General features: G+C 41.9%; 3 protein-coding genes and 1 non-coding gene across 4 annotated transcripts; 3 read left to right on the top strand and 1 right to left on the bottom strand.

The window, feature by feature from the left end:
• Window positions 1–16,939: 16,939 nt before the first annotated feature.
• trnal-cag (transfer RNA leucine (anticodon CAG)) lies at window positions 16,940–17,022 on the top strand. Its single transcript has one exon. It is a non-coding gene; the product is annotated as a tRNA-Leu (tRNA).
• A 4,022-nt stretch (window positions 17,023–21,044) lies between these two features.
• Window positions 21,045–35,104, top strand: shtn2 (shootin 2). The gene is made up of 17 exons (XM_030075723.1): window positions 21,045–21,078; window positions 22,055–22,104; window positions 22,893–22,953; window positions 23,158–23,252; window positions 23,985–24,165; window positions 26,553–26,650; window positions 26,760–26,841; window positions 26,960–27,054; window positions 29,282–29,428; window positions 29,668–29,821; window positions 30,920–31,061; window positions 31,210–31,268; window positions 33,218–33,315; window positions 33,499–33,519; window positions 33,622–33,675; window positions 34,037–34,190; window positions 34,941–35,104. Exons 1-17 carry the CDS (start codon window positions 21,045–21,047, stop codon window positions 35,102–35,104), a joined length of 1,689 nt encoding a protein of 562 aa, XP_029931583.1.
• A 3,472-nt stretch (window positions 35,105–38,576) lies between these two features.
• Window positions 38,577–45,529, top strand: tex261 (testis expressed 261). Its single transcript, XM_030076672.1, is given in 8 exon segments — window positions 38,577–38,764; window positions 41,169–41,248; window positions 42,060–42,213; window positions 42,851–42,918; window positions 43,068–43,136; window positions 43,138–43,171; window positions 43,894–43,899; window positions 43,902–45,529. Coding segments are annotated over 8 exon segments (588 nt in total). The 5' UTR covers window positions 38,577–38,694; the 3' UTR covers window positions 44,009–45,529.
• A 1,296-nt stretch (window positions 45,530–46,825) lies between these two features.
• ankrd53 (ankyrin repeat domain 53) lies at window positions 46,826–50,643 on the bottom strand. Its single transcript, XM_030075722.1, is given in 8 exon segments — window positions 46,826–47,407; window positions 47,704–47,824; window positions 48,326–48,378; window positions 48,381–48,486; window positions 48,655–48,818; window positions 48,821–48,846; window positions 50,168–50,292; window positions 50,636–50,643. Coding segments are annotated over 8 exon segments (1,155 nt in total). The 3' UTR covers window positions 46,826–46,855.
• Window positions 50,644–54,948: the final 4,305 nt, after the last annotated feature.

Raw genomic sequence — 54,948 nt, 5'->3', positions numbered from 1 at the left:
TTCCAGTCCAAACTTAGGCAGGTGTTTCAGGATTTTAAAGGCATTTCTCCGTCTTAAAATCACAAGCTGAGTCTCTGGTACAAAGACTGGGGGCAACATGGGTCTAAATGGTGGTAATGAAGAAACCTTGAACCTTGAGATCAAACACTGCAAAAACGCAAAATCTTACCAAGATTATTTGTCTTATTTCAAGTCAAAAATGTCTTATTACTAGTCAAAATATCTCATTACACTTAAAATAAGACATGATCACCTCAGAAGTAACTTGTTTTTAGACAATTTTCAATTGTTTCAAGTGAAAATTTGCTTGAAACAAGTGAAAATTTGCTTGTTTCATTGGCAAAATCTGTTTCTTGTTTCTAGTTAATTTTCACTTATTTCAAGTGAATTTTCACTTTTTCCACTGGCAAATTTTGCCAATGAAACAAGCAAATTTTCACTTGTTTCAAGTGAATTTTCACTTGAAACAAGTGAAAATTGTCTAAAAACAATTTACTTCTGAGGTGATCATGTCTTATTTTAAGTGTAATGAGATATTTTGACTAGAAATAAGACATTTTTGACTTGAAATAAGACAAATAATCTTGGTAAGATTTTGCGTTTTTGCAGTGAAGGTGTTGTAGATATGTCCATGTTACCCACACTGGTTCATGAAACCTGGTTCGTCATTCTGTTATTCTGGTTTTGGTATAATACTTAAACATAATCGAAATAATTAAAAAAAAAAAAACATTGGTGTTTTCTAACATAAAATGAAGCAAACCAGTATAATATAATATTTATCTCTGCCGGGCAGCAGCCTCGAGGGGATGATGTGTTTGATCTGTCCATGTGTGTGTCTGACCACAGGTGATCTCCTACACTACTGAATTTTTTGTGCACATTTATGACTGCATGATCAAGAACCTCTCATGCCACAATCGAGTGTTAACTCGTCCGCTGGTTTCTAACAGAAGTCCAAGCACCGTAGAAGGGGAGATTCACAGGCAGTGTCTCCGTATTTTCCCTTCTCCTGGTGGGCCAGAAAAGGGGTGGTTTGTCGCCTAAGCACGTTGGAAGGGGAGATACGCCTGGTAGAGATCGGCGCTCCTCTAAGCGCACTCTTCTAGTTTATAATGTGGCATAATATGATGTTTAAAAAAGTTTGCAGGCTTTATGTTACATTATTTATGAACGTATTTTCAGGCTTACAAAGGCTTGCTGTTTTATATGTACATCGGTGAAAATGGGAGGCAAACTGACCTGTAGTTTGACGGCAATGAAATCTTTCAAAAGTTTATTTCCCATACCATCTGCAAATACTAGAATCAAGATGTAATGTAAGTCAAATCGTGCTGGTCGGGGCTGTAAACACACATTTAAAGCCCAGAATTATATGTGACTAACCATGGTTGTCTTTTGTTGAGTTGTGCATCTCAGCTTCAACATGGGTCCAATTCCAATTCACTACAGCTCACACAAACACACACACACACACGCCACAGCTTTGCACTGTGTTCCCATTTTCAATTTCTCAACCTTTCAGGGAGATGAATGGATCCTCCCTCTGCGTACAAAGGAGCACAGCTGAAGACATAAAAAGTTAAGATTACATATTGTATTTTGCCCTTCCCCACAATAAATTCTAGCATCAATGCAACAGGAGAAAGAAACATGAGGAGAAGCCACAGTCTCCTCTTTTCAGTGACAACTACAGCTCTGCTAACTAAATCTCCCTTTCAAGACCCAAAGACTTCAATTTACACTGCCTTTTGTCACGGGATTCAAGGATGTTCAAGGACAGTTCCCCCTTCTCGTTTGGTCCATGCGCCACACAGGCCATCAAATACACATTTTTTCATCACCTCTTCACCTCTTCCGCTCTTTCATGACCATTTAGCCCCTATTCAGATTGGCAGGCTGTGATATCATGTGAAACAAGCAGCGAGTGCGTCTAGAACATGCCAATGTCAACCTCTTTATAAAATCTGCCTTGTTTTGCACTGTGAATCAGCGGACACGGGTGCAGACTGACAGGGCCAATTTGGCCTTGACTATAAACCTACTGAGCACAGCTTTTGTTGAGCAGCCATTCTTTTGCTCATCCGCCTAAATTAGGTCAGTAGACATTCAGAAACTGACACATCTCAAGGACACAAGGTGTCGCCTTCATTTGCTTCCCAAAACGCAACACACTCTGCCTCTAAAGCAATGATCTTTCACCATTATAAGCACAGCACTCCTTGAAACCTTGGCCTCCCCCTGCGTTAGAGGAAACTTGATAAACTCCGTTTTTGCATCCATCATCATAATGTCTCGACTTGCACTTTTGTCTTCTCTCTCCCTTGACTCAACACCTGCTCTAACAGGAGTCTGCATCCAAACAAAACTTAAAAACAGCCCTAATGTGCCTCAGCATTCTCCTTTCATTTTCCGATGAATGCAAAGTTTAGTGCCGAAAGCCTTTCATATTTTCTTCTAATCAGATATTTCAATGCTTATTGAACTGAAGATGCATTCAAAGCAGGCGTCTGTTGTCCAACGATAGCTAATTACATAGTCAGCGACACTGAGAAGAAATATGTCATTTAGACTTCACTGGCGTAAGAGTGCTTTGTGAAATAACAGGTGCACAATAGCAGCAACGTAATGTTAAGTAGACGAAATGAGTGGCTTAGAGTGGAAAGTACACCATTTAGTTGGCGATAAAGAAGCAATTGAAGAAGGTTCTGAAAATATTAAATATTATACAAGACAATTTTAATTGGCTTGAAGTAGTCAGACAAGTGGTAACACACTGAAGCCTTAAGTATCTCATTAAAAGCTTAATGCCACTTGTCTTGTGTGACTGGAGGTTTTTTGGGGGGGAATTTTTGTTACTCCTAGGTCAGACATTGACTGTGCCTGGTCCTTGGTCTCAGAGGTATTTGAGTGGATATCTTACTACACCAGGTCAAAGAAACTGAAAATGAAACTGTACTGTTTGTGTTGTTTGATTTAATCACCTGTGAATTTTTTTACTTGCAACTAAGAAAATGGACGAGTCACTGCAGATATTTACCTGGACTTCCTGATGGGATGAGGCACGAACCTCCTGATGGGATTCATCTAACCTCATTTGACAGTCTCACCTTGCCTGTCTGAAGTCTTGACGTTAGTCTATTAAAGTCTCAATGAAACAGCATTTTGAGATCCTCTTGCTTCCGTACTGTGATGGATTTCCTGTTAAAAAAGGTTGTTGGGCCAGGGCTTAACACCGAGAAGCATCTAACAAACATGTCAAACGAATGGAGAACAGTGTGGAAGAGAAAGGTGGTTTAATTTAATGTATTTTACATTTTTTATCATGCCTACTGGTTCAGTACGAAGTCATGACATAAAATATAGCACCGAAGGATTTAAAAGTACCAGGATTTTAATGTAAAAAAGCAAAAACAAAAACAAAACATTTAGTATATATTGTTAAAGAGATTAATATTCTGGAATGGGAAACGAGCTAACAAATTTGGCTTAGCTTTTGCTCTCCCAGCAGATATTCTTGTTTCTATGCCAATTCCTGTTTTTAATAACTTGAAAATCCTGTTTTTTTTTTTTTTTGGGTGAAACACTACAAATCAATTTTATTTTAATTTATTTCGTTTTATTAAAAAAAAAACCTACTTGATATGGATTGCACAATATTTCAAAGGGTATAAAGTGACATATATAGTACATATAAAGATGTAAAGTAAAATGTTGCTAATAAATACCCAACAGGCCTTTAACTTAGTCTGAACTTGAATGATATTTCATGGTAAATTTTATTTTCCTGTCAGATGGTTAGAGTCTGTCCTGCATATCATGAGTGTAATTTATATTCTTCAAAATTGCTATCGCCCCTAATCCCCTTATTTTTTGTAGTAGCGAGCATCTGGTGAACTTGGGTGCTTCACAGGAACACTGCAAAAAAATCGCCAAGTGAAGTAAAATTTTGTTTCTCTTAAAAATAAATAGATAAATGAATAAATAAATAGATGAGATATGGCTTGAGACACACCCCAGTGCTATTTTTTTCTGGGAGTAAGCATTAATATGTTGAAACAAGGCAGAATGAGGCAGATCAATCGACTAGGATCAAGAAAATGACACTTGGATAAACAAAATTTTGGAAATGTTTTCACTTTTTTAAAGAAAACAAGATTTTTAGAAAATGAGGCTAATTTTTTTTTTTTTTTTTTTTTTTTTTTTGCAGTGTATTAATTATGTGTATAAAAACGGAGCTAAGTTTAATATCGGCATCGATCCACATCAACACATGTACTGCCCTGCTACATACTAAGATGGAGAACGTCTCATTTGCGATTGGAGCTCTTCCCCTGGATCGCCCATCGGGTTTGGCTTGACCCTGCACCCCTGGGGTCACAGTGGGCTGCCCTCATTAGTAACAGGGGGTCTCCACCTCAACCCGGTCCATCACCTTATTTGCGCTCTCCCCAATAGAGCCACAACGACCACACATGTATGAAAGTTCCTACCCCGACCATAACCTATAACCTTCGGTGTTTCACCTCATTCTTTTCGTCCATTCACATCCCATTCATTCGGACTCCAACAATCCGTTTAGTCAATGAAAAGGGAAAAAACACACATGCACACAAGAGATAATTTCCTTGTCCCACCCTCAGCTCAACGCCAGAACACCCACACACATCCTCCCTTTGCTCACGCAGCGCTCTTTTCCGGGCCAGACCAAAAACAGAGGTAGCTAGAGAGAGAGAGAGAGAGAGAGAGGGAGCTCAGAGGGGAAAATGGGGATTATGGGTAAGGAGGAAGCGAAGAGGAGGGGCCTGGGCAGAGGAGGGCCCCTTTCTGCTTTTCAACGGACGTGTGAACAAAGGCCTGGTCAAACTGTCGGCCCGCAGCCTAGGGTGTTTACTGCTCTTGTATCTATAACCAACAAATCAAGCACCCCTCCTCACCACCACACATACACACATACACACACACACACACACACACACACACTCACACACACATGCACCCCCCCCACCCCACCCCCCTTCCCCTTGAGCTGCCTGGCTTTATTGGGAACAGCAAATTAAGGACCCATCCATCTGGGTGTGATCACCAATTACGGAGGGAAGCTGTCAGCATGCATTAAGGCCTGCAGGGAAGGCGGGCGTGTTGGGGCGGCTTTTATTGAGAGGAAAGCGATGGAGGGAGTTATAGAATGAGAGTGAGAGAGAGGGGAGAGAGAGAGAGAGAGATCATGGATAAAAAACCTTTAATAAAAAAAAAAGAACCTCTTATAAACTGAGAAAAATTCATTGTCACATATGAAACTTCCTGTTTAATCCCGGAAATTTGCTCCAATTCTTCTGAATGAATCTCCCAGAATAAAAAAAAAAAAAACTCTCATTTTTACCGACTTCTCCGCTCCAAATAAATTCACAATCTTGTTTCGTTAGCAGATGCGAGGCCGGATGCACTTTTCCAGTGCGGCATAAAGCGAGCATGTAAGCGATATAAATATGGTAAAAACTTGGCTTCACTCGCGGCCGGCCCCCTTTTGTCGCTGCTCACTGGCACAGGCGGTGATTCCCTGTAACACTTTTCCTCCGGCCAGCTTTCTCACTACACAATAGAGACCGTCATTAACTTTTTGCTCCATCGGAATGCTGAAAGACCCCGTCGACCACACCGACCCCGGCCACCCCCCCGCCACCATCCTGCTTTTCTCTCTGTCCGCTCGCTGTTTTTCCAGGGCCCTAATTTGCTAGGGCCAGGTGTGCTGGGACAAGGGGGGTGAGGATGGGTGAGGGAGGGGGTAAGGATGGATGATGATGGTGGTGGTGATGGGAGGGGGGGGTCACAAAAGACCTTCCAGTACCCAGAGAGGGTAGATGGGTGCAGACTGTTCTCTGGGTCAGGTGGACGTCAGCGGTGACGCTGTCGGCGGCATACATACGTGTGTGTGTGTTTCATGTTCTGCTGTGCGCCTTTGTGTGTGAAACTGTACGCAGATGACGCACTCTCGTATGTTTGAGCTGTGTGTTTTTTTTTTTTAATGCACATGTGTTTTTAATGCGTGTGTGTTAATGCATGTGGGTGGGTGAGTGTATAGATGGTACAGCTGTGCATATGCTGCACATTTATATGCATCCATGTGCATGTATACATCTATATCTATGCTGTATTTCTGTGTGACTTTTTGCCTGTATGTCTGTGCTTGTCCATGCAGAGTGTCTAACTGAGTAAGTGCCTTGCCAGTGTATCTGTGAATGAATGTGTGAATGAGTCCTTGTTTGTATGTGTATGTGTGTGTGTGTGTGTGTGTGTGTGTGTGTGTGTGTGGGATATTGGACAATGGGGCAAAGCTACAAGTTGCTCCAAAGTTGCTCATCAGTCTGCCTGCCAGGTTGAGCAAGTTGCTCTAGTGCTCTGCAGCCGTGGCTCTGCTTTTTTTTTTTTTTTTTTTTTCTTTAATTTTTAATTTTTTTTTTTTTTTTTTTTTTTTTTTTTGGTGGGAGGGAGGCACAGTGGGCAGGTTGGGGGGTGGAGGGGTTACCAGAACTAATTGCCACTAATTGAATTGGATGTGCTGATCAGATGGGAGGCTGTGGAAGTAATCTGAGTTGTCACAGCAGATAACGCTGGGCCGTCCCAGAGTGTCCGCCTCATGTGACAGCCTGTAACATAGCCTGCGAGAGGGCACCGGCCCCTTTTGTCAGTGCCACAAAGGGGAGGGAAGCGGAGTTGGCAGTTACAGCGAGCAGCAACAGGCTCAAAGGGGGAACGGAGGTGGGAGTCCGAGATGGAGGGGGAGAGGGGATGGAGGAATGGGAGAGGGGAGTTAGAGGGAGAGAGATGCAGAAACATGGAAAGTGGTCAGGGAGGAGAGGAATGAAGGGGAAGAGAGAGGGGGGAATCGGGAAAGAAAGGTGACTGAGATGAAAGAGGAGGGCTGGGGAGCGAGATGAAACAGGGAAGGGAAGAGAGGCGATGGATAGAAACACGGCAGTAAAATGAGATGAGGACAACTGGGGGGGGGATTTGCTCTCAGTGAGGAAATCCACAGGTGTCATTCAGTTGAGTATTGTGTAAGGTTATTTCAGTGAAGGGGATGCTACATATTTTTATCTGAAGATAAAAAATATTTATGGAGTCCTAATTGCTAAAATTTTATCGCACAATTTAAGATTTTTTAAGGTTTTATATGCTACAGAATTTTAAAACTGTGCTTGTTTGGATGTACCCAGGTATGTTAGTTGAGTTAAAATGTGAAAATAGTCGTCCTTATATATTCTGCCATTGTTCAAAGGTGTCCAAACTGAAAGGAATACGAAATTAAATTAGACCTTATTTTAGTGGGGACGTGCCAGAACCCTCTCAGGACCCTCCTCAGGATCCCCACACCCTACTTTGGTAACCACTGCACCATTGTTGGTCAAATAAGCAATTAAATCAAATGTGTTATTTCCAGATGACACACTTTTTCAGATTTCAGATTCTTCAGATTAAATCCCCCAAACCATAACGCCATCCACTGAAAGACAGACACACTACAAACACTATTCCCCTGTTTTCACCCATGTATCAGATTTGTATGACTTTGAAAAACTCCACACACAAATTCCTTCATTTATCACTGGCATCAACAAAACGAGCTCAAGTCATCACAACTGGAGCCCGGTTAACACACAGTTCTCCGGAAGGAAACACTACGAGTCGAAACTGTCCGCGCACCAATCAGATTCTCAGGATTTCCTCGGTTTGTGAGATCATGTGCATCAACCAGACCAGAGGAGCCAGGCCATGTTGTCATCTAGGGACGATTTCAGTTTCCACAACCCAAGAGGCAGCAACATCTTCCTCCCTGTATATTCTCAAGGCCAAAACCACACACACACACACACACACGAGTCTTTTTTTTTCCCAGCATGGTGGTGGAAGGTCTTACATCTGTGTTTACCCCCTTCAGGCTGAGAAGGCCTGTTCAGATAATACAGTAAGACTTGCTGGAGGTGAATATGGAATACAATGGGTTTGTCCCTCCCTGTGACGTATGACAATCTCAGAATATTGTAAATATGATTTCTTTATGTACAAAGCTTGTTTTCTTTTTTAATTAGTTTATAATGGTAAATACATGGAAATATTTAACTGTTTTCAGTGGTCTTTGTCCTTGTCCAAGCATTCCTGGTCCTTTTTTTTCATTATAATACAGTACAATATTTGAAAAATTATACATGTAAAGAGGTTTTTCTGTGAGTGAACACCATTATTCATTGCAGTATCAGGTTTTTACAACAGTGTTTTGAATTGATTTCACCAGTGTGTAATGGCTGTTCTGTAGTGTGTGTCTGTGTGTTGGCTTGTGTGTGTTGTCTGAAGGCGAACTTTGGCTCAGATGGAGGATTACGTGGTCTTGAGTGGAGAGTTTGATTTTGACATGAAAGGCTAAAGTTTGTGAACATGAGTGTGCAATTTTGCATTTGTATTTTGGAGTTTTTGGAAAATGGAGCGTAATTTCAAGAAATGTCTCTTAGCAATCAAGACAAACTGTAAAACCCCATGTAATCACAGCACCAAAATAAAAGCCATAGCCGCTATCTGCATCACTTTGCAACATCTGGACCAAAAAGCTACAGTAGTTCAATGCAGTTTCCAAAGCTGATTTTAATTCCTTAAGCTCTGTTTTTCCCTTAAATTTCCCCTTAAGTACCTTCATTGTCATACACATTTCTCTGTAATTCACCAGGGCCTATTTGAATCTTTAGAAACCTTGGGATCTCCACTAGAACTTAAAGCTGCATCTTGCACTTATAATGATGAAGCCGACGACCGGAGCCGCCCAGTTGGAGAGGTTAAAGGAAAATACCACTGTTGGATGTTGAGTCATTTTTCTGTTTTTTTTTTTTTTTTTTTTTTTCTGATTTACAGATTGTGGAGGCACAGCTGCACTCACTGAGGCACAGCAGCGCATTTTGGTCCGCTGCAAAAATCATGAGTGCTGATCACAGAAACACAGCGCTGCATGGATAATGCAAGGACAGGTGGACAACAGCATCAAAGAAAAAAAAATCCCAAACAGAGGGAGAGAGAGAGAGAGAGCGAGAGAGAGAGAGAGAGAGAGAGAGAGAGAGCCAGAGGGAGAAGAGAATGGCAGTGGGTCTTTCCCAAGCCTGTAGCAGTCCAATTAAGCAGGATTTCTCTCACTGCACATCTGACATACACACACACACACGCACACACACACACACACACACACACACACACACACACACACACACACAGCAGCTGTACAGTCAGTTGGTGCTATTGAGGAAGGGGTGTGTGTGGGGGGGGTACGGGCTGTCAGCATGATAAAAGCAGGCCAAAGTGTGTGTGCGAATGTGCGTGCGTGTGTGTACATAATCATGTGTGCATTTTTATGTCACGATGCATATAAGTGGATGCTGGTGTGTATGTACGCCTGTGTGTGTGTGTATGTGTGTGTGTGTGTGTGTTGTGTGAGGGCGAGCTCTGCACGCAGTGGGCACGCAGATGTGTGAGTGTGTAGGACTAAGCCCTGGCGAAGCCCGCTGCGAGGGGTCACGACCTTTACAGAATCAGTGCCTCTGCATGTCAGGACTAATGGAGGTTAGGGCCCCACCAGCTGCACAGAGAGAGGAGGAGGAGGAGGAGGAGGAGGGAGGAGATGAAGGCAGGGAAGGAGGGAGAGTGAGGGAGGAGAAGGGTGAGAAATAGCGAAGAAGGTGAAGAGAAAAAAAAAGGCCAAGCGGGGAGAGGTGAAGGGAAGGAGGAAGGATGGGATGGAAGGAGGGAAAGCGTGAGAAAGAGCGAGGAAGAGAAAGAGATGGAGAGGACTGAGAGAAGGAGAGAGAGAATGAGATAAAAGAAAAGAGAAGAGGAAAAAGAGAGGAAATTTAGCAAGGAGCTAGACAGGATTGAGATTGGAAGAGTGAGGCGAGGGGAGGAAGCAAGGAAGGAGAGAGAAAAGTTTGAAAGACAGGAATCAGGCAGGGAAAAGAGAAGAGGAGGAGAGATTTAAGAGATGGATGGAACGTGGGAAAGAGAGAAAATGAGATGCGAGAGAGATATCAGCTGAGAGAAATACAGGTGGCAGAGAAAATACAAGTGAAAGAAAAGCAGAGAGAGGATAATGATGTTGTGGGGCGGACGACGAGGTGGGATGATCCAAACAGACAGACGGGTGTTGCTCACATGTGAGTCTGGTCATCCCACCTCCTCCTCCTCCTCCTCCTCCTCCTGCCTTGTGTCATCATGCATCCTCCAGTGTTACCACTTCACAATAAGGGCTTCTGAACTGTTCACTGTTAGGTTATTAATTAAGTTTTAGATGCTTTATAACACAAAGTTATAACACAGTTTTCATTTGTCAGTGCAGGCTCACTATTTGGCAAGATCGAGTCATCTGTTCTCTTAAAACTCAGATCCTGCTAGTTGCTTATTTTACTTTACTTGATGCCGCTGAATAGTGAGCCTGCATCGATGTATGAAAACTGTATTATAGCTTGTGTCTGATTTTTTTTATTAATGATTTATAAAACGTTTACAACCTAATTATTGTAACCTTAATGTAACCTAATTATTATTACTATTATTATTAACATTATTATTATTGTGTTGTAGTATTGTAAGTGGCACCCCCAAAGCTACAGCAGTATGTTATGTTTTACTGTGCATATTTTTTGGCACATGATCATAATCTTGTTTTGCTGTAAATCAGTGACCTCTGCACTGCACACAACAGATGGAGATTAGCTATTTTCCACATGTGAAGCAATGCATTTTTTTTTTTTTAATGTAAAAATACAGCCGTGTTATGAGCTTAATGTTGTAACTCATCTGCACTAATTGAGATGTTGCATATTTCAGTGCTTGGGAGGCTGGTTTGACAGCATAGCTCTGCAGGCTACCAGTTATTTCATATTTCAACTGGACTACAGTGAATGCATCCTCAGCGGAAATATAGTTTGGTTAAATGAAGATACTTAGAAATACTTCAAACTACCTTGTAAAAAAAATGATCAAATTCACAGTGAAATACGTTTCATTATAACAGATTGTCATGCAAAATTTTAAATTCCATTTTTTTAAACACTTTGCCTGCAGATCACCCATAAAACAAAAATATCTGCCACTTTGAAAAACCTACATTGTAACGACTCATTTAGTCTCATGTTCGATGAAATCCCCATGTTTCCAATGCAGTTTCACTTGTTTCAGTTTTTTTTTTCTGTGAGCGAATATAAATATACTGAAACAAGGCAGAATAAATTAAAGAAAACTTTAAATGACTTGTTAGGACGGGCAGTTTGTGAGGTCCACACTACACGACTCCTGTGTGTTGCACTTCTTGCAACTTTTTGAAAACAGTTCTCTCTTGCTGCCTTGTGGAGACTCCACTGTGCAAATGTGCTTTTACACACACACACACACACACACACACACACACACATACACACAAAATGCATATGAGGCCCATTTCTCAGAATAGACTGATGGAGCGATGATATTAAAATAAATGAGCTGCTGGACAACGTCCTGTCTCCAGAGCTTGAACTGTTTTGTGAGAATGCACTGCTGATGTAGTTCCACGATCCAAACGAAAATCTGTGGTGACTGAGGCTGCCAACAGCGCACTGCTCTAAAAATTACCCGGCAAACTCAGAGTTTCAGCCGAGCCAGCGAGTGGGTGAGACAGGCTGGGAGACGAGAGAGAGAGAGAGAGAGAGAGAGAGAGAGACAGGGCAGAGGAGAGCAAGGAGGGTCACGTTCATATTCAACTGTTACTGCAGACACAAGCCAAGAGAAAAAAAAAAGAGAGAGAAAAAAAATGCCCTCTTTCTGAGTATTATACATACAGTTAACTTGCTGAGCGACCTCGGCCCGGTGATCCCTGCAGTTATTTGTTGTTTTACTGTTTTTCAGCTTCAATACTCTGTGCTCAAATTCATGCTTTGTCCAACGCTCAGGCTCAACTTTCAGCCATGTGACTGAAAAAACGTGTGTGTGTGTGTGTGTGTGTGCGTTGTTCTGTATGTTTCGTGTATGTCTGATTTCACTATTATCATTTTTTAGCATTGCATTGCTTTGTATAAACACATTTGCTGCTCTATACTAGTCCATGTTGTGCTATTCTATTATACGGTATTGCAACATCCAACATCCAACATCCAAAAAGCTGAATAGATGCCAGAGAAATAATCAGACGTCTTCCTGCCATAAACTTTATTCTCTGATGGTAATTTGAGTTTAAAGGACAATCCATAAAGGGGCTGTGTGAAAAAAAGAAGTTATGATTTAAAAACTTAGGAGTATTACAGGGCAAATAGGCCTGTGAGACCATGAGGAGGCTTAGGTTGGTCTGTTAATTGCTGGAATTGTTGGAATTGTAGTGAAGAACGGACGTGGTTTACAAAGTTGAAGGAGTCCAGAGTCGAGTCCGGGACGAGGTGGCCAAAGTTTACAGAGAGAAGAGAAAAGTCAAACTGTCTTAGAAGGTATTCATGTTATTTAGAAACCATGAATTTGAAAAAACAAAACATTGTGATGTGAGCTCCTGCTTCAGTATGCCAGTCTGTCAGCTGCTGTGTCTCCTGACTGTGTGTGTGTGTGAATGCATTATCTGTATGCCTGTGTGTGTGTGTGTGTTTGTCTCAGTGCGTCCACTGTTGGGCCTCAGACAGTGCCCGTGTGTGTGTGTGTGTGTGTGTGTGTGCCTGCCCTGGCCAGACACCCTGCTTCCGCTCCTGTCGGGAGCCTGAGACGGTGATCGGCCGTCTGTGCCACCCGGTGCCAGCTTCAGCAGGCGGCTTCCCCTCTGACATCATCACTGTGAGACGGCGATGTGGTTATCACGGCCAGATGGAGGACGCTGTGGTACGTCTGGGATTCACAGTGGGCCTCACATGTGGTGAGAGCTCGCACTGGAGCAATGAAACACGCAGGCCCATGCTTAATATTTATGACTGATTTCCCCATTCGCTCACTGTGATGTGCAAATTCAAGTTTCAGAAGTCAGAAAAATATCAGGCAACAAAGTTGGTGGTGGATTATGCAGCATCTGATTTTCTTCATTGAAACTTTCCTCAGTTTTTTATTTTTATTCTTTTTTTTTTTTTGTTTCGGTTGTGTGACTTCTTTTGCTCAGCAGAATCCCAGAATCTCTTTTAGAGCTTACAGCAGGAAATCTTGAGCCGTTAAGTCTCGGTTTGGCTGCTGGAAGGAGCCGCTGCGGTGCAACAGGTGGCACAACGCAGAGTTAGAGCGACACCTACAGAAACAAACGAGGAAAAGCCACAGCGACCCGCAGCTCTGGTCTGCAGCTCGGTCAGGGGATGCAGCTTGCACCGTGAAAAATCTCCGTGTCAAATCTCAGATTCAGTTTTTCCACTCACAAGTGAAAAAATATGCCAGTACAATGAGATAATCCCACTTATTTCCAATGCAGTTTCACTTGTTTTAGTATTAATTTGTGGCAACAAGTATAATAATGTTGCACCCAGGCAGAAAAAGGCACTGGGATTAAGAAAATTATGATTGGCATTACCTCATCCCAAAGGCAGATTTTTTTTTTTACCTTGTTTGAAGAAAAACATGATATTATGACTAAATATGAGACTAAATAACAAGGAGATTTTTTTTATGTTGCATTTTAAATATTGAGCTTCTACTCATACTGAGAGTAATTTATCAATAGTGGCATAATCTCACAATACTGGATCAGGGAATTAGCAACAAGTGGCCCAGTGTGACTTGAAGGTGTAATATTTCAAGGTGGCAGGGTGATCAATACCAGCCGACAACAGCACGGTTTGAAGTCACTCGCTAGTATTGGATGCACCGCAGAACATGTGGCCATTTGCAAATATCTTGCCAGCATGTGAATGTGTGTATGTATGTGTGTGTGTGTGTGTGCGTGTGTGGTGAAACTAATCACTGGAGAATATTGTCATTTACTCACTCTAATAGACTCCTCGGTCCTCGGTCATCATCCCCCCGTCTAAACTAATGTGGAGACAAATCCCCCGCAGGGAATTGACTCACAGGCTGCTATTCTCAGCAGTGAGACAGTCAGATCAGACTGGACTAATTCATTTACACCTGCAGCCACAAATGTGTGTTTCTCGTGTGTGTGTATGTGTGTGTGTGTGAGCTCATAACAACAAAACAAGGAATTATAGAATATTACACTGCAAAAAAAAATCCATTTTAGCAAGTCATTTGTTATTTTATTTGGTGCTAAAATCTTATTTTTCTTCAAAAAGGGTAAAAAAAAAAAAAAAGTCTGTCAGTGGGATGAAATAATCCCACCTGTTTCCAATATTAATCAACTTGCAGAATTTTCTTGAATCAAGTGTCATTTACTTGATCCTAGTGGGCTTATTCTGCCTTGTTTCAACATATTTATTCTTGTTCCCAGAAAAAAATCCGGCACTGGAAACAAGAGGGATTATCTCATCCCATTAGCATATTTTTTCCCTTGTTTGAGGAAAAACAAGAATTTAATGTTGAGTATGAGACTAAACGACTTGTTAAGAGGGAGATTTTTTTTCCAGCGTATAATATAACTGTGACTATAGGATGTTGTGTAAAGCAGTAAACGGTGTCCACTGATTAAAATTCCCATTAAGTGTATATAAAAATCCCCAGTGGTCCGTGCCAGATGGCCAAGGCATAGTCTGAGGTCACGGAGAATGATATCCTTCTGTTTTCAGGGAAACATAAAATGTGTTGGTGTTTGTTTGGACAAAACATAATGGTGCGGACACAGCTTTTATAGGAGGGAAAGAGAGAGAGAGAGAGAGAGAGAGAGAGAGAGAGAGAGAAAAGGAGTCTCACATTAAAGTGAATGGGCCCGGCGGCGGTGGCAGTTTGTTTGTGTTTCCAGCGTACAGTGGAGTCACCAGGAGGCCAGCGATATCTGCGAGGCCTCTCTGTCACATTGCATCCCGTCTCCCTCCTCCAAAGGCATCCCTCCCTCCCTCCGCCCTCTTTCCCTCCCTCCCTCATCGTTTCTCATCCACAACATGCGTCCTGTCTGTCTTTATGTCACCATTCGGTTCAAAATCTCCTTTTTTATGGCTCTCGGCTCCTCAAATCTGTCCCCCCCCCCCGCCCCTCTCGCTCCCTCTCCTCCTCCTCCCTCCAATAAGGTTGTCTTGTGCCTCATCTGAGCAAAGGTCACGACCCCACCGACATCTTGTTGACCCCGGCTTGACCTTTGGAGGTCAGCTTCTCTGTCAGCTGCAGCTGTGGTGCTGCTAAAAGCCCGGATAATCCTATCACACAGTCATTAGTGCTGAGTAGGCCGGGGCAAGGCGAGGCAGAGCCGGAGCAGGTGAATGTGTGTATGTGTGTGTGTGTGTGTGTGTGTGAGGGAGTGAAAGAGAGTATAGGGTACATGCACTGCAAAAAAATCCCTGTTTTAGTCTGTTTTCTTCAAACTAGTGATAAAATCTGCCAGTGGAATGAGATAATCCCACTTGTTTCCAATGCTAATCAACGTGTTTACATAATTTTCTTGAATCGTGTCTTTTTTTTTTTTTTTTTTTTTTTAATATATACTAACAGGCTGATCTGCCTTATTCTGCCTTGTTTATTTATACTTATTCCCAGAAAATAAAAACCTCAAACATGTTAAAAAGTAATGGGAGGAATTGGGTTTATTTCATATTTCATTGTTTAAAGAAAAGAATAATTTTAACACTTGTTTAGTTGGAGACTTTTTTTTTTTTTTTGCAGTGTATGTATAATTTAGCAGTGCTTCACCACGCTCTCTCTCCTTGTCAGTCTTTCTCTCTCTTTCACACACACACACACACACACACACACACTGCACAGTCACCCATCAGATAATCATGGCCTCCACCTCTCCCATCAGAGAAAAACACATCAGATCACTGGTGTTAAAACCCAACGATCTGTCACATCAGCTCTGGGTATTAAACAACCAGACGCTGGCTGCAGATGCCACAGCAGCAGCAGCAGCAGCAGAGATGTATCCCCATGCCGAAGCAGCCTTTTAAGCTTCATTAAACCTCTGCTTTTAAATAGAGATGTGTATCAACAGCAGGCGGGCATTAGAGCCAAGTCTTGTGGTGTGGAAGCGGATGAAGGGCGGGGTCGCCAGGTTTGGAGGTTTACAGGATGCCAGGCGTGTTTTTGGTGTGTCAGCGAGGCGAGATGGAGAGAGAGAGGGAGAGGAAAGCAAGAAGATACAGTGCAGTATCTTGATTTTTTTTCTTCCTTCCAATCTCAGGATTTACCTGGTTAAATAAAGTTCAGATGGATAGATTGACATGCACTTTGAAACTGGAGTCCTGCTCAATGTGGTTCCAAAGCCAACAGGTATATTTATAGTTAACTGGGGTAATTTGACTCTGTCGCAACTGGATTACCACCTTAACTCAAAAGGAATGGCTAATCTAAATTTAGACGTGTCCTATACTGAAAAAAAAAAAAAACACCCTAATATCCCTATAAATCTTGAGAAAGCCAGCCAGTGCCAGCTAAAGAGTGAGTTGTGTGAAAGGCTCTGAAACCGTTTTGTACGTTAAGTTTATATTATTCCTTTAATCCTGCAGCCACAACTTTAATCTATTTAAGGGGAGGGAGCCAGGGCCACGAGCTTTTTAATTGCTTTCAGATATTGTATAAGGCGCGGAACAATAAACTTGGACTTGATTGCTGCAGCCCGGCTCTCTGAAGGGCTGCAGCAATCAAGGCTGAGCCGCAGGGCCGTCGGACTGCGCTGTAAGACCTACAATAAACATTTAATTAATTCCTCATAGACGTTAAATAGACCAGTTAATTACCTAATTCAGAAATGTGTGATGAAAATGTGCCGTTCATCCAGACAACGCCAGGGAATTAATGCAACTACACACACTGCGTGGTTTCAGTGTGATTGTTAAAATCTGAAAATATGTTGTATGTGATGTCGTCACGAGTCAGGATGGCCGAGCGGTCTAAGGCGCTACGTTCAGGTCGTAGTCTCCCCTGGAGGCGTGGGTTCGAATCCCACTTCTGACAGCGAGCTTTTGAGCAAGAAGATGGTTCATAAACAAAAACCCGGACACATGATCCGTAATCAAAATGCGTGTGTCTTCTCGTTGTGAACGCCGCGGCGCACCAGGTGGGCGGAGTCGGTCCCAAGCACACACCGTGTTCGGTAACAGCGCACATAATCGATTGAAATCAATAATCGATCTTGTTTCTGGTAGAAATTGTTATTTGGAAGGAAAAGGTACGTGAATGTATGTTACATGCTTGAGCACATGGTTTGATGTCTACATTTATTAAAGTGGATAATATTTTATGCATAACTTGGGATTAATTGTAACTGAATAAGTCAAGAAGAATAATCATTGGTTCATTTTTGAGTGCAACCCAGATCCTCATCACCAGCAACCAACCAACAAAACAAACAAACAAACAAACAAACAAATAAATCTTGCTTAAGTCACATATGCAATGGGAGAAGCTGTAAATTTGAGTGACATAAGTAAAAATAAATGAAATTTCCACTAAGTTTTAAGTTTGGAAAAAGGTGAATTCACATGACCAGTGTATGGCTTTTCTAGGCTAACCTGCCTTCATTTTACATGGGAGATGAAAACATATACATATGAACTTTTATTAAAAATACTGGGAAATATCTTGTTCCTTAAAATCTAACATTGGCAATAAGATAATCAGGGAAATTATAACCATAATTTTCATGTATGGCGAATGTGTAAAACTGCCCTGAACCATTTGTGTTACAGTTTACCTTTTTTCTTCATGAATATATGATTAATGTTTTCAATAAAAATGAATTTGTTCAGAAAGTACCCAGCCTTTAAATGAAACAAACACATCCTGCACCCAAGCTTTACCTAAACCTAATCCAAAGTCAACAGGGCCTCCTTGAAAATTAAATAAATAAAATCTCTTGGCTCTGTTTAAACGGAATTTAAGGAGCCATTTTTTTTTTTAATGAGGCCAGAGTTTCTGACAATGTCACCCACTGCATGAAACACCAGACAACAGCTAATGTTAAGTGACAATTTCACCTTTACTAGGACGGTGAAGATTCATTAGTAAAGGTCAGGCTGACAGGCTGGAGGAGGGTTTGGTGGGGCTGCAGAGCTCAGGTGGTGCCTGCAAGAGGGCAGCGCACTGAGACAGATAACAGCCATTAATTACAAGGACACCACTGCCAGGAATCACAATAGCATTTGTCCCTGTCGGGCTTCTCATGCATATCCAGAAGGTGATTTAAGACCAGCGTTTGAAATTAGGTCTCCTCAGTTAATTATAACGCCTGTGAATAATCATTCAAAATATTTCTTCCGTTTGTACTGAAAGTAAGCCTGTGGTCAACTTATGAAACATATAAGACTATCAGTTATTCAAGGCCAGCAGAGAGTATTGTTGTCATTAAAAAAAAGAAAAGTGAATATTAGAAAATAACTGCTGATGTTAACGTACTGCGTAATGTTTGTGAACTTCAAAACATCCTGTTTAAAAAAAAAAAAAATCCACTTGCCACTTGTTGAAGAATTATTACATTCCTTTCCATTACAAATGCAGACAAATAAATAAATAATAAAATCATTAACCACTGAATGAACCTGAAATTGCGTCTTTGCGCATGGGGGAAAGCCATATTTGTCATTCCAACTAGAAATGAAAAGTTGTTGTCAGTGGTTTCTATATTTCCTGCTCGGATGTCCGTGTGGTCAAGTCTCTCCTCTGAGGAAAATTGGGGTCAAATGATTGCTTGTTTTGTTTGGTTTGTTTAGGCCTGAGTCGGTGATTCATGTGTCGATACAACTCATAAAAGAAATAAATCACAGTACGACAAAAGAATCTGTGAGGGTCTGAGCGAAGACCGCAGCCTTCATTAGTAACTCCACCAAAGTGCTGAAACAGGCAGGATCCCCCCCCCCCCCCCCCCCCCCCCCCCCCCCCCCCCCCACCACCACCACCACCACCACCACCACCACCACCACCACCACCACCACCAATGCTGGGGAAAGGGAAAGTTGTCTCATTGGAAACAAAATTATATACATATAAATCATCATACAGTATATTTTTGGCGGCACTTCTGTTCCCCCTTTCATGCTACATAGTGGTTTGGTCCTCTGCACTTCCTGTTGTGATTTTGATTTGTGTGTGTGTGTGTGTGTGTGTGTGTATGTGTGTGTGTCTGCCAGTCGGATGATATAATCCCACTTGTTTCCAATGAGTTTTCTTCAATCAAGTGTCATTTTCTTGATTCTAGTGGGCTGATCGGCCTCATTCTGCCTTGTTTCAACATATTCAACATATTTCTGGGAACCCACTGGTTCCCACTAAAAACCTTATCCCACCTCATACCTCATCCCACTGGAAGATTTTTTCCCCCACTTTTTCAGAAAAACAGCATTTTAACACTGACTATGAGACTCAATGGCTTGTCAAGATGGAGATGTTTGATGTTATGACTCACCATTGTTAACTTTTGGGTTATAGTGCAACTCAGCATGGACTTGCCTGCATGTCACTGATATGGATTCATTTATTTACTGCGAGGTCTGCAGATTGAAACATTAATTTGAAAGCATTAACATTACAGTAACATCCACAAAAAACAATTTTATAAAACATTCAAAAGTAATGAAATATGCTTTTCTGTGACTGACCGCTCACTTGACCCTCACTTAACTGTGCTGATCGAGCAAACCCAGCCAGCACTATAAAACAAATGAACCCTGACCCTGATATCTGTTTCTACAGGAGAAACAAACATTATGGACTCTTAAGAAGATGAGTGGATTAATAAAACAGGAGCGAGAGATGAGAAATTTGATGTTTCTGAATTATTGAGAGCTTCTCCCGGAGGAATGTGTGCCATCAGCAGCAGCAGCGTCAGCGCCACGTCATCATCATCATCATCCCCATGACCCTCTTCGTCATGTCCTCAGACCTTTGGTTCCCAGAGGTCATGAACTCTGAGTGAAGATGCTAATAGATGAATAAAAGCATGGTTACCTTTGCCCCGGCTGGTTGAATGACACTGATCTTGCTGTAAAGAGACAGTGTCGTCCCTCAGAGACCGCATACAGAGTACATTCCCCTTTTTTTCATAGGATGAAAAGGGACTGAGTGCAGGGAAGCTTTCGCTGACACCTCCCCCTGTGGCTAAACTGCAGCATCCCAAGCAAAATCTAAGACCAGTGCACTCTCTTGGAGGCCAGAGCAGCATTCACAGTATGCAAATGTGATCAAATGTGCAGAAAAGAGACACAATAAAATCCTTCTCGCTTTGTTTTTGTGCTTAAGGCATGCATAAAAACTATCGGTAACACCTTTTTTGGACAGTCCCCTGGCCTATAGATATTCAACACAATATCAAATGATAATTTAAATATCAACAAGAGTTCAGTACAATATCAATAAGCCATAAATACAATTTCAAAAACACCTCTGTGAAAAGTTATTATGGATCCCACTGGAGTTCTGGGAAGATACACCCACTAGTGCTGTGATTGGCTAAAGAAATGTGTTGGCTTGTTGCTAAAAGAGGCTGTGCAGAAGCCCTCAGCCAACCAGAAGCCTCAGCTTAACCAAGTGGGTGGCTCCTGCCCAGAACTCTGGTGGGTTTCATAATAACTCAGTAGGCGTCCAACAATATCAACTAGAGTGACATGTCTGTTTAAATTCAGCAAACACACACAACAGAATGTCAATAGATATATCAATATGACATATAACTGGTGGCTTATTGATACTCTTGTTGCTATTTTATTTGTCCAAACTGTCATGCTGAATCTGCAACTCATCAATTAAACCACATCAGGCTCTTGTTAATGAAGTTTTTTTTTTTTGACATCTTAACCAAAAAAACTGCATCTTCAGTTCCTCTTTTTTTAATGACGGCTGAAGGGCTGGGCTTAAGCAGAAATTCCCAGTTGCTGATAAGCTGAGTGCTGCACAGAGAGGAAACACACTTAGTTTTGTTTGTGCTGGAATATGCACCTTAACTCACATTTGAGGGTGAAGCACGCGGCAGTAAAGACAGCAAGATGTGGGTCCAAGGTGAGGAGATCGCGGCTGCAGGTAAGACTGGTGCAGTGAAGGTGTGATGTGAAGTCGTACAATGAGATCTAATGGAGTTTGAATCTCCACAGCAGTGTAATTATCAAATCAAGTACTTTATGGTGTCATTTTAATTTGGTTGCAAGAGAAGACTACTAAGATGTTACAGTGCTGTGTTCTGCATTTTGGTGGGAAAAAAACCCCATTACCCTTAAGTTCATCACTCAAAAGGGTTAAGGTTTAGGGTTCAGTTCCTCAGTTCATTTTGTGAACTTGTGAGTGTCTTATGACTGTAACTTAATCCATCATTCTTGTGTAATGTTATGTTTACATTTTTGTCTTTTTCTTGTACTTAAATTATTGGTATGACACATAAAAATTGCATATATTTATTTCCAGTGATATGCTGTCTGGAGAATGTCACTTTTCACCGGGTTTTTAGGCAATTCTCACTCACGTTTCCCTGCTAGTTTTATATTGTAGAGTTGATAAAGTTTTGTTAAATGCGTAAACAAACAAACAAACCAAACTAATGACTTTTTAAATTTTTTATTTTTTTGGCTACAGTTTTTTTAAAAGGTCATAATTTCCTTTTCATTTTGTTCAGCCTGTCACTTTATAAGACTTGGGATCACTTTTTTGACATAGTGGATTCATTTTGGAAAAACTGCTTAGTTGCCTTTCTTGTACTTCTCCACATTCCTTTATTTATAACATTGGAATAATGCATTTCTATATTTTAAATTTAGCAGTCCTAGTTACTGGCAAGAGAGTCACAGAGAGGACACTGAAAGTGAAAAGTGTGATCATCCTGTGATTTCACTTCCTGTGTTCGTCAGGCCGGCCTCCCTCAGACGTCCCGTACTTCCTCTTCACATCGCACTGAGAGGATGTGAGAGTGGGCAGATACCTCTGCTCCCACTAGGCCTGCTCTGTTATGTTGCCACAGCCCCATGCATCGGTTTTGGAAAGATAAAATCATGTGCTTTTCCCGCAGACTCTGATGCGCTGAGCAGTTTATCCTCTGACGATGAAGGAGACATTCAGGTATCGCTGTGTGTAATGTGGCTGAAAATATCATCCTCACGTAGAAAAACACTCTGTCCTCAGATTCAAATTCAGATTTTTATTGTCCTGCATGGGACATTTTCCTCAATAAAACAAGCATAATAAAACATCAAAAACAGTAAGCATAAAAATAAGCAACAACAGAGGTTGGGTTGAACTGCTTGGTTAAAATGCTCAAGTCAGTAATTGGGCTAATTATTGCTATTTATTTATTATGCTTCATACTTTGCTATCCACTTTGCTGCTGTAATGCTGGAAATTTCCCCACTGTGGGACTAATAAAGGAATATCTTATCTTATTTTATCTTATCTTATCTTATCTTATCTTATCTTATCTTAAAGTGCCAAAAAAGTAACTTATTATCTGTGCAAATGAAGTGAGTTTATTGCACATACTACAAAAGACTGTTAAATTGTATGTAATTGCATCTGGCCCTCAGGACGCTCGGAAAGCAGTGCTAACTGAGTGAGAGGCACAGCGTTTTGTACTGGCTTCCTTAAATCAAGAAAATGTATGAAACATGCATAAACAATGCAAGTGAGATTGCTCTTCTGTTCTGCTGACTGACCGCTCAGAGTTACCGCTGGCTGATGCAATGGCTGGGGACTACATTCAAATCTTGCACACTGTTTTGGATAAGGATACAACTGCACAAAAAGCTACGGAATCACAATAACGTCAAAGTTGTTTGAAACAAAAATAAATATGATTTGCTGTTCTGTGAATTCTTTGCATATCCGTTTCCTGTATGCTGACTGGCTGACAGTGTGAGATCCTGGAGAAACAGAGAGATGAAGCCAATGAGAGGCTGGCTGAGCTGGAGCGAGGTGAGAATTCAATTCAGTCATCCGTTCTTCTTCTTATTAGTTTTACTATCTTATTATTTTTATTATCTTGTTATTATTATTTGCCCCCGTTTAAGGCCACAGAGGCTCCATTCAGTTCTTCTCTTCTCCTCTTCTCTTCTCTTCATCATTCTCCATAATCTCTATTGTCACATCTTGATTTGGACTGTCATTTCGTCCCCCCAGTCTCCTGCCAGCTGCTGAAGGAGATGGACGTCCTAGAGATGCAGTTCCAGGTTGAGCGCTCCTGCAGGGAAAGTGCCGAGGCGCTGGCTGTTAAGGTAGCTCTCCTGACACTCTGTCCCCATCCTGTCCCGTCCCATCCCGTCCCGTTCTGTCCAAACCCATCAGTCCCTGTTGTGTCTCCTCAACCTCTTGTCCCGTCCGGCTCTGTCTCAGCCTCGTGAGCCGCACCAAAGACGGTTTTCCAAAATGCGCGTGAAAGATGAAGGTTCCTGTATGTAAATCTCGATCTATGCTTGGCTATGCATCCCATATGATTCTGTCTCTTTCCCTCCTGTCCTCTCCTGCCTTGTCCTGTTTTGTACCATCCTGCCCTGTCCTGTCCTGCCCTGTTCTATCCTATCCTGTCCTGTCTTGTCCAAATTGATGACATCTGCCAAGAAAGATATGAGGCGCAGGCTGTCAAGGTGGCTCTATTGACACCCTGTCCTATCCCATCCAGCCCCGTCCAGGTGTGTCCTGTCTTGTCAAATCCTCTCCAGACAAATCAAACGCAAGCAATATGAAAAATAATAACTGTTCTGTAAATCTACGCTGGTTTCAGTTTTGTGCTAAATATAAATACACACATAATGATAAACAATAATGGTAAAACATAATGGCGTCAGTTTGCACACCGTCTAAAACATTATATTCCATGTTGTCGTTGTACTGCTGCCTGTCCTTGTCCTTTTTAAACCAATAAGGCTAAATAAAAAGCCATGCAACCTCCACACACACACACACACACACACACACACACACACACCGCCATCCTCTCTGTTACCTAGGTGACCACGGAGAACAAGGTCCTGAAGAGGAGGAGCCAGATGCTGATGCCGCTCATCCCGGAGCTGCCTGAAAACATGACCTTTGACCTGCAGACTGACCCGAGCGCTGACGCGGGTCCTGAGGGTCCGGACGACAGCAGCAACGAGGAGACGCTGCTGCAGAGCCAGGTCAAGATCACAGGTTAGCCGAAAAAAGTTGGAGCACGGAGACCAACAGACCCACAATAGTTTTCAAACTGGTTGGAGATCGTTGTGTTTAGGTTTGGGTTTTTACTCGGGTTAAAGTCATAGAAAAGATCTGGAGTTCTTTACATAACACTCCTGCCTGAGAGCTATTTGTGTAAAACTGCAGCTTGACGTATCTCCAAGGTTGAGCTGATGATCTGAATTCACCAAATGAAGCTAATCCGCTGCAATCAACTGGATCCAAAATCAGAATCAAATTTGAATTGTTACTTAGTGCAAGAAATTTCAGAGGCCAAAACTCAATCAACAGGTGTTTTTCAGATGGAAAAGTATGACTAAAAAAAGAAAAAAAAAAAAAAAGTTCGAGGCACCTTGCAATGATAAGACTACATCAAAAGTCTTTTTTTTTTTTTTTTTTTTACATTAACATCCTGAAAAGCTGCATTCAAATTCCCCACACTGATTCAAAATACTGTCGTACATGCTACCAAAGCAAGTGATAACTCAAAATCTGGACTCACAGGAGTGCAACAATTAATAAAAAATGACAAAAAGACACTTGAGCCTCCCATTATATCACCATGGCATTAGACATAACCAGCTAAACTAACAATTTCACTTCACAAAATGCTTGTCAGTACAGCAACAACAGTATAAAAATGCATGTAGAAGCAGTACTTTTGTTCACGTCTTTAACCCTATAAAGTCATTTGTATCATATATGATCCACATTTTCACATTTTTTATTTTCAGTTTAATCAATACTTGACCAAAATACTGTTGTATACCTTTGAACACTTCCCCTGTTCACCCTGAACCATACCACTGGCACTTCAAGTACATATCATATATCATACACCAGAAAGGTCGTGTAATAACATATGTTTCTAAATTTTTTTGTTTTTCATATATTTTGTTATAGGACTAAATAAAGCGTTAAATTTCAAAAAATTGGAATTTCCTGCCAATTCTTTCATAGTTCAGGTTTTATAGGGTTAGGCACCTCAGCCAATGATGTTCCTTATATTTGCATTTCTTTGATCACATGGTATGTAAGCACCTATTTCGGAGCGTGTTAAACCGCTATGTTATATTAATGAGAAAGTGATGACATTAGCGACTCCATCCTCATGAAATATGGAGGGCCAACAGGCCGTGCTTTATGTGAAGAAATGCAAATACATGGAACATCTCTGGCTGACGTGACGGGAGACACGGCGACACGGCAGACGTGCTGCTTCATGACCGATAAGAGGAAACAAATGACTGTGTTGACATTTTGTAAGAGGCTTTTTTGCCAACCAGTGGCTACTTTTGAAATGTAACAGGTTACAGATTACTAGTTACCCTGTCAAATAAATAATGTCCTATATTAATTACTTCATCAAAGTAATGTAACATATTACTTTTGATTACCTTTCTATTAAGTGGACAATAACGCTGGAGAGTCATAGGCAGTGTAAACCGCACATCAGAACTCATCACTGACTGTCAAACCTTTATTAACCCTATAAAGCCTGAACTATGAAAGAATTGGCAGAAAATTCCAATTTTTTGAAATTTAACGCTTTATTTAGTCCTATAACAAAATATATCTATAAAAAATTTCAAAAAATATGTTATTACACGACCTTTCTGGTGTATGATATATGATATGTACTTGAAGTGCCAGTGGTATGGTCCAGGGTGAACAGGGGACATGTTCAAAGGTATACAACAGTATTTTGGCCAAGTATTGATTAAACTGAAAACAAAAAACGGAATTGAAAATGTCTATCATATATGACACAAATGGCTTTATAGGGTTCTTTAGGAGAACTTGAACTAAGAATGTTTTGATTTTTAAACCAATCAGAAGTGTTTAGACCGGCTGCTCAGAGGAATGTGCATCGATTTGACTGGCAAATGAGAGGCGGTGCAAATCCAAAGAACAGAACCAATCAAGCAAAACGCTCAAAATGTGAGCGCATGCTCCCAAATGAATAGAGAATGACTAGACGTGTAGAGACGGCTCCTTCTGTTCATGCTACTGCACTCAAATTTGTCCCAACAGCTTCGTTGTCTGGAAATCTGCCAGAAGAAGACGTTCCTGCACGGTGAAAAAGATGCAAAGCAACAGAGTGAAATCTAAGCGTTTTACCAAAAACAATATATGTGGATGTAGCCTTTTGTAATCACCAACATATCACCAACATATTGATTAGTAACTATGTCTATGTAACTGTAAAGGATTGCAAATACATACGATGTGCCGTGGTGTTGGGACAAAGAGACTGAACAATTAGTCACCTGAACTTTCAGAGGGTGTTTTTTCATCTCTGATGTGTGTGTGTGTGTGTGTGTGTGTGTGTGTGTGTGTGTGTGTGTGTGTGTGTGTGTCAGACCTGCAGGCGTCAGTGGACAGTCTGCTGGCTGAGAAGCTGCAGCTGCAGCAACAAGTTGAGGCTCTGAGCAGCGAGCAGGACCGGCTCAAAGAGCAGGTAACACCAACCAACAGCTCTGTGTGTGTGTGTGTGTGTGTGTGTGTGTGTGAGTGTGTGTGAGTTTGAGCGTACACCATGGTGCCTTTTAACTTCTTTCTCCTCCCAGCTCGCTGTGGAGCTTGCAGAGAAGGAAGCCATACTGAGGAAAATGAACAAACAGAGCAAGACAATGAATAAGATCAAACGAGGTGAGTCCTGATACCTTTGGAACATTGTGACGTTAATTTTTAATTCACACCACTGCACCACATAATTTTGTGTATCTGTGTGTGTGTGTGTGTGCATGTGTGTGTGTGTGTCTGCCAGTCTCCCAGCTTGTCACGGAGGAATTCACAGAAATGTCTCAGAAGCTGGAGGTGGAGCAGGGCCTTCGGCAGCACGCAGAAGTCTTCGCCCACCAGGTGTGACTGCGTGGCGTGTGTGTGTATATTTGCGGGATGCCATAGAACTTTTTTGTCATGTATTCACACCTATAGCCGCTGAGGGTGACAGGTCGTGCCACAGGAAGACAGCAGGAGTGTTAGCGCTGACCTTCGGGCAGCTGCGGTGAATAGACGCAGACTTGGAGACGACGGGGGAGGGGGTGGGGACCCTCTCCGCTGTGAGGGAGCGACTTTATGCGGCGGGACAGGAGAGGGGGTCTCCATTCTCCGTGTTTTCACACTGATGACACATCGGTCAAACGCAGGCGCTTTGTGAAGCGAGGGGATTCACGCACATGAGACAAAAGTGTGTGGAGACGAAACTATCCACACACACACATCCTGGAAAAATACACACCCCAATTCACCCACAAACCCCTATGCACACACACAAACACACACTCACACTCTCTCTCTCACACACACACACAGACGCGCGCAGGCAGAGATTCAAACTGCCCCAGCTGCCCCTATAATGAAGGCCTTTTCTTTCAAAAAACATCTCTCTGTGGCACAAAAATAGCCCTCCTACCCCCACTCAGCCCCCCTTCCCTGTAATTAGCGGTCATCACTGCTCCCGAAGGAGAATAGTGGTCTTTAAGCACAACCTGTCTTTGCCTGACACCTTTATGTTTTGCCTAGCATATAGCAATTGTCGCCTTTGTGCCCACCGTCCTCCATTTACTGGACAGGCACACAATGGGCTGCCTCGCAGGGGTCCTTACCTGTGAAAAGGACCCCCAACTGTTCACACAATTCAGCCCCTTTACTCTCAATTCATAGTAAAAGACCCCCCTGTGCTGAATGCCTCTTGTGTGCACTACTATTTGTCTGTTTTCATGTGTTTTGAAAACACAAACCATTCACACCTCTTCTCTGTGATGCGCGCTGGTATAATGATGCACATCCTCCAACAGGAAACAATTTAGGGGTTTGTGTGTGTGTGTGCATGTGCGTGTGTGTGTGATTTGTCTCTTTGTGTGACTGTGTGTGTGTGCATGGTCACGTTTCTGTGTTTGTATGTACAAAATAATTGTGCTAATTGCTGTGTGAAAATTGCCGTCTGCTGAGCGGAGTGTAAGCCCAGAGATTACAGCGGTGTAATTAGCGGTGTGCAGCATTTTGTTACATGTGCTGATGCAGACACACTGAGCGCCACACGTCCTATCAAAATCATTTCAAAAAGACATTGTCTGACTGAACTTTAACCTTTAAGCCCTGTGTAGCCTCATTTTAGCCTAAACATGTCGGCAACCCCCATAACTAGTGCTCTGGTCCTCGGTTTGACTCCCACTTCCTGTTTCGTCTTTCTGACTAGGAACTTGTTGTTGTAAACTTTTTTCCGTGACTGTTCATAAAATCCGATACGACTGAGGGAGGTAGCCGTGCCAAAACTGGGTGGAAATGACTGGATCAATTTTCGATGTTTCACTGATCGATTCGGGTTCACGCCCGCAAAACACAAAGGCTCCATCTGTCATCATAGACAATCTTTGAGACGGGAAGTTCTGAACCAAAACAAACCAACTCCTGTCCTCCGCGATCAATACTACCGCTGATTAGTGATTGTTTTTGCCACGTCACAGACAAAAGATTTCACCGAAAAGGATAGCATTTTAACCAAGTTTTTTTTTATCATCATGTTTTTCTCATGAGCTCAAAGATTTTTAGATTTTCTTCACCAAGCTGGCATCTTATCAAAATGTAGGAAAACAATTTAAAATTGACCTTTAATGACCCCCAAACACCCTGCTGCATTCCTCACTGAAACAAATAGGCCTTTGCCAGCTGAAGGAGCACAGGCTAGCTTTCCCTCAGTTTCAGTGAGGAGTGCTTAAAATCATAAAGAGACTTAAAATCAGAATCAGAAATACGAAATTGGGTCAGTTGCTGTTGCTCAAATTCTCAGGAGAAAAAATATATTTAAGTGTAAATGAAATGATAAGAAATAGAAAAGGAAAATAAGAAATAAAAAAAAAAGTTCAAGATTTGGAGAGTTGCCCTCATGAAAACTTGCTGAAAAAGTTGCTGTAGGAGAAAAATAACAGACTAACATGTTTTCTAACTCTACATTTTTCCTTAAATGAAAAATTTTTGGCCTCATTTCTTGCCATTTTAAAACAAAGGGATAACCATAAAATGCTGGTCGATATGTTATAAATGTGAAGGTGTGCCCGGCTGACCGGAGTGTTGTGGTGTCGGTCAGATGCTGGTGCAGCAGACGGCGGCCGACAGGCAGAGCGTGATGCTGACGCAGAGCACGGAGACCAACCTGCAGCTGCAGCAAGCTCTGGAGCAAATCTCCACCATCAGCACCGCCCTGTGTGACATACAGCACTACTACCAGAGCCAGGTCTGTGTGTGTGTGTGTGTGTGTGTGTGTGTGTGTGTGTGTGTGTGAGGAAGGGGGTGAAAGAGATTAAAAAAGAGTGAGAAAGAAGCTGCAGGAGAAGTAGTAAGTCTGAAAGCAAGAGACTAGGGTGTTACAATGTAAGAGATGAAGATGGAAGACATGGGGTGAGTTAGTGATTTTGTCCTTTGCTCGATGAATATCCTTTGTCACACCTTCGTTTCCGCCCTCCCTCTGTCCAGGTGAAACAGAGTCCCGGCTCTCTGGAGGACAGCAGCGTCCTCGGTGAGCTGCAGAGGCTGACAGAACAGCTGCAGAGGAGCGAGGAGGAGAGGAAGACTTTGGAGGCTCAGCTGTCTGCCGCCCAGAGCGCCGTCAACCTGCTGCAGGGAGAAGGTAGACAGCATGGAAACGTCTGGATCTCAGATGTCCTGAGGGTTTAAACTTTGTCTTTAGTTCACGTCTTCCAGGCCTAAAGTGGATTTAACTGGTGAAAGGCATCATAGCTTAAGCCAAAGATTTCTCTGGTCGGTCTCTTTCAGCAAATGAGTCGGTGTTTCCTTGAATGTTTTCAGCAGTGGTGGAAAAACTACAACAATTTGAAGTACTGTTACTTTGCTGGTATTTTACTGAAGTAGAAGTAGAAGTTCTGTGGTAAAAATCTACTCAAGTAAAAGTAAAAAGTAGCTCATTTCAAATGCACTGGGAGTAAAAGTTACTCCTTCAGAACAGTAACTGGGTTAAGTGTGATGTTTTCCTTGTATTAAAGGTGCATTCTGCAGTGTTTCCGGGGTTTGATTGGAGTGAGGACCCTGTGGACTCAACTGACAAATGTGGAGTAGGCAGATAATGTGATGGTTGAGTCTGCATGGTTCTCATCATCAGCCTCATCATCACAGATAGATAGATAGGTAGATAGATAGATAGATAGATAGATAGATACTTTATTCATCCCGAAGGAAATTCACAGTTTTCAACAGTATCCACAGATTTCAAGATTAAATAAATAAAAAATAAAGAATAAAAGATGACACCAGAGATCTAAGTACCTAATGTGCAAAAAAACGTGTGCATAGATGTATATGCACACGGTTTTTTGCACATTTTGCACATTGGGTACTCATCATCATCATCATCATCATCATCATCAGCCAACTCATTGAGAATTTTCTGCTTTTTTTTTTTTTTTTTTTTACACTTATTCCACATTTTTTGCCAGTTGAGTCTAACTGGTCATCGTTTCCAACAACCATCTGCAGTTTTCCATTGTGCAACTTTTATTGTGAAATTTGGAAATGACAAGAAGTAGAAGCAATAAAGTAGAAGCAGATTCCTCTTTTCATCTTTCCTGACTGGGCCTTTTATTGTGAAAAGTTCCACAAGCTGTCCCTGATCATTTGTTCTCATGACTCGGTGTCTTTTGTTCTCTCTTCAGTGATGTTTATTCCCATCTGAACATTGAAGTTTAAGATTTTTTTTTCTCTTCCTTTGTAGTGAAACAGTTGCAGGATGCAATGAAAAAAGAGGATGAAACTGATCAACCAGAGGAAGAGAAATCCATCGCTCCTTCTCTTCCTCCTCCTCCTCCTCCTCCACCACCACCACCTCCTCCACCTCCTCCCACCCTTTTCACCAAGTACGTCCCATTCAGACCAGAACTCCCCCCGCCACTGAAAAGATGGGCGGGTGACCAAAATGTTAAAGAGCTGCCAAACCCTCCAATAATAATTAATAATTAATTAATTAATCTCTCTCTTTCTCTCTCTCTCTCTCTCTCTCTCTAGCCCACTTGATGTTCTGAGGAGGAGGAGGAAAGATGGAGCGAGCAAGGCTGATCCAAACAGTGAGTGTGGACAAAGCTAAGTCGCGTGTTTGCATTCAGTCACTATTATGTCATCAGATTACGTCATCTAGATTAAGAGGCCCAAACCCTAAGTCTAAACCCTGACCCGCATGACTTCTGATGTGATGACAGACAAAGCTTGTAAAAACAGACGCGATTGATCTCACTCAGCCTGGGACCCCCACTGAGGAAGCGTAGTCTTACTTTGAAAACCAGTGTGCGATGCCATATGATAGATTTGTTTTGCATGTGTAGTGACTTCACTCTACATTGCCTTGATCACATTTATTTACATAGTCATCATATACAACTTTCTCAAACTATGTAAAATTAAAATATTGCCACATCTGTGGAGAAAAATCCATGTGGTTCCTTTTTAATTTCCCTTTTCTCCTCTGAGGTTCCATTTTACATAATTCAGTTCATGTGCTACATGATGCTGAAACTTTAAAGTCATAATCAGTGATATTTTTATATGCATACATTTCTGTTAAAATATTAGCCAACCTCTTCAGTGGAGAACAAACAAAGAAAGACCTGTTTTCTTGTCTTTTATTTTATTTTATTTTAATATTTATTTGACGGGGCGATACATACAACATTGCCACAAAAAAGGGAAAATGTGATGTATATAAGACGTCTAGCTTCAGCTAATTTGCAGGCTTTTAGAATACAATGAGATATACTGAATACAGAAAAAATAAATAAATAAATAAATAAATAAATGATACAAATGCAGTGAATAATACAATAGATAAATAAACACAATGATAAAACCACGAGTTGAATTTGACATTAAACATTAGGAAAGTGCTATTATTTTGATAATGGCTCAGTAGGGAATTAATGTTCACATTTCTGCTGCTGCTTGAGCCAGTGCTTAACTTTCAAAGTAAACCTCTTTAGTTCTGTTTGGGATTTAATTTCCGACGGTAAGGAATTCCATAGGTGTGTACTTTGCACTGAGAGGGACGATTGGCCAAATGTTGTCCTGCATCTTGGAGTTTGACAGTTCTGCTTGGTTCTGCTCTTTTTAAAAATCTGAGACATCACTTGTGGGGCCAGTCCATTTAAACACTTAAAAACAACTTTTAGGAAGGAGAACTTTATAAAATTGGTTCCATTTTAGATCATGCAACTGAAAAAAAAAATGACATCAACAAATATAAAATAGCCTGTACCACATAATGCTGGTCATGATCAGTGATATTTTTACTCAGTATGAGGACATTTCTCTTTTACTGGTTCTATCCCTCATTGGTGAGACGGCAGTGATTTGGCTTACATTCATGAAAGCTTTGACATTTTCTGCATTATATAAAAACAAATGTCTTAGCATGTTTTACATAACATAAGTTGGAGTAGTTTTCCTATTTTGCCCAGTGAACGTGTGCATCGTATTTTATATCTGCCTCTGCCAGTGGGCCTTCACAATAAGAGTAGGCATATTGTAGTAAAATGTTAATTCCACTGCAGGAGAGACTCACTGTCTCCTGCAATTAAGTAGAAAAAATATGTGCATGTATCCGCAATTGGCCAAAAGTGTTGGAAAATATTGGCATTTTGGCATATCATCAAAAAATCGTGCATCTTTACTCTAAACACTTTTCGTACTTTTGGCTCGCAGGAAATGACACTTGAAATGACATTTGTTTGGGATAAACAGAAGACGAACTGGGTGGTTAGCATGAGCAGCAGTGGCCACCGTGGCTGAACACACACACACACACACACACACACACACACACACACACACACACACACACACACACACACAAATAGAGCGCCACCTACAGAAAAACAAACTCCATCAACAGATACTCCTAGTCCCGCCCACACTGTTTGACTGACAGATGGTTTCGGGGAGGTACAGGGCAAGAATCTCACAAATTGCCACTTTAAAGACAACACTGATATTTATTTTTTTGAATTGCTTTTGAATCCTTCAGAGCCCGTGTCGCTGGTGGACATAAAGTCGCGAGCGGTGGACGAGATGATGGAGAGAATAAAGAAAGGAATCGTCCTGCGGCCCGCCAACAGAGCGCAGGTACACATGCAGCTCAAAGCCCTCAGTGTGTTTACATTCCCACTGACTGGAACTGGACTTACCTTTCATTTTTACATCAAGGCGCTTAAACCTCTGTTCTTATCCAGAGAAATTTATATGAAAGTAACAAATGACCTGTCCCAGTTTTAACGCCAGACTTCTTTTCTCCGGGTGGGTTCACAGGAGGACGACAGCTCCTGGAAGGTCAGTCCACCTCCGAGCCGCTCAGCTGCTCATTCTCATCACAAACAACTTCAGTTAGAAATTTTAAAAATAAATAAATAAATAAAAATAATATTCTTACAGGACCAGAGGAGTGACAACAGGAAATCGGCTATTCTGGAGTTGAAAGAAATGCTGGTAATGACATTATATCTTTTGTCGATTCTTTTCTCTCATTTCATTTATGCATGTATTTAGTCTTCTTTTATCATCTTCTCTTGATAGTGAAGGTTATTTTTAGCTGATATTTTATGTGTTTTCTTGTTTTTAATGCCCTCCAGAAGAACACTTTGTAATCTCTGCTTTCGTGACTTTTGTTTCATCTCCAAGTCAATATGCTTTTCCACATTGCCTCAAAATTTGGCCTCTATCATAGAGCTTGAAGTTGATTTTTTAACCAGTCAGTGCATAAATTTCAGTGATAAGTGGCAAACCCACAGTCTTGGCCCACTGGGTTTTAGTGGTGTAACTTTGCTGTGTCTAACTATCAACGTTGCAGGACTTGCCGAAACTTCGTCAGAGCCGCTGGAGGACGTCGTCCAGGAAGAGGATCAGCCGAAACGTCGGCGAGGCGGAGCTGCAGCTCGTGCTGCAGAGGAGGAGGAGAGCCATGGGAGATGGCCAGGACCCGCCCGCCTCCGCCCAAACACAAGGTACGACACCCCATCACTGACTGGTGAAAAAAAAAAAAAAAAAAAAAAACATGAACTGTTTGAAGCTCCCTGGTGATGGCCAACTCTGAAATGTGTTGGGGAATTTTAGAGTTTTTAAAATTTCTAGATAAGTCCATAAAAGTCAAAAAGTCACCTTGTTCCATTGAGAAATTGTTTTCATTTTGTGTTTAATTGCTATTTAATATTAATTTGCATTCATGTTTAGTTATGTGTTTAGCTTTTTCATGTTTTAAATTGTTTGATGATGACGACGCACTCTGACATTTTCCCGCTGAAAAGTGCAGTGTTTAAAAGTTTGATCCTATCCTTACTTTAATTTGGGAAATACACTGATAGGAATGTACAAAGAGATTAACTTTAGTCTCACCCATCTCTTGTCTCCCACAAGCCCTTTCAGATTATTTATTTTTATTGTTTTTGAACATTTTTAACCATTATATTTAATTCATTCGCACTGATTTCTAGCTTTTTGATTTATCAGTACATTACCATGACATGTTTTTTTTTTTAAATATTGTGCAAAGCAAAGTTCGCTATTTCTCTTATTTGAGAAAGGTGTTGATCCAAATGTCTGACAGCAGCTCACCTCCAGGCTCACCTGCCTGCGTGCTCCTCCAGTTTTCATGATTACAACACACACTTGGTGCTTTACTCTATTGTTATGGTCACTTCTTACACCCATGACAGCCACGCTTCTCCTTGTGATTCATGGCTGACCTGATTGGTCAGACTCCCAGCCAGGTCGGCCGAGTGTCCCGGCAGCAGACGGGGTCCCCTGGGCAGGCGAGGCTGGCGGCGCCCCGGTGCTCCGGAGGCTGAAGCAGAACAGAGAGAAGAGGGACTCTCGCATCAGAGCATCAACGCTGATCGTCTGCCAAGAGAAATTAAGCTAAGAAACTGAATCTCTAAACACCTGTTTTCGTATAATGATGTGTTAAGATAATTAAAGATGAGTAAAAACCAACAAGTTCATGGACTGTCTGTCAATATCTGAAGATAACTTTGGCTTTGATTTCAAAAGGAACCAATTATATCCTTGAAAATGTACTGAATGAAGTGATTTCTTGCAATAAAATATTAAGAAAACCACTGACTGACCTTGGTGTGTAGTGAAGAGAGAGAGAAAGAGATAAGATAAAGGTCAGAGATGTAATCAGAAAAGTGTCAAGTAGCATTAGCAAATCATTCTTGTTTGTTTTATCTTTCTTGGAGTGCCAGATGGGAGGGTTTTTCACTGCTTTGGGGCAATTTATATCATGTTTGGCGAGGTCACAAATGGCAACCCCCACCTAGTACACCAAGCTGCAAGGAATAAAGGCAAAGGAGTACTTGCAAATGCCATTTAATCCCGCTCTGCTTGAAATAGATGGTGCTGCGTGTCAGAGGAGCCGAAACTCCCTGAGCCTCGTTTGATGTCCGGCCTCTTTTTGGGTGCAGAGGTCTCAGGTGGTACAAGTACAAGTTGTAGGACCGTGCATCTCCGCTACGGATGGAAAATAGCCGAGGCCATTAAAAACACACTTAGACTGTATCGCCCCCTCCCTCCCCGCGCCCCCCCTTCTCACCCTCTCCTTAGGTGTTTCTCTTTTATGGCTCGATCCGGCAGGAAGATGGAGCCTGCCGCTGCCATTTGAGCACATTACTGCTCCTGCATTCAGCGCCCAGAGGTGTTGTTGAGATAAGAGCCTCAGGTGATCTGCGCGCTTCCCCCACCTCCCCCAAAGTATCGCTCAATGCAGGAGGTCGCCTTTTGTTTTCACACCTCCACACACCTATATATGCGTGCATGCATGCATACACACGCATGCGCTCATGCACGCATAAATGAACACACACACACCCACGTACACGCACACCTCACCGGCTCCCTTTGTTAAAAGCATTTGAAGAGGGCATGGAATTACTCTCACTTTTGACTATGACACCATTTTAGTGTCTTCACACTGTTTCACATTATATATTTACTTTATTTAGCTCTTTTTACTAGAAGGTCTGCCTTTTCACTTTCCAGCATCAATTTTTCATTGTTTCCCTCCACAAGCTCAAAGGTGTTAGCTTTTGGAAATGATGCAGGCGACCCCCGCTTCATTATTGAGTGTGTATGTGCATATTCATGTGTGTGTGTGTGTGTGTGTGTGTGTGTGTGTGTGTGAGAGAGAGAGAGAGAGAGAAAGAAAGAGAGAGGTTGTGATACTGATAATGACTCTGCAATGGAAGAACCAATATGAACAGAAGGAGGATCTGTTACTGGAGCACACAATGCCTCAATCTACCTTTTAAAATTATATTTGTAAAACATTTCAAAAGCACTTGAATCTTTTAGAAATCAGTGAAATGCTCTTAGTTGTGGAAAATGTACTCAAATCCTGTGCTTAACTAAAAGCAGCAATACCACAATGACAAAAAAATATGCACGTTGAAACACTGCCTTCCTAATTTGACTTAAGTAAAAGTATTAGCAGCAAACTGTGATGAAGTATTAAATGTAAAAGTACTCAGTACAAGGACCGTCCCTTTCATGCTGTTAAGTCACTGATGCATTCACCTAAAGGGGGGAAATGTACATTTAATCAAGTTCCTCAATTCCAATTGGCATTTCTCTTTCACTTTTTTTTTTTACATTTTGTGAGACTTTCTTTTATGCCGCTACATTACAAAGATAAATGGTGTATTATTTTTTACTGCACTACATCTCTGTGTTGACTCTGTACATTGCAAACTGGTTTTCATGTGCAAAATATAAAAAATGATGCGTTGCCAGAGCTGAAATGAGCCAGCAGTATAGGCTAAATGGAGTAGTTAGACACTTCTAGGTTAATGCATCAATAATTTAACATTCTTAAAGGAACAGTTCTTCAAAATGATTGCTAATATACAGTCACCTACTTTTACTGTAGTAACATTTTGAATGCAGGACTTTTACCTTGGTATTGCTGCTTTTATTTGCTGTAAAAAATTACTCCCTGACCCTAACCTGTGATAATGCATCAGGTTTTACGAGCTTATCATATGTTTTGTGTGTAAAACATTTTCTGGGGTAAAGTAACTCTGCCGCAGAGAAATGCAGTGGTGTAAAAAGTAAAGTAGGCCTTTTTTCCCTCTGAACCTGGGTGCAGTAAATGTAAAGTCTCGCTAAATGATAATGTTCTACTTAAAGTGTCAGTAGCTGAGAATTACACTTCAGCACTGTTGATAGTAGGGCTGAACGATATATTATTATCATATTGTTATCTAGATATGAACATGTGAGATATTGATATCTTAAAGGGCAACAATATGGATGATATCAAATTCAGAGTTAGTGTTAGTCTAAGACAGTGATTGGCCTGTTCTGATCAATGAAATACTTTGTGAAGTGACTGCATTTTCTGTATCCAGTTGATATCAATTTCCATTTTTGAGTTTTTTTTTCTCATAAATTCGTAGTTTTTTCCTCATCAATTTACCAGTTTAATCTCTGGGAATATCTGAGTTTTTGCTTCATGTGTTTTTCCAACTTTAATCTAGGATATTCTGAGTTTTTTTTTTTTTCTCAGAATATTAACCCTCTTCATCCGGCTCTGTAAATCTTTCCCCTACAATTGGAGCCATTGTAGGGGAAAAAAGGATGTGTGTGTGTATCTGTGTGTGTACAAGAACAAACAAGAAGAAAACTTGCAAATTTATGAGAAAAACTATTTTAAAAAAATCTTAGACTACAAAGTCACAAATTTACAAGAAAAATAGTTTTTCTTTTATTTTCTTTTTTGTCAGGAGCCGCTTGGCTTCACTTTGTGAGGTTGGATCAGCCGACACCTGCAGTTTGATGACCTCATATCAAATTCTAATTTTTAATCTGATTTAGAAACAAGGAAATCCTGCTGATTTCAGCCCAGAATCACAATATTATCATCAGCACCTGGACTTGGAAGAGACATTGCTGTGACTTGGGCTTAAGAAACCAATAGAAAACAAGACACTAATTTTTGATTTTATAATCTCAGAATTTTCTTTTTTTCTTTTCTTTTCTTTTCTTTCTTTTTTTGTAAATTTCTCAGAGAATACCCAAGTTTTTTCTTATAAATTTATCAAATTCTGGGTTTTTGACCATTAATCCGACCCCCCAGCGACACATGCACGCACACACACACACACACACACACACACACACACACACACACACACACACACACACACACACACACACACACACACAGTGGCCCTTACACACCGCCCTACAGTGTTGTCTTACGTCTTGAGCTGACTGGACTCTCCTCTGCAAACAGCGCTGCAGTTCTCCTCCGACCAGAGGGGGCGTTCTAACAAAACCGGCCGCGGCCTCCTTGAGACGGAGGCTCTTGTCCTGCTCTCCTCAGCGTCTGGAGGAGGAAAAAAAAAAAAAAACACGGGGAGGAACTTTGACCATTAGCTCCTTGTTAGCAGCTAATAGTCCTTTTATATTTAATATTTTCATATTCATGTGTGTTGTTTCACATGCAGAGAGATGTGGTTTATTTATCTCCTGAGCTGGCTGTCGCTGGTCATCCAGATATCCTTCGTCACCTTAGCAATCGGTAAGTTACGCACTGAAGAGTCCCTGCAGGTGTTGGCTAACATTAGCTTGGTAATGCTAACGGAGCCGGTCCAGCTGCTGATCCTGCATCACTTAATAACGTTAAACCAGCATTTTACAACTTGGCATTGGTATAAAAATGCACTAATACGGGATAATCCTGTATGTTGTAAGAGTCAGTACGCTACGAGTGCTTAAAGTAGTAAAAAGAAGACGCTTAGCTAGCTAGCTTGCTTGCTAATACGCCATTGATGTGACTAGATAGCAACAGCGGTTAACATATTTACGGCGTTGGAGAAATGAATTTTACTCCTAACTCTTGACTGCAATAAACATGTTTTTCCCCACACACATTTCTAGAGTGTATACGCTCAATATAAAGCGGAATACACAGTTAAAATGTTGGCTTTTCCGTCGAGACCTCACAGCTAGCCATGCTAACGTTTGAGTAACGTACGCTAAATCACGTTCGCTGGACAAATTGCTTGTAAAGATAATTTTTTATTTCTCTTCGCGCTCATTCTCGCTTATCAGCAATATGATACAGCTTTGATGAGTTACTAATTAATGCAAAAGTGAGTGGTTTGATCAGCACAGGCGGTAAAGCAGGATGAGGAGGTGTTTCTTGACAGGTGAGGTTGCATTTTTACGCATTTTTATTTGCGTACGTAAGATCACAGTGTAGTTCCCAGGCTCGTTGGCTAACATGCACCACCCGGTCTGAGACGTGCAGTGTCAGTCTTGCACGTTGTCAGGTACCTGGCCACGTAGCCCGCCCGAGCGCACAGGTGTGGCAGCTGGCAGGTGCAGACACCCGGATACGTGTGACTCCTCCAGCCAGAGTCCATGCCACATGAGCCAGAGCTAAGTCCCTGCTCTGGCTCATGTGGCATGTGTTTACTGTTGATGCACATGGTGTGTTTTGTAGGCGATCCACGTGTCCCTTCGCTTATGGTGCATTTTATTCATGGGTAATAAATGTTGTGAAGAACAGTTTTGATTTTTGGAGTGATGCTGCCTGTTTGACACTGTCAGCACATGTTGAGCAGAAAGGTCAAACCCTGTCAGGAGTGGGAAAATGTGCTGATACCCTGCCTCTTTCTTGGTATGTCCATACATGATCGCATACTACAAGGGGTGGGAATCACCAGAGGTCCATGATGCAATATTATCATCATACTGATGTCATGATGTGGTAGTATTGTGATTTATTACCTTTTTTTCTACTGCAGATTATGTCCCCAAGGGAAAATTTTGACAGCCTCCGTTTTATCGAATAAGATAAAGTTTCCATTCTGTTCATCCCAGACAGACTCATTAAGTCTGTCATAAAAAGGTGTCATAAATGTTTCATCAATACCTGGCGTTGGTGTACCGACAACATATATCCACACAAAATATCGCAATAGTATGCTGTATGGATTTTTTTTTCTCCACCTCTACATGCTGTTTGGTAAAGTCTGTCCTTGTAATGCTGCCTTTTGTATCAGCAAAGAAAAATACCCTTCAGGATTTGACTCCGGGCCTTTTCCTGCTTTGGGTCAGCTGCTGAATTCGGCACGCATTTGATCCGCCAAGCAGCACTAATTTCAATAAACTGTCATGATTTCTTTTTAACTGTTCTTCAGTGTGGCAAGCTGTCCAGTGCTGAGAGGAGGAACAAAGTTTAGGGCGACTGTGTGCCTGCTTGGTGCCTGTCATTATGTGTTACAGGGTCTATTACTGCCAGCAGTCGAGCATGGGGTTCAAAAGTGCAAGGCAGTACACCCCCCCCGCCCTGCCCCTGCCCCTGCCCCCTCTTTTCCCCTCTCTCTGTTTCTTTTTCTGTCTACTCTGTCTTTTTCGAAAGTGCAGATTGCCTTTGCGTGATGAAGCAGACTCTCCCATGAGCCTCTGCACTGCGAGCCGTCACCTTCCTCTGCCCCTTGCGTACATGTTTTGACTAGTTTGACCCTGCTGACCAAAGCAGCTTCCTCTCTTGGGCATATTTAGGGACACCTTCCACATGGGTTTGGCAACTGCGGGTCTCATCTGTGTTGTGTGTTTTTTGTATTTCCTCATGTGATTGAACTGATGTCATACGGCCTGTGGTGTGTTAATAGGCTGTGGACAACCAAATCCAGGTAGTAAGAAGGGCTTTTTCATTCTCAAACCACTACAGCTCGTGGACTGTAAAATTTATCTGCCCCTCTCTTGAATTAACTACGTAAAATAATTTTGAGCCTTCAAATTGTAGTTGGTGTCAAGCAGAGTAGATACATTTATCAGCCATGGTGAACAATTTTCAGCATTTGTCTGGTGGCTTGTGTTAATTTCCAGCCCCGATTAGAAAGCATCCTGGTTCTTTGCTTTACTGCTGTTTCTGTTATTTGTTTGTTGATGAGCTTCTGTTTGTGTTCACCCAGCTGCTGGCCTGTACTACCTGGCAGAACTAATAGAAGAATACACAGTCGCCACCAGTCGAATAATAAAATACATGATACTGGTGAGTAAGAGGATGGAGAAGAACATTATTTTCCTGTTGTACTTCCTTAGGTAATTATAACAACTATTTAGTTGTGCAGTAACAACCTAGTCTCCTAAGCTGTGTTCAGAACAAGACAAGAACTATTCAAATAAGATGCTCAATAAAAAGAAAATATAACATTAGAAATAAACTGACAAATGTTGCTCAGTGGATTAGGAATTGTATTGGGACAAGAACAGGCAAGTCACCAGATTGGTGTAGGGATGGACCAGTTCATTGGGGTAGCTGTGAAAAGCAATATTAATGTAAATCCAGTATTATTATATTGCCTTATTAATGTAAGTCCAGTATTATTATATTTGCTCACTGTGAAATAGGAACTTTTGTGACCTTTTTGTAGGAGTGTGTCACCTAATGCAACTATAATATTTAGCAACAGAGGAAAAGTAATATGGTTTATTGTTTAAAAAAACAAAAACAAAGTACAGTCCAGTCTTAAAAGTTGTTTTGCACCTGCATTTGTACTACAATTCTTATAAAAATGAGTATTGTTATTGGCTGTAACTTGTGGGAATGTTTTGGATATTGGCATCGGCCTAAAAAAAAAAAAATAAAATTCAGTTAATCTAAGAATCTCATAATCTGTGTCCCTACTTCTCAACAACTGAGAATAACAGTATAGATGCTATAACGGTTTGAGCGTCAGTATTCAGTTGTGCTGTTGTGTGTTAATAGACTAGTTTGCGGTGCCTAAGCTGTAGAATCACCCTGGGTGTGTGTGTGTGTGTGTGTGTGTGTGTGTGTGTGTGTTGTGTGTGAATGTGTCCAGTTCTCGACAGGTGTGCTGGCAGGTCTGTACCTCTTTGAGGGCTTCCCAGTGTTGATGGTGGGAGTTGGCCTCTTCACCAACCTGGTGTACTTCGGCCTCCTGCAGACCTTCCCTTACATCCTGCTGAGCTCACCCAACTTCATCCTCTCCTGTGGTAAGCGCCACGGACACCTCAGCTTTTGTTCTAACCCACAAAACTTTATTTTAAATTCTAGCGGAGAACCAAGGGTTTCCAAAGATACCAAACATGTCCCTGCTGGATGTGCAGGGAAATCTGTATAAAACGATGCACAAGACATCCAGTTATTTTCTATTTTGATGTAATGCTGCAGCCATAAAACAGTGTCATGTTGGGTTTGAATCTTTCACTCAATTTAAGCTTGATTTAGCTTCTATAATTCATTGCAGCCAGCAGATGGAGAATATGTACATGACATTCTTGTACAAAATGGAAAATCTAAAATAAAAACAGTCAAAAAAATCTAACTTTGAAGCCACTTAAGGAGAAATTCACAGGGAAATCAGAGTTCAGGAGGTTAAAAAACAGCATATCCGTGACTCCAGTCAGCATCGGTATTTAAAAATAGCCACTGGAGCTTAAAGGAAAGATGCTTTTTCTCACATTTTCTCTTCAGTCAGTTGGAATAACCTTGTGTGGAATGTAGACTAATTTCACAAAGTTGTTTCATTCCTTGTTTATGTGCTATTCACATGTAGTTTAAATAGTGATTTTCCTTCCCTGTGTTCTTCTCTCCACCACTGTTTCTCCTCCCTGGCTCTCTGCTCTGTAGTGTGGTGGTTGGTGAATCACTACATGGCCTTCCAGTACTTTGCAGAAGAGTACTATCCTTTCTCTGAGGTAAGCTCCATCTCGTATTATGGTATTACGTACGGCCCGGAATTAGAGCAGTCAGTCACATAATGATTTTCTGTGAAATGAGAGAAGACAGATTTTCTACCGAAGCCGACTCTTCAGTTCTGCTCTTTTGTTCCCCTGCCTTCTCGAAGGTGCTGGCGTACTTCACCATCTGCCTGTGGGTGATCCCCTTCTCCTTCTTTGTGTCACTCTCAGCGGGAGGAGAATGTGCTTCCGTCCACGATGCAGCAAGGAGGTGAGCTTCTTTAACTTCGAGCACTGCTGGCAATTTAACTTCTGAAGGTTCAATATTTATTCAGCTCCCATGATGCCTGCCAGTGGTTTACTACACTGGAAGTCTACTGATGTGCAAGTTATCATGGACAATATAGCAGCATTCTTCCAAAAATGTCTATAAATTTCAACTTAATTTCGTTCCATAATTGACGCACAAAACTCAAATCATGTGGCAGGAATAGAGCAAGGCCTTGTTGCATGCCTGGTTATGAGTGAGGAGACACACAGGAATTTATATCTAATCTGTGTGCGTTGTGTGTGTGGTGTGTGTATCGAGATATTTAGTATTGACTCTGATATAATTCATTTTATCTGATAACATACTTGGCCAGATCGCCATCCCTGGTTTAGCATAATCCCCAAATGTGTTATCTCACGCTACCTCAGTTTGCTGGTTTTTTTATGTTTTACCCCGGTTAAATGATTGCATGCTCCTCTGAAAACATGGCTTTTTTTTTTGTAGAGTTAAAAAAACTGCCCATTTGCACATGCAGTCTTTCAGCAACAGAGGACAGAGTGATGCTGCAGTCACACAGGTCCATGACTTAAATGCTTTTATCGCTACAATAAGACTGAGAGGGCAGACCTGTGTGTGGATATACAACAGCTGGGTGTTGTTTATGTAGTAACTCTGTGATGGATAATGAACACCCGGCATCATCATCCCTCCCTTTATTTCAGATGACGTGGGTCTAATACTTCACCAAAGGGCAAGAGGGGGAAGAGGTCCGGGATCCTCCTCGTGTTCTCTTTCCTCAAGGAGGCAGTGCTGCCTAGCCGACAGAAAATGTACTGAGGAGGGAGCGGAGCCGGACTTGGGGTGCAGCCTGGGGGGGGGGGGGCAGCGGCGAGCGGGGAAGCCAGGAAGGACTGTGGAATTCATTTGTGGACGGAACTAAAGCAACGAGGGGGGACGAGGAGCACACGGAGGGGACGGACCAATGATCAGCGCTTCCTGCTGCTGGATGAGCCGACGAGTTTACACAGGACACGTTTGTCTGCCTCTGTCTGTCTCTCTGTATAAACTGCCAACACTGACAACATCGACTAGAGACCGTTCTAGGGTCTTGTCTGTAGCGCAAAAGCTTTTTCTTATCGCCAGCATTGGTGGGACTCCTCTGTTTTATAAGCTTTGGTATTAAAAGCGTGCGTGTGCAAGATCTGAAAGTAACAAGAAAAAAAAAAAGAATCGTTAGAATCGTAAGGGTCATCCTTCAGCACTTGCCCTCTCTTTTTTTTTTTTTTTTTTTTTTTTGTTTAAGACATCTGCTCTTGTGTCTGTATTTAATGTTGCACACAGTACCTGACTCTGTACACAACCTAGCATTGTAAACAGATAGGGGGACACATATACATGAAAAATGCAGATTAATTAATGTCAGTGGATAAAAATCGCTCTTGGTAATCTGTTTTTCTGTTTACCAGCCTTTGGCGGGTATTGATTTTGAACAGTGTGTCTTTTTCTTCAGATGGGGGAAATGGATTGGACTTAGATGAGTGGCCTAAGTGAGACAGAATAAAAGTATTTTCTGGTTGATTCCTAAAGTCCGGGAGGTGATCCTAGAAAGGACATTGGTAAATTGTGGCTCAGCCTGCCACTTGAGAAGAAAATTGTCCAGGCTGATTTTTTTTTTTCCTCCAATTTCAAACATCAATTTGGCTGGTAAAATGTGTATAAGTGGCAGTAACAGCTGGAGGAGAAGCCTAGAAATGCCTCTGTGGTGCTACCTCAAGCGAGCCAGGCAGATTCTGTTGTGCAGATAATATTGGGAAGCAGCTTCCGATCTATGAGGCTAGATGTGACATGAACGTCATGGCCTAAGTTCCCCACGCATCACCTCACAACTGTGAAATGGCTTAATGCAGACACTTGGGACGGAGTAAGTTATAAATAGAAGCACACCTCTAAACTGAATGGGCTAGGAAAGGATCTCCCTGCCTCTGGATCATTTCCTTTTATGTGGCCGTTAAGGATTTATGTGAGAATTTGTTCTCTCTGCCATTTCCGTGTTCATTAATCATCATCGCCATAGTTTTGCAACCCGCTCATCTTTCCTGGACTGTTTTTAATAAGTCTGAATAATAAAGAAGTGATTTTTGTACATTGAAAACCTATGAAGACAGAAACCTGTGCAATGACTCGTATAATTGTGGGTGTTGGGAGACAAAAGCTGCTGAAGTGGTTTGAGGAAAAAAAATACTAAAGAGGCAATTACATGGAGTCTGAAATTCTTTTACTGATTAACTGAGTGGAATTCACTGTTGGCTGGTATGCACACAGATGTATAATACGATAATAAAAGAGTTTTTGTTGAAATACTGGCTTAAATGATTTTTTCCCCAATTGGTGGACCAGGGAACAAAGACAAAGGCAAATAAATGGCATTTTCAATTCAAATTCAGTCTTGCAGACTGGCCCAGTCAAGGTTAAAATTAATTTGCATGAAACTGGATATGGCGACCTGTTGACACACCCCCAGTTCCCATTAATATCAAGTGTGTGTGTGCCAGGTTTCATCTTTGTTTAATGCTGTCCCCATATCCCATGTGGCTCGGTCAACAGAGGGTGCATCAGGTTGAGGCTAGTGTGCACTTCACCCCCCACTGGGGTGTGAAGTGCTTCATGAAGTAAAAGAGGAAGACAAAAACCGCGAGTCCTCAACACACACACACACACACACATGCCTACGGCTGACAGGCCACAGCTCGCAGACAGTCATACATGCACACACCCATGCTGTTGACAAGCTCTCACACTGGATACTGAGTCCAGTTCCCTTGTTGGGATCAATGAAAGTGCAGGGCTCCATCGTGACAGGTGACCCAGTTCACTGAGGTTTTCTCCACCTTTCCATCACCCTTCTGTTTACCCCCCTTTTTGGATGGCAGTCGCAGCATCTGGATGTGCGGCGTTTTTATTTTTTTGGCACTTTTGTGGTTGTACGTGCGTCTCAGATACTTCCCAGGTAGAGGTAAATGCCATCACTCTGCTTTTATGGCCATCCCACTGCTCCTGCTGATCGCACACTACGCACTACCAAACACTGTTACCATGGCACCCATCAAGAGAAAATGTGAAATTACGCATCAGCATTGTAATGTAATTTTACTGTTATGTGAAATTGGAATAAGCGTAGTCCAAATGTGTAAAAAGTAATACTATTAATATAATATTAATACTATTAGTAACTGCCCAAAACCACAACTGCATTAAATAAATGTTGCAATAAGGATCTAATGATTTAATACAACAAATAAATGTAACATTTGAATATATGTATTTCTCCTAAAATATAATAGTGTTAATCATAGTTCTATGTTATGTTTTGAATGATTTCATATAGAAGAAGTAAGGAGAAATATTGACTGTAGAGGCTGACCTTTACGTTCATGAGTGTTCCACTTTCCACCTGTAAGCAAAGCTTGTTTCACCCGTTTAAAACACTTGATATGGAAATGAGAGCACTCGATCTTGGCTTAATGAAATGCTGAAATCACTAATTTGCCTGTCACTAAGCAGCAATAATCTTTAATTATGTATGCCTGCACCCACTATCAACTCTTTTCAGATCCGGTGAAAGCTCCAGCAGTGCACTGAGGGACTCGGGGGTTTGATTTGGCACCAAAGGGCAGCAGTCCACCCTCAGTAGTGTCCGGGCTCCAGGACCTCGGCCAGGTGCATGGCCACCTCTGTCCAGGGGGAGGCACTCTGCCCCTGGGGGCGTCCGAGGTGCGGCAGCTGCAGGATGTCCTGTGGCTGGAATTGCCAAGGGGAGGCGATCCTGGAAGGAAAGGCTAGGGGAAACAGCAGCCTCTTAAGGATGTCCAGCGGCAGGTCGGGGGCGGCCCGGGGCGTGCTGTCCCACTTGGTGCAGTACTGAGGTGCCCCGCTGCTGCTACTCCACAGGGTGATGACGTCCCTCAGGTCTGGATCTGTTTGGGGTTTCTCTAGCTGGAGCCTGGGGACTGAGGCTGCAGGAGACTTAGCGGGACAGGTGGAGAGATTCATGTCCTCCGGAGGGCCTCCTGGCTGCGGTTTATTTGGGCCCTTTACATGTTTGAGACCGGAGCCGTCCTGCCCTGATAAGAGGCACTGGGTGTGGTACTGGCTCAGCAGGACTTTAGGGGAGAACTCCTTCAGGACGGGCAGACCTTTCTTGTTTGCCCACTCTGCCATCTGCTCCCCTGTGAGCGGCTGAAAGCAGACATGGACAGAGTGGAGGGAGGATACTCAGTTTGCATGTGGAGCATTTATACTGTATGTTGTTTTAGATATCACCAAAAACCCTCTGCACAATGTCATTATATTGTGAGACAGCTAAAATTAAAAAAAAACAAACAAAAAAAAAAAACATAAATAAGGTCATAATCTATCAGTGTGCCCAATGATAGCCTTGATAACCTTTAGACTCTATGTGAGTGTGATGTCCTTTTTTGCCATTGATCCTCCACCTAAATCACTATTTTTTCAAAGTGCAACAACTAACAAACCTTGTTTTTCTGGTGTGATTCAGTTTGGCCATTTCCACAAGGTCCTGATCGAGCATCTGGACTTGCTTCCTCTCCCCATTTCTTTCTTCTTTTCTGCTGCCACATGCAGTTCTTCAGATACCTCAGACACACACATAAAGAAAATGTTAAATGAGAAAAACTGTTTTGTTGTATACACGAGCATCACAGTGCACATTTCTCTACCGTCTCTTCCACAAACCTACATGCTATATAACATCTACTGCACCAGTGACTAACACACTTGTATGTGTTAAAGAATAATTCACCCCAAAATTAAATCTTCTATTTACCCACCTGAGTGTAAGTTGAAACTGAACAGAAATGTGTAAGAACATCAAATACACCACTGCGTTTCTACTTCCATTTCCACTTTATCCTAAAGCATCTTTTCAGCTCCAAAAATACATAAAAGCAACATCAGATTTCAACAAACAGCTTGTGTTTTGTAGCACTATGGGTCCAAATGTCTAATATTTATCTATACATTGCATAAATATAAAAGTTAAGAACTAGTACAAGCTGTTAGGCTAACTGTGGTTCCACAAACTTAACTGGATTTTGATTTCAGGGTCTGACTGTTCCCTCCAGCTCTTACTAGCACTTCCTGTGGCAGTAGATGCGTGCCAGGTCCAGAGCGGTGGTCCCATGCCCGTCCCCGTGCCAGCACGTCCGCCCCCGGCCCTGCACCAGCACCTCTCAACGCAGTCCAGCAGGCCCTCGGAGGCGGCCAGGTGCAGCGGCGTCTGCCCTGCGTCTGTGGGGCTTCGTTGTGAAAACACGACAAAAGCGTAGCCCCATCATTTCTCCACCTTCCCAGCTTCATCATCATATCATCGTTACTCATAACAGCAGCAGCTTTAAACTTATGTAATCATGATCTCACTACTGCACTGTGTAATATATGATAATAAAAAACAAATGAGACCCTACACATTGATGTCCGCCCCGTGCTCCAGCAGGTATCTGAGGCAGGCGGAGGAGTTGGGTGCACTCTGGGAGGAGAGGACCACGTGGACGGGCCGGCGACCGTGGGGGCCGCTGCTGTTGATCTCCACCAGCCTGCGCTCCACTAGCAGCTCCACACAGGGCCAGCTGGGCCGTGGAGGCAAGCCACGTGGAGCGCTTGTCAGACCCTGGAGGGCCAACACACACACAAACAGGAAGCTCAACCAATATCGCTTTCCTCTTGTGAATTCAGAACTGCTGTCCCACGGAGCCACTTCAGAAAATAACAGAATACAGCCAAACATAAACTGGTCAGTTATATTGATTTATGTTTTTCACCCAGGGAGGATAAATATCTTATTGTTCATATGGAAAGGCCCAGTCATCAAACAGCCCCTCTCTCCAGATGGAAAAGCTAATACAGTCATTCCTTCACTTTACCGATTTTTTTTTTTGTCTCATTCTACTACATTATCCTGCTTTTATTTAATTTATTTTTTTTGCCAGTGATCTAAAAAGCACACAAACCCCTCACTAAAGAAAAAAGTAGCAAAGTCCTACATTCAAATATTAGTTAAGCAAAATTCTAATAGTTGCCGCAGTAAACTATATTTAGGCATCAAATGTAAAAGTAGTCATTATGAAGTGTTAAATTATTGATGCATTAAGTTGTAAGAGGTATTTTAAAGCTGCAGTTCTAACTGCTTCATGTACTGTTGTACTTGTTTAGTCCAAAAATATGTTACATTTGATGTTTTTCATGTAAACACTAGACACAAAACACAACACAAACACAAAACACTAGTAACTTATAGTGTCAGATAAATGTACTGGAGTAAAAAGTATCTCTCCCTCTGAGATGTTGCACAGTTAAAGTATGAGGTCTCACATAATGGAAATACTTAAGTAAAAAGTAACAACACAGAGAGAATATTAAAAGATGAATGGCACCTGAGGCCCACATAAAAGTGCAAAGGTTAAAAACGTAGTACATATAAAGAACGCAGTACATAAAAATAATGCATAGGAAAAACACTGCATGAGATACACATTAAAAATACATAATAAATATATAAATGCAAGTGCATATAGATTACACTAACGCCTGTCTAGCACTTCAAAAATATAGGCCAACTTGTGAATGTTACTTCTCACCCTGAACTGTGACTGTGTCTTTATATGCTGGCATGCTGTAGTTGTGTCACATTACAGTCATTTTAAAAACTATATTTAATTAATGCAATTCATCTTTCAAGGCAACTGGGCATCTGTATTATTCGCCTGGCCGCTGTTTAGTCCCATAATGTTATTTAAGCCTTCGCTGGTTTACATCCTGCTGCAGAACAAACGCCTATAGAAATGAACTGGAACCACAGGGTCTATGGTTCAAATAGTGTCAGATCTATGGAAGTGGGGGGTGAAATTAGGAGGATAAGATGGGAAGTCTCTCTATGGGATGTTAACATATTATAATCCATCACCCATACCTGTCAGGTACCCACCTCTCTGTCCAGGTGCGGGTGTGAGCCGGCCTGGAGCCTGAGGCCGAGCTGCTGCGGGTCCCCAGCGGCGGCCGCCAGGAACCTGGAGCCGCCGGCCGGAGCAGCTGTTCGGGAAACTTTACTGGAAAATAAAAGGACAGACAAAGTACAGAGGATGAGCTATACAGTGTCAAAAGTTACCCCTAAAGATGGCCAAACACTGGACATAACAGACAGGTCTTCAGCACTAAATTATAAAACACAGGCAGGTTAATTTAATCTGTTTTGGATCCATTTTGTAGCTCTGGCTGCAAGCGTCAAAGTATTGCACACTTAACTTACAGTAAGCGATGTGTTTACTAGTTATACATACGTGCGTTCAAATATTCACGAATAAATATTGCATTAATATCCCCGTAATGACGCACAGCAATTATCTGGGTAGAAAAAAATATACATAGTTTAAAAGTTAAATTATGACTTACTTTGCCATTCCTACTTGTCCCTTTTCCGGATTTGTTGATGAGTTCCGTGGTTACCAGGGAAACGTGGTCACCAGGTAACCAGCTGCAGCACACACACATAGCGCGTCTGGTGATCATCTAATTTTATGTGTGTGTCCCTATAAAATAAATATAATCCTTAAATTAACTTGGAGATATATGGAAGAAAACCCTGTAAAGTTTATTCCAGCATTATATTTATGGATAGATTTGATTTTCTGTCACTGTTCAATCCAACATATTCAGATAGCCTAATTATAGATTTACAGCAGTTTATTTTTCTTTTTTTCTTTGGGAAGAGAATAAAGACACTAAAGAGGTAAGATAGCCATGCATGACATTGCAATGTTATTATTATTATTATTTTTTATTTATTTTTTTTTTAAAGAATAGCATTATAGAGTACATGCTTGAGTTTAAGGTGCCTTTTGGTGCTGATCGAGGCCTCACTGCTGGTGCTCAGCTAAAAAAAAAAAAAAAAAAAAAAAAAAAAAAAAAGTCAGAATGAGGAACAAAAGCCTGAAAACCTGCAAGAGGTGGCACGACAGCCAGCGAGCACGTGTTGTTTTTCCAGCAGGCACAAAAAAAAACCCTTCATGTGCAGGCCTTTCACTTCTTGAATAAAACTGGGGGGGGACACTTCCTGTTCAAGCATATCCAATAGCATATGCACCAATGAGAGTCACTCTAATAGCTTTCGACAGATCCTGGCAGATGAACGGCTCCGGGCGTGACAGAAATGGATACTTCCACTCTGTCATATTGCGCCCGCAGCTCTTCCCCCATAAATCCCTGGTGTGTTTTGTATTGACAGTGCATTAGGCCCGGCTGCTCACACTTGGCCTGACTGAAGCAGATCAATCCCTGCTGGATTGTCGAAGCCTCCGAGGGTGCATGCACTTGGTCGGCTGCACCCCCCGGTCCTGCTGATGTCAATCGGAACAGTTATATTCTCTATGTCTGTGCGGGACGGAGGGATCAATCCGCCGGTGAGCTTCTCAGATCACAGCTATCGACTGCTTGACCCCTGAGTGAATCAGGTGTGACGGGGCTGCACTTACACAAGAGTAGAACAAAGCAGACATTTAGAAATGAAAAATTTTGCTCAATGCTACTTTTTTTCTTGCAAAATATGCTATGCCTTTCTGTTTCTTTCCTTGGTGGTATGCAGCATGTGATGAGTTTTCACATGAGATGATATGTGAGTGAGAACATCCTATCATTTGACCTGACAAAGATCTACACAGGATAGGAACGTTGTCTTTTTTCCCTAACAAAAAGGTGCATTTTTGATGAGTAGCAGCTCCATTGCTTTGGAAAAAACATGTCTCCTGGTGCAGATACTGTAGCACAGGCTGTTAATGTTGTGCTTTCGACTATTACTGACTTGATGAGAGGTTCAGATTCACCCACATCTGCTGAGTTCTTGGTGATTTCCTCCCCCCTCGCTCGCTCTCGTGCCCTGCTTTTAAAATGTAGGTCCAGTGGAGGGTCAAGGACAGTCCGGGCACCCCTGGCCTCCTGCTCCAAGCTCTAACCCCCTTGAGCCTTTGCCTTTATCGCAACATAGCCATGCTACTATTTCAGCAAATCGTGAGTAATATGTGTGTGTGTGTGTGTGAGAGAGAGAGAGAGAGAGAGAGAGGGTGACAGCCCCGTCGTGGCCCCAGTGGCTCCCTGACCTTGGTCACATGTCATGGGGGTTACATGGGGCCTTCAGTGTAGAGCTCTTTCATGTTTGACTTTCAGCACAAGTCCCAGGACACAGGCCTCCACCATGACCTCCTTCCTCTAACTGTTTTGTGTGTTTGTGTGTGTATTGCCGAATCCAGACCACCTGAGTGGGCACACACTTCTGACACTTCTTTCTGAGTCCCACATTCTTGATATAGCTCTCCATTCTTTGACTGTCCCGGGCTGAACCCGCGCAGCATGGCCGTGAGAGACAGGGGTGCGGGGCACGTCCTCTCTCGCTTTTGAAAGGCAAGGCAAGTTTATTTGTATGGCACATTTCAACAGCAGGGGAATTCAATGTGCTTTACACAAAACATAAAGCAACACGAGGCAGTAAACAGACATTTAAACACAATGAAATAGATTTAAATAGAATAAAGAAGCTAAAATGGCATAAGATAAATAAATAAAACAGGAGAGTAAAAGTTACAGTGCAGTGTCAGATATTAATCAAAAGCTTCGAATTGGATTTAATGAAAGGAGGCAGCAAACAGAAACAGCCTCAATTTAAAGGAACTGAGATTTGCAGCAGACCTGATCTTATCGATTTTTTTTTTTTAGAGTAAAGCTTTCGCTACAGAACTCGAGTCAACAGAAGATAAATGCATGAATACATTTTTGCAAGTCCTGCAGAGACAAACATCAAGTCTTAATTTTTGATGCATTCTCCAGGTGATAGTGGGCTGCCTTTGTGATTATCTTAATGTGAAAGTGCTATTTAGATCCCTCTCCACCGTTTGCACGCACTATTCACACATTTTATTTCATATGCCAGCAGAATGGAGAATGTATGTTAATGAGCTCGTGAAATTAACTTTTATTTTCTCGATTTTGTGTAGCATGTTGGGCGGGACACGGTGCAGGGAGGGATCATTCAGTGCAAACCAATAGGATCTCAGTTTGGGAGAGAAACAGTTTTCTTTGCAGGGACAGGTGGAGACAGGTAGGTGAGGTGAGAGGAGATCTGTGAAGGATTTAATGGCTGAAATTTTAATTCACACCCAAGATGACATTATTAAAATACTCTGTTTTACAGCAAGTAGTGGAAGTATTGTGAGATCATTTCATGAGGACTTAAAAAAAAAAAAAAAAAAAAAAAAAATCAACAAATAATATACAAATGATGTGGCAAAGACAGTTTTTCTTTGTTTTATTTAAATGTTTTATTGGTATGATGCATGAATATGTATGTTGCATTAGAGAGCTGTGACATGATTATATTTTAAGTCATTATTCTTGCAATGTAGTGCGTTGAATTTTTATTATGGACCCAGAGAAAAGTAGCTATTGCATTAGATACTAAGAAGCCTATAATAAATCTGGAATGAAGTGAAGTCATGTAAAAATGCAGGAATTAAGTGTCGAATGCCACCCCCTTTTAAAACTGCGCCCCCTCACCTTTCAGATCATAGTTGCAGCGACCATGAGAGCAGCAGTGTGTGTGCGTGTGTGTGTGTGTGCCTGCACTGTGAGTTATTTCCAAGCTCTAACAGATAGCGATAACTCCACTCCTCTCAACTGCCCAATCCATTCAAAAAAATACAAGAAAAGGAGTGTGTATATGTGTGTGTGGCTGCATGCTGCGAGCATGCAAGCTGCATGCATTAGCTACAGCACATCCAGTTGGTGCAGAGCAGATTAGCAATGGGCTGATCAGAGCTGTCTAAACCTGCTTAGGGCGAGGATGAAAATGAGATCATGTCCCAGCAGCCTCACGCGCTCTCCCACTGGTCGGCTGCGTCATCCAATCACGTCCCATCTGCTCTTATTGGTGCTGCAATCCGGGCTTCTCCTTGGCCAGCTACATCTGACCAATTAGCTGCCATAGGCTCCGACGTGCAAGCGGATGTGTGGAGCGATGCAAATGGGCTTGGTCGTGCACTCTACGCACATCACACACACGTGTACACACATGCACACACACCACAAAAAAAATCTGCATCTTAACAAGTCATTTACCTCATATTCAGTCTTACAATGTTTTTCCTCAAAAAAGAGAAAAAAATATGCCAGTGGGATGAAATAATTCCACTGATTTCCAATGCAAACCAACTTACTTCCAGAATTGTCTTGAATTAAGAGTCATTTTCTTGACGCTAGTGGGCTGATCTGCCTTATTCTGCCTTGTTTCAGCATATTTGTACTTGTTCCAGGTAAATTCCTCATAGAAGTGAAACTGTATTGGAAACAAGTTGGATTATCTCATCCCACATTTGTTTTAAGAAAAGAAAAAGTGGTACGAGACTGAATAACTTGTTAAGATGGAGTTTTTTTCCCCTCCCTAAACTCTAAAATGCACAGTGGTCAGGCTCAAAATAAGACTGCTGTTCTTTGTCTCTGAAAAGATTTGTTTGCCCCATGACGGCGCCAAATTCAGAAAAAGAGAAAATATTTTACTATAAAGTGGCACAGTCGGTTTAAAGTGAAACCCCGGGTTCACAGGGTGGTCATCGCGCTGATGGAGAGAGTTCCAAGAGCAGAGAAAAAAGAAGTGAGGAGAGAAAAAGAGAGACAGCGCGAGAGAGAGAGAGAGAGAAAGAGAGAGAGAGAAAGAGAGAGAA

The sequence above is a fragment of the Myripristis murdjan genome, chromosome 18 (assembly GCF_902150065.1).
Source record: "Myripristis murdjan chromosome 18, fMyrMur1.1, whole genome shotgun sequence".
In the NCBI taxonomy this organism is placed as follows: Eukaryota; Metazoa; Chordata; class Actinopteri; order Holocentriformes; family Holocentridae; genus Myripristis; species Myripristis murdjan.
The sequence above is the reverse complement of the archived record's forward strand: the minus strand, read 5'-3'. Positions and strand labels throughout refer to the sequence as shown.

Excerpts from the sequence above, each read along its gene's own strand:
- shtn2 (XM_030075723.1), top strand. The coding sequence starts at position 21,045 with ATGTGGGTCCAAGGTGAGGAGATCGCGGCTGCAG. Across the intron at positions 27,055-29,281 it reads CAGAAGTCTTCGCCCACCAG|ATGCTGGTGCAGCAGACGGC; the intron begins GTGTGACTGCGT and ends GGTGTCGGTCAG. Across the intron at positions 29,429-29,667 it reads AGCACTACTACCAGAGCCAG|GTGAAACAGAGTCCCGGCTC; the intron begins GTCTGTGTGTGT and ends CCCTCTGTCCAG.